The sequence below is a fragment of the Lytechinus variegatus genome, chromosome 4, assembly GCF_018143015.1.
Source record: "Lytechinus variegatus isolate NC3 chromosome 4, Lvar_3.0, whole genome shotgun sequence".
NCBI classification, from domain to species: Eukaryota; Metazoa; Echinodermata; class Echinoidea; order Temnopleuroida; family Toxopneustidae; genus Lytechinus; species Lytechinus variegatus.
The window spans coordinates 3888621-3960709 of NC_054743.1; the positions used below are offsets into that span (position 1 = coordinate 3888621).

At 35.7% G+C, this 72089-nt stretch overlaps 1 protein-coding gene across 2 annotated transcripts; it reads right to left on the reverse strand.

Moving 5' to 3' along the window:
- Nucleotides 1-27994: 27994 nt before the first annotated feature.
- LOC121413220 lies at nt 27995-39168 on the reverse strand. 2 transcript variants are annotated; one of them, XM_041605967.1, is made up of 6 exons: nt 39037-39168; nt 37255-37351; nt 31771-31884; nt 31376-31474; nt 30437-30529; nt 27995-28913 (listed from the first exon to the last, which is right to left on the reverse strand). In XM_041605967.1, exons 2-6 carry the CDS (start codon nt 37349-37351, stop codon nt 28771-28773), a joined length of 546 nt encoding a protein of 181 aa, XP_041461901.1. In that variant the 5' UTR covers nt 39037-39168; the 3' UTR covers nt 27995-28770. The 2 variants fall into 2 exon arrangements, with proteins under 2 accessions (XP_041461901.1, XP_041461902.1); XM_041605968.1 differs by lacking the exon at nt 39037-39168 and adding an exon at nt 33675-33825 and having other exon boundaries at nt 37255-37342.
- Nucleotides 39169-72089: the final 32921 nt, after the last annotated feature.

Sequence of the window (72089 nt, forward strand, 5' to 3'; positions counted from 1 at the left end):
AAAAATTATTACATTTGTGGGTAAAGTGCATTATTACATTTGTGGGTGAAATTATTACATTTACTTTACCCACAAATGTAATAACGCCCACAAATGTAATAACACTTTACCCACAAATGTAATAATTTCACCCACAAATGTAATAATGCACTTTACCCACAAATGTAATAATTTTTGATCGCCCACAAATGTAATAATGACTTTACCCACAAATGTAATAAATTTGAAGGGATTTTTGGCAAATCCGTTCTGAACTAAAATCGTATAGTAATGCGTTCATATAGCACAAAAGTGCAAAGTCTCTTTTCCTGACCCGGTTAATTAACAAATTATACTATAAATCCAAAGTCTTTATTCCAGACCCGGTTGTTTAAAAAATAATAATATGAGCCCAAAGTCTTTATTCCAGACCCGGTTGTTTAAAAAAATTATAATATAAGTACAAAGTCTTTATTCCAGACCCGGTTGTTTAAGAAATAATCATATGAGCCTAAAGTCTTTATTCCAGACCCGATTGTTTCAAAAATTATAATATAAGTACAAAGTCTTTATTCCAGACCCGGTTGTTTAAAAAATAATCATATGAGCCTAAAGTCTTTATTCCAGACCCGATTGTTTCAAAAATGATAATATAAGTCCAAAGTCTTTTCTCCAGACCCGGTTGTTTAAAAAATTATAATATAAATCCAAAGTCTTTTTCCAGACCCGGATGTTTAAAAAAATTAATATAAATCCAAAGTCTTTATTCCAGACCCGGTTGTTTCAAAAATAATAATATGAGCCCAAAGTCTTTATTCCAGACCCGGTTGTTTCAAAAATAATAATATGAGCCCAAAGTCTTTATTCCATACCCGGTTGTTTAAAAAATGATAAATCCAAAGTCTTTTCACCAGACCCGGTTGTTTCAAAAATTATAATATAAATCCAAAGTCTTTTTCCAGACCCTGTTGTTTCAAAAATTATAATATAAATCCAAAGTCTTTATTCCAGACCCGGTTGTTCAAAAGATAATAGTATAAGTCCAAAGTCTTTATTCCAGACCCTGTTGTTTCAAAAATTATAATATAAATCCAAAGTCTTTATTCCAGACCCGGTTGTTCAAAAGATAATAATATAAGTCCAAAGTCTTTATTCCAGACCCGATTGTTTCAAATATTATGATATAAGTCCAAACTAAGATACGATAATTATGTTCCGGTGGAATAAAAATGAGAATCGAGCCTAGTCTTCTCTCCAGACCCAGTTAATTAAAACTGGTGGAATCAAAGTCTTTGTTGTTGTTTTAAATTATACTGAACGTATTGTGAATATACGCGCTATGAGTAAATTGAGAATCAAGCATAGTCTTTTCTCCAGACCCGGTTATTTAAAACTAAAAACTAAAACCCTATAGTAATGCCTTCATATAGCACAAAAGTCCAAAGTCTTTTTCCAGACGCAGTAGTTTCAAAAATTATAATGTAAGTCCAAAGTCTTTTTTCCAGACCCAGTTATTTCAAAAATTATAATATAAGTCCAAACTAAGATACTATAATGACATTCCAGTGGAAAAAAAGAAAATCGAGCTTAACCTTTTCTCCAAACCCTGTTATTCAAAAATTGTAAATAACAATACAACAACAACGAAAACCGTATCAAGACCCCATAATCTTATTAATGCTGGATAACATGGACATGTAGCGTAGTCTTTCAGCCAAACCCAGTCATTTGTTTTTTAAAATAAGGCTAAGAGTAAAAATATAAATAACTCCAAATCTAATACCAAGCAATCCTTCAACCTAAGAACATGTTTTTAAAATGAGGTTTAGAATGTTGTCTTTATTCCAGACCTAATTATTACAAAAATTACGAAAAAAAATCTTAAGACCCTATCATATTCTCTTGGAATAACATGATTTGTAAAACGTACTCTTTCCTCCAGACCAGGTTATCTAAGAAATGAATTAGAAAAAAAATCAAATCTAAAACCAGTTTTCAAAAGTTACACCCAGCAAAAAATATGTCTGTACCCCACACCCAGATTCTTTTGTATAATAATACTAAGACCCCTACAAAACATTGTAATTATGCATTTGCAAAGAAAACGTCCATTTTCCAGACTTGGTTATTATTTAAAAATAAAATTGTCTAAAACAAATACCCAATAATCTAACTACTGTGGAATAACATGGAGATCGATTGTAGACTTTCCTCCAGACACAATTATTTCAAGAATAAAAAAAACAATAAAACCCAACCGCAACAACGAATCTAAGAACCAACAATCCTCCAAATTAAGACCAAGTACAAAAGCACATTTTTAGACCGTTGTCTCTATTCCAGACCCAGTCATTTAGAAATTAATTCAAACAATCTTAAAAACATAAGACTTTGTCATATTCTTATTCCTGTTGAATAACATTATTATTATGCTTAGACCTTCGTCTAGACCCAGCTATTTATAAGATAAACAAATATTGAAAAAAAAATCAAAGCTAAGACCAATCTTTAAAATTAAACCCAGTTAAATACTTGGGTTTAGAGAGCTGTCTTTAGCCCACATCCAGTTCTCTTAAAATACAAATTAAGCAAAAGATTAATCTAAAAACTTAGACACCAGCATCTCCCAAACTATAAAACCCTGTGATAAGGCATACCGTAAGTTGGTATACAACTTGTTTTTGTTTGATGGAAGTGAAATAAATAAAATTGAATTGAATTGAATACCACAAAAACGTCAAATTAATAAAAGGTGTAAATATTCAGATCTAAATGGTACGCACCTTAAAAACCCAAAATAACAACAACAACAACGTTATTCTACATCAATGATATTGTGGCGTCTTGGTTAATATTGTTTGTCTGTTTTTATCGTTTCTAATAATTTCCTATTTTGAAATAACTGCATGGGTCTAGAGCAAAGACTACACCATATTTAAAGACTGGGCGTTGTGGCGTGCGCCTGTAATCCAAGCTGTGGGGAAGTTTCAAATTGATGCAGAGGGTCGAGGTTCGAGCCCTGGTCACGTCTTTCGGATTCTGACGTTAAAGGTCGGTCCCAGACGTAAATAATCATATCTGATTGATACACGTCTGACAAAAAAACTCAAATACACACACACACATACACACACACACTGGTCGTTGTGGCGTGCGCCTGTAATCCAAGCTATGTGGGGAAGTTACAAATTGATGCAGAGGTTCGAGGTTCGAGCCCTGGTCACGTCTTTCGGATGGTGACGTTAAAGGTCGGTCCCAGACGTAAATAATCATATCTGATTTAGACACGTCTGACAAAACTCAAACACACACACACACGTTTGCCCCCTGGAAAGATTAAACCTCAAGATGTTGATGGACCTGAATCCACCGACGGGACAGCCTAACTCCGTAACTCTGGTACGGGTGTGGGAGGGGGCCCTTCTTTCTTTGCCTGTCTCTCTTTCAGTCATTTCAAATCAGTTTTTTTTCCTATCTTATCACTTCTTGATCACATAAATCCTCTCTCTCTCTCCCTCTCTTTACTTACTTAACGGGTTAATATAACCCCAGAAAATATATCTTAGGCCACTGAGATTATTGGAATTGTAACTAATAAAAAGAAATGCTGAATATATTACAAATGGTGCTTGGTACACTGAAAATTTAAAATACCGAAGAACTTGTTAAAACTTTATCCCCTCTTGCTAGAATGATTTTATTTTATATAATATCTCATAGATCGTCGATCAACAACCTTATCGTTTACGGGAAGTAATCCCCATATTGTGTGCTGATATCTTATTCCTCAGTTTTTTGTTTTATATGTATTTAAAGGTTTTGTGTTTTTTTCATAAAAAAAGGAATGAATATAAAAGAAATAATAAGCAAGTGGAATGCCTCTGACCGTCTCACCTGCATCACGCGATTCAAAATAGCAGCAGTGCTGACTTTGAAAACTACTATAACTCGCACAAGATGTTAAGTGATACTTGGTTACTCTTATTTCCACGTTTTATGAACTAGACCAATACACTTACAGAGATAGGATGGTAATTCAACAAATACCCCCAATGTGGCCAAAATTCATTGACCTCACATGACATTTGACCTTGATCATGTGACCTGAAACTTGCACAGGATATTCAGTGATACTTTATTACTCTTATGTCCAAGTTTCAAAAGTCAGATCAATAAACTTGCAAAGTTATGATGGTAATTCAACAGATACCCCCATTATGGCCAAAGTTCATTGACCTTTGACCTTGGTCATGTGACCTAAAATGCACACAGGATGTTCAGTGATACTTGATTACTCTTATGTCCAAGTTTTATGAACTAGACCAACATACTTTCAAAGTTATGATGGTAATTCAAAAAAAAAAAATTCGGCCAAAGTTCATTGACCCTAAATGACCTTTGACCTTGACCATGTGACCTGAAACTTGCCCAGGATGTTTAGTGATACTTGATTACTATTATGTCCAAGTTTCATGAATCAGATCCAAAACCTTTTTAAGTTTTGATTGTAATTCATCAGATACCCCCAAATCGGCCAAAGTTCATTGACCCTAAATGACCTTTGACCTTGGTCATGTGACGTAGAACTCATGCAGGATGTTTGGTGATACTTGATTAACCTTATGTCAAAGTTTAATGAACTAGGTCTATATATTTTCTAAGTTATGATGATATTTCAAAATCTTAACCTCAGGTTAAGATTTTGATGTTGATTCCCCCAACATGGTCTAAGTTCATTGACCCTAAATGACCTTTGACTTTGGTCATGTGACATGAAACTCTGATAGGATGTTAAGTAATACTTGATTAACTTTATGGCCAAGTTTCATGAACTAGGTCCATATACTTTCTAAGTCATTTCAAAAACTTAACCTTAGGTTAAGATTTGATGTTGACGCCGCCGCCGCTGTCGCCGTCGGAAAAGCAGCGCCTATAGTCTCACTCTGCTATGCAGGTGAGACAAAAAGAAGTAATGAAAACAATATTAAATAAAATTGTTACCGTACTTCTCATACAATGGGTGGCATAAATAGTCAATCATGACGTATTGCCAAATAAAAACATGGAATGGAATGGTTATCCCCTCTTGTTAGAATGTTTTTCTTTTATATAATATATCATAGATCGTCAATCAACAACTTTATCGTTTTCGGGAAGTAATCCCCCTATTGTTTACTGATATCTTATTTCTCAGTTTTTTTTTTCATATGTATTTTAATGTTTTGTTATTTAGGTTTTTTCATAGAAAAAAAGGAAGGAATATACAAGAAATTTTTTTTTTTAAGGACAAGTCCACCCCAACAAAAACTTGATTTGAATAAAAAGAGAAAAATTCAACAAGCATAACACTGAAAATTTCATCAAAATCGGATGTAAAATAAGAAAGTTATGGCATTTTAATGTTTCGCTTCATTTCACAAAACAGTTATATGCACATCTCGGTCGGTATGCAAATGAGGAACTGATGACATCACTCACTCACTATTTCTTTTGTATTTTCTTAAATGAAATATGAAATATTTTTATTTTCTCGTCATTGTCATGTGAAATGAAGTTTCATTCCTCCCTGCAACACGTGGAAATTTATTATTTTAACATTTTGTGCTTTAGGCAAGGAGGTCCTAATCGTCAAATTCGTAAAAATTGAAATAATGTATAATTCAAACAATGAAAACCAAAAGAAATAGTGAGTGAGTGACATCATCGACTCTCTCATTTGGATGTAGCTGGCTCGTTCATATAACTATTTTGTTAAAAATAAACAAAACTTTGAAATGTCATAACTTTCTTATTTTACATCCGATTTTGATGAAATTTTCAGCATTGTGCTTGTCTGATTTTTCTCTATTGATTCAAATCAACATTTTTCTGAAGAGGACTTGACCTTTAATGGTTGCAGGGTCTTTGTTTTGTTGTTGTTGTGTTTTTAATGACTTTTATAACTGGGTCTGACAGAAAGACTACGCTACATTTCCATGTTATTCAACATAAATAGGATCGTGGGTCTTTGTTTTTTATAATTATTATAATTTTGAAATAAATGGGTCTGGAAAAAAGACTTTGGACTTATATTATAATTTTTTAATTAACCGGGTCTGGAAAAAAGATTTCGCATTTTTGTGCTATACAGTGCGTATCAAAAAAAAACGGGACAGTTTTGAAAAGTCTATGAAAAATTTGTTTCAAATCATTATATCTATATTTTGATGTTAATAGATGCTCTAAGATATTATCTTTGAAATGCCATTTAAAAAAATAATTTTTGTTTATGCTTGAGTGAACACGGTACGTTTGTGTCGGGGGTTCAAAAAGAGGCTTGCGCCAAAATGGCAGAAATGAGAAATTTGATGAATAGACTTTCAGCAGACTACCTCTTAATGTTTTCATTATTTTTGCCTTAATTTTCGAATTATGTTGACCCAATTCATTTACAAACTTATTTATTTACCTGAATTCTATTGTTTTTCATTTAAACTTCTTTTACCTTTGAATTTTCCTTCATAAGTAAGAAAAGAAGAGACTTTTTGTCAACCCAAGTAAGAAAGATTTGCATTATTTATCGGGAGAATTTGTAATTATTCAAATCCTTTTATTATGTGAAACAAATTATGCTATGGTACCTATAAAAGACATGAATCCTATTTTCAAGGGGTCATCGAATCCTTCACCAAGTTTAATTATGTACTTGACAGGACAAACAGGAAAGGATTCATGTCTTTCAAACGGCAATGGTGTATTGAGTCAATTTTGAAGGAGCAAGATTTGGCAGATCGGGTAAAACGTATTAAAAAGTTGTGAAACGAGCAAGCAAATATTTCCACTTTTTTATTAAAATATCCAATCTTGTGATTTTGACATAATATTCAGAAAATTATATCATATTTCACTTTCTATGTTTTCTGTTATTTTCCTTTCCACTTTTTTTGTCATAATTTTTTTTTTTTTTTGGGGGGGAGCACCCCAAGCCCCCACCCTCAGTATGCCACTGTTCAAAGGCGCCATAACCTTTGAAGCATACAATGAAAGGATTTGAAAAAAAACACACGCTTCCCATACTTTGGTTTTAAAAAAATGTTCTTGCCTAAAGAAGGAATATTCAAAGCTAAAAGAGAACGTATTAAAAAGAAGGAACAACAGAACTATTCAAGCAAATAAGTAGATTTGGAAATGCATTTTGACCGCATTATTCGAAAATTATGGCAAAGATAGTGAAAAGGGTAAGAGGAAGTCTGCTGATTAGCAAGAAGTCCGACCATCATATTTAGCATTTTATGCCATTTTGGCGCAAGCCTCCTTTTTTACCCCAGACAAAAATATTCCGTGTTCGCTCAAGCATGAACGAAACTAAAATATGTTAATGTTATTTGAAGGATAAGACTCCAAAGCACGTATTGACACCAAAATATAGAGATCACAATTTGAAACGAAAATTTTATAGACTTTTCAAATCTGTCCCGTTTTTTTATACGCACTGTATAAACACATTACTATAAAGTTTCAGCTTTTAGTTACCGGGTCTGGAGCAAAGACTATGCTTGATTTTCAATTTACCATTAGCGTCTGGAGAAAAGACTAAGCTCGATTCTCATTTTTATTCCACTGGAATATCATTAATGTATCTTATTTGGGACTAAAATTATAATTTTTGAAATAACCGGGTCTGGAAAAAAGACTTTGGATTTATATCATGATTTTTTTAAACACCCGGGTCTGGAAAAAAGATTTTGGATTCATATTATGATTTTTGAAACAACAGGGTCTGGAAAAAGACTTTGGATTTATATTATAATTTTTGAAACAACCGGGTCTGGAGAAAAGACTTTGGACTTATATTATCATTTTTGAAACAATCGGGTCTGGAATAAAGACTTTTGGATCATATGATTATTTTTTAAACAACCGGGTCTGGAATAAAGATTTTGGACTTATATTATTATTTTCTAAACAACCGGGTCTGGAATAAAGACTTTTGATTTATATTATAATTTTTGAAACAACAGGGTCTGGAAAAAGACTTTGGATTTATATTATAATTTTTGAAACAACCGGGTCTGGAATAAAGACTTTGGGCTCATATTATTTTTTTTGAAACAACCGGGTCTGGAATAAAGACTTTGGATTTATATTATAATTTGTTAATTGACCGGGTCAGGAAAAGAGACTTTGCACTTTTGTGCTAAATGAACGCATTACTATACGATTTTAGTTCAGAACGGATTTGCCAAAAATCCCTTCAAATTTATTACATTTGTGGGTAAAGTCATTATTACATTTGTGGGTAAAGTGCATTATTACATTTGTGGGTGAAATTATTACATTTGTGGGTAAAGTGTTATTACATTTGTGGGTAAAGTGTTATTACATTTGTGGGCGTTATTACATTTGTGGGCGATTATTACATTTGTGGGTGTAACACCCCCCCCCCCCTGCAAGCCCGAAGTAGTGTTTCTCTTCGTTGCCATGTCGGACCGTCGCCTTGTATACCAGGGCCCGTATTCCATAAACAAGATAAGCTTTTTGCTTAATTCTTAGCAATTTGTCTTAGCATTTTGCTTGTCTAAGAAATCTTCCCTAACGATATTCTATATACTTTAAGACATTTGTCTCAAGTCAGGCGATATGGCTAAGCCAAAGTCTCAAATTATATGACCTTTAGTGACCTTCTTAATGATAAATTGCTGCAGAGGTCACTGCAACAAACTTGCAAAAGTGTGACTAAAGTTATTTTTTTCTTAAAAATTTGGATTTTATTGAAACTAATTACAAAGTATAGTAAGAGAAGAGCATTCATCACACATATATGGTAAGAATTTTTAATTCAACTTATCTATATTTTTGTTAATTACCAAAACATTTCAATCCCAAACCGAGTGACTTGCACAGTTTTTTGTGTATCAGTCCCATATATTACTTTTCATGTATTGTTTGTCAAAATATAAATTGAATATATTCCTCTCGACATCTTTACTTTAGCCTAGGCTAACTTCAGTTTAAGTAGACCTAGGCCGGCCCCTAAGGGAAAACTTTTGTAGCATTTGAGACTAGTCTTGGGTCTAACATTAGGCCTAGATCTAGCCTAGGCCCAATTAGATCTATAATATCCGTCTGTTTGGAGAGAATTAAACATTGTTTTTTTTTCACTAGTTTCATGAAGGCTGCAAAACGTAACTTTGTTAGTCTAGTACTAGTACTAGTAGTGGCATGCCATAGTGGAGCAACCGAGACTGAAGCTATATTAATACATCATATAGACCTTTATTACTTTCTGTCTAGGCCTAGAAAAATATTCAGGACTTAGCCTGGCTTAGCCTTAGGACAGGGATAGATTTACATGTAGGACTAGAATAGATCTGACTTAGAGTTAGGCCTAGCCCTAGACCAAATTCCAAAAGCTTCTGTCTCCGACTGTATTTTTGTTTTTCTGCTAAACTACGAGTAGGCCTACGACAGTCTAAGTCTAACAACAACATTACGTTGGCCTAGACCCTAATCTAACCAATGTGATATGACAGTAAAATAAATGTCAGAAACTTTTAAATAAATTCCTAGAAACGACGGTTATTCCTGTCTACAGTGCTACTGCTAGGCCTATCGCTATTCATTGCTTGCCAACTACGCCTAAACCTAGAACTAGGCCTAGTCCTGACCTAGACATCTAGGCCTATGTAGATTCTAAGTAGATCTAGATCTAGGTCTACTTCTGTTTTAGGCCTAGGTCCATATGTTTGTTTGGAGGAGGTCTTAATTTATAAATTTTGGAGAGTTTGTTTAGTTCTAGGTTTCTAGAAAATAGGCCTAAAGTAAAGCCTAGTACTAGTAGTAGTAAGCCTAGATCTAACGTTAGGACTGGCTGATCTAGTCAGACAAGTCTACTGTTTGATCTAGAATCTCTAACATAGGCCTAAATCTAGACGAAAAATAAGACTAAAAGCAAGACCCTATCTAGATCTAGTACTAGTAGAAGCAGAACTATAACAATTTAGGTGTTAATAATTATAGGTCGAGATCTAAAATAGAGACTTATAGACTCTATCAAAATATAGGTTCTACATGTAGTTCTAAAAATAGTAGGCCTAGGGGCCTAAATGTAGGCTAGTCTAGATCTATTCATCTAACAGTAGGCCTGAAAAAGGAAGCAGGCTAGGGATCTAGCATTAAGTTGAATCCACTGATTCCAGCCAAATGTGAATTTCTTCTTTTTGGCTCCAAAGTACCGGTACATCTTAGTAAAATCCACATTGACTCAATCTCATTTTCTGGCATCACTGTAAATCTGTTAAGTTCTTGTCACAATCTCAGTATAGTTTTTGATTCTCTTATGTCTAATCACATTTCATGAGCATTGGTTGAAATAGATAAAGGAGTTAGAACTACAAGATTTTCGTTAAATAATACGTTGTAACCATGGCAACACGATTTTTTATACAGGCAAAATATGTCTTAGACATCTTCAACTCAAGACTAATGTGTATGCCAAGTATTTAGGAGAATAGACCAGTTGAAAACTGATAAAGTAATTCAATCCCACGATTTTCATTTATTTTTGGTATTTTTTGTTACCATGGCAACACATTTTTTTATATAGGCATAAATATGTTTTGCACATCTTCACATCAAGACTAATGTTTGTGCCACATTTCACGAAAATTGGTTAAAAACTGGGAAAGTAGTTGGAACAGCAAGATTTATACATAATTTTTGCCATTATATACCGTTACCATGGCAACACATTTTCTGACACATGCATTAATGTTTCTTGCACATCTTTCCTCAAATCCAATGTGTGAGCCAACTTTCATGAGAATCGGTAGAAAATTAATGAAGTATTTTAAACGGCAAAATTTATAATATATTGTTACCATGGCAACACAATTTCTGAAAAAGAAAAACATCTTCCACCTCCTTACCTTAAGACCGATGTGTGTTCAAAATTTCATGAATATCGGTTTAAAAAATGAGGTAGGAGCTCGAAATGCAATATTGGTATAAATTCTAAAATTTTGTTGGCTGAATTACCTTGAAACTAATACAATTAAGACAACTCACAGCTGTCTTAAAGGGCTAAATTCTTAGCCACGTTGTATTTATGAAATACAGAAGCTGCAGTTTTAAGAAAAGTTACTTAGCCATTCATCCTATATCTGTCTTAGTTGCGCAAAACCTCTTAGCCAAATTCTAAGACAAAATTCTTAGCCAATTCTTTATGAAATACGCGTTTTGGCTAAGAGTTTTATCTTAGACAGAAAAATAAGACAAAATGCTTTAGATTTTTGACTTAAGCATGCTTATCTCGTTTATGGAATACGGGCACAGAGCCGTATGCATACACTTTCCTTGTAATGGACACTGGGTTTTTTTAACCACAGTAACATTTTGGCTTATTTTCTGCTCTTGGGTTTGATTGCCTGACAACTTTTTGGTTGTGGGTATGTGAACTCGTAGGATTGTATGCCCTGTCGCAGTTAAACAAAAGAATCAACACCTACAGTGTAGGCCTACACCGCGACGACGGCCTAGCGGTACTCTGACGAGCATCAGGCAGCAGGGCGGATAGGGCGCGTAAAGACCTCAAAAAGGTTTTGCTGAATTTTCCGTGATATATAGAGTCTATCATAGAAACAGCATACTAAGCTTTTGAAGGTCATTTGGTCATGATGACGTCATGTACGCGCCATTTTGGAAAATTCTTAATTTTATCAACATAACGGATCATGAAAAATGAATCATCAAAGGTCATGACGCGAGCGTCAAAACCAAAATATTGTCAAAATGGCCTCTTTAACCCTTTGCGTGCGGACCCGCGAATCCCGAAATCTCTTCCTGCGGCAGAGCCGTTTTGGTTCTTTTTCCCAATCAATTGCTAATTGCGCCAAACTGATGTATTTTCAGGATTTTTAGTAAATGTAAAGATGAAAGATCAGACATTGTTCTTTCTAGAAATAAAGGTTTCGCTTCTCAAATCAACAGAAAAGTTAAAAAATTAAAGAGGAAAAGTCGTGTTATTTTATAAAATCATTGCTTTTGCCCAAATCAATAGGCACTGTGTACAAAAATGCGTAAGGGCAATCAGCACGCGTGGACAGGTCGGGTTCGATAGATAGCGCTTTGTTGTCTGCTCTTGTGCTTTTTTCATTGCCTACTGTGACGCTTCTCATGAATGGTCTCCTTACCACCTTGAAGAGAGATCATTTGCAAAGTGTATAATTACAACGATAATCCAGTTTGGGTGAAATCACAGAATACCAAATACCTTTATTTTCCATTGTGAATAAAAAAGAGTGAATTTTCCATTGCAAGTGCGATGATTATGATTTAATGCCGCGCAACGAAAGTCCGAACACTTTTTGTGATTTTATTTCATTTTTTTTTGGGGGGGGGGTGCTTAAAGATGGACGGTGGCCTTTACGTTTCATTAAAAATCGTCTTTGGTGTTTTCTTTTCATAAATTATAGTTTGTGATAAAAAATAATTTTGTTCCTCAAGATTGCATGCCAGTACTCGATATGTTTTCCGTTGCAATAATGTAAATGTGACTCAAATTATAGTAGATCTGAAATCCTACCTCAATCCCAACGCTCTCTTCGTCTCGTTCTACGTACGTTTCAATTTTTCTATATCTCCATTTCCTTCCAAAATAACCATGCTACCGACTACTGTAACAAGAGAAAGTAGCTTATTTTCATGTAATGAAATTATAGCATTTAGATTAAAAGTGTTTTATTATGTTCTTCATTTTTTTTTACCGTTCTTGGTTTTTTCACAACCGTTTTGTCTGTATCTTTTTAATCGTTCAATTAAATAGTACAGACAGTTTGGAGTCGGTAGGAGCCGTCAGTCCACCCCCCCCCCCATTCAGGAAACGTATACGAAAACGCAAAGTCCATACATTTTGGGGGTTGCGGATCACTCCCTCCCACATTCAGCTCAACCCCTTGTTACACCCACAAATGTAATAATTGCCCACGAATGTAATAACGCCCACAAATGTAATAACACTTTACCCACAAATGTAATAACACTTTACCCACAACTGTAATATTGTCGCCCACAAATGTAATATTTTTTGATCGCCCACAAATGTAATAATGACTTTACCCACAAATGTTATAAATTTGAAGGGCTTTTTAGCAAAATCCATCACCCTGTTGTTTCAAAAATAATAATATAAGTCCAAAGTCTCTTCTCCAGACCCGGTTGTTTCAAAAATTATAATATGAATTCAAAGGCTTTATTCTAGACCCAGTTGTATCAAAAATAATCATATAAGTCCAAAGCAAAGTCTTTCTTCCAGACCCGGTTGTTTAAGAAATCATGATATAAATCAAAAGTCTTTTTTTCCATACCCGGTTGTTTAAAGAATTATTATATAATTCCAAAGTCTTTTTTCCAGACCCGGTTATTTCAAAAATTATAATTTAAGTCCAAACTATGATACAATAATCACATTCAAGTGGAATAAAATAAGAATCGAGCTAAGCTTTTTTTCTCTAGACGCTAATAGTAAATTGAGAATAAGAGAGAGTCTTCGCTCTAGATTCGGTAACTTAAAGCTGAAGCCCTATAGTAATGCGTTTAAATAGCACGAAAATGCAATTTTTTTTTTCCAGGCCCAGTTAATTCAAAAATTATGCAGTGTTATTTTTACTACTTTTATTATTAGTATTATTTCTTATATATTCATTCCTTTTGAGGAATAAGATATCAGCACACAATATGGGGGTTACTTTCCGAAAACGATGAGGTTGTTGATTGACAATCTATGAGATATTATATAACAGAAAATGATTCTAACAAGAGGGATAACGTTTTAACAAGTTATTCGGTAATTTAAATTTTCAGTGTACCAAGCACCATTTGTAATATACACAACAAAAAAAGTAAGTCCCCCCTTGAACAAACATTAATAATTTCCGAACCAATTCGAATTATTGATATATTTTTACATGAACGTGTAGGTAATTTTATAGGCTACCCTCTGAGTAAATGTTATAGACGTATTTTACGTCATGCTTCAGTGAGCACCGTCAGAAGGCAAAAATGTCACTTTTCAAAAGTCACAAGCCAAATATCAGGACTTTGATTCCATTTTACTGGAACTAATTCCACATTCTCATCAAGAAAAAAGTCACAAGGCTTGTAAAAGGTACTTTATAAAGTACGATACAACTTTTTTCTAAATTTTATGGTTAATAAACACAAGTCCAAATTTGCAATAATTTGATTTTTTACACATTTATATCACTAAGAATGCTAGAATATGATGACAGTTATTTTTGGGAAGAGTATCTTCAACAGTATTCATCGTTTCACGGTTCAATGAACATTTATTAAAAAAAATACGATTTTCAAATATCATAGACAAGCATTGTTTCATCTTGGTAACTGAAAATGATCTTTTCTCAACTTTTTCGTTATGTTCACGACCATTTAACATGCTTCAATGATTCAAAGGCGTTTAATTAAACATTCACGCTTGAATGAACATGTGGAATGTGATGCTCTCTTTTTTACGTTATTGGAAAAAATGCAATTCGTAACTATGGATATCTGTTAAAAACCTCCTTGCATAGTTCATTTGATTTGATTTTTTATGAAAATCCCGATGTTTAATGCATCAGTGAGCACATGATATTCGAAAATTATGCAAATGAGAAGAAAGTTCAAAGCCTTTGCCCCACTCTGTGCCGTGTTGAATGGTTATTTTGGTGTGCGCGCCTTTTGGATAGTGTTACTTTGAAGCCATGTGCGAAGTTTCATGAAAAAACTGTTGGCAGAAGTAGCAAAAACCGTCCATGAAACAAACCCTCATTTAATATTTGTGAAAATTTTGACTTCTTCTCTCATAGACTTGTGTACATTATGAGTGCATATGTTTAGGAATAAGTAAACCCTCATTCAATATGGTGGAACTTTTTTTCAAGGCTGTCTTTAGCAATGTCATTTCACAGTAATGTTTATTAATCTATGGGCAGAATTCTGTGCAAAAATGAAATCGATATGTTTATTCATGGATGAGTGAGCACGCATCAAAGTGGGAAAATTGGTATTTTCAATGTCACAGACTCATTTTAAAGGGTTATAAAGTGCATATTGAGGGCAAATTCGGTTTCAAATGTTTTTGTTTTTTCATCCATCATTTCTATCACCACACACTTTTCGAACTTAAAACATTTTCATGGTTGAGCGAGCACATTCGAAAACTTAGGAATGAATAATCTTTATACGGCATAAATGTATACTTTTCGTAACAATTTTTCATGATCAGTTTAATTTATGGGCAAATTAGTGATGGACCCAGAATTTTAAAATGGGGGAGGGGCCTATAATCGGGGGAGCCACAAACATTTTCAAATCTTAACAAGATCTATAGCAAGTTGTAAAGAATACTACCATAACCCCCTATGATGATACGTCACAATACAGGGCTGTGGAACGGTTTTCAAAGTGGGGGGGGGGGGGGGGTGGGGGTAGCTGACCCAAAAGTGGGAGAATGGGCGCTGACCATGCAAAAAATCACAATCGTATGGTCATTTTTACATTTTTGTACATGCTTTTTGAAAAAAGTGGGGGGGGGGGCTGAACCCCCTCCCCCTGCTTCCGCGCCCCCTGCAATACAATGTGCTCACTCAATCATGAACATACGATATCAAAATTGTGTGTGGAGTGGCTAAATGATGGATATTAGACCCAAAAAAAAAACAACAACTTTTGTCCAACATTGTATTTGCACAATCTGAAACACGACTCTTGTGACTTTCAAAAATGGTCATGCATGACTCAACTGATCAATTTCACATTTCTCCAGGAGTTGCCTAATGAGTGTAGAAATCCACCTACGAAATATCATATCTTAAAATAATTCCCTTCAAAAGTTACAGGAATTTAATTTAGGGGGGACTTACTTTTTTGTTGTGTATATATTCAGTCTTTTTTATTAGTTACTATTCAAATAATCTCAGTGGCCTAATATATATTTTCTGGTGTTATATTGACCCGTAAAGAAAAGAGAGAGAGAGGACTTATGTGATCAAGAAGTGATAACATAGGGAAAAAAAATGATTTGAAATGACTGAAAGAGAGACAGGCAAAGAGTGAAGAGCCCCCTCTCACACCCGTACCTGAGTTACAGGGTAGGCTGTCCCGTCGGTGGATTTAGGTCCATCAAAATCTTGAGTTTTTATCTTTCCAGGGGACAAACGTTCTTAAATATGGTGTAGTCTTTGCTCTAGACCCAGCTATTTCAAAATAGGAAATTATTAGGAACAATAAAAACAGACAAACAATATTAAAGTAGGATGAAACCATTGGAACAAGATAGCTTGTGTGAAAACAGAAAAATCAAAGAAACAGATCAACGAAAGTGTGAGAAAAATCGGACAAATAATGAGCACTTGAATATTGCGATCACTAATGCTATGGAGATAGCAAATTGGCAATGCGACAAAGATGTGTGATGTCACTTGTGAACAACTCTCCCCATTACTTAAGTATATATTTTACTATAATTCCCTCTTTTATCACATCTATCCATAAATCATGTGTTCTGTCTACATGAGGGCATGTAATACATATTTTTAAAGAATACATCATGGATAAAGAGTTTGTTTCATCATAAGAAAAAGCAAAAAAAAAGACCTTTTGAGGGTATTTTACAGTCCACCAAAGGGAAAGTTGTTCATCAGTCACATCACACATCCTTGTCGCATTGCCAATGTGCGGATCTCCATAACATTAGTGATTGCAATATTCAAATACTCATAACTTTCTCACTATTTGTCCGATTTTTCTCAAACTTTCTTTATTCTTATCTTTGATTTTTTCTGTTTCTACACAAGCCTATTTGGTCCAAAGGTTTCATTCCCCTTTAAGAAAGACGCCACAAGATCATCAATGTAGAATAACGTTGCTGTTTTTATTTTTGTTTTTTAAGTCGCGTACAATTCAGATCTGAAAATTTACGCCTTTTATTAATTTGTCGTTTTTGTCGTATGCGTTTTCACAGGGTTTTTATAGTTTGGGAGATGCTGGTGTCTAAGTTTTAAGATTAATCTTTTGTTTTATTTGTATTTTTTAAAGAGAACTGGGTGTGGGGTAAAGACAACTCATTTTAACTGGTTTTAATTTTAAAGATTGCTCTTACCTTTTTTGTCAATATTTATTAATTTTATAAATAAATGGGTCTAGACGAAGGTCTAAGCATAATACCTATGTTATTCAACGGGAATAAAAAGATAACAAAGTCTTAGGTTTTTAAGAATGTTTGAATCAATTTTGAATCAATTCTGGAACACATACAACGCTCCAAACATATGCTTTTCTACTTGGTCTTAATTTGGAAGATTGTTTGTTCTTAGATTCGTTGTTGGGGGTTGGGTTTTATTTTTTTTTATTCTTGAAATAATGGTGTCTGGAGGAAAGTCTACAATCGATCTCCATGTATTTCCACAGTGGTTAGATTATTGGGTATTCGTTTAAGAATATGGGTAAAAACTATTTAAACAAAATGATAACCCAGTCTGGAGAAATGACGTTTGCTTTATCCATGCATAATTACAATGATTTTTAAGGGTCTTAGTATTATATATATATACACAACAAAAAAAGTAAGTCCCCCCTAAATCAAACTGCTGTAACTTTTGAACCAAATAATTTTGAGATATGATATTTCATGGATGATTTTATACACTCATTAAGCAACTCCAGGGGAAAAATGAGATTGATCGGTTGAGTCATGCATGAGTAATTAAAGATTGAATTAAAAATGACCATTTTTGAAAGTCACAAGAGTCGTTTTCAGATTGTGCAAATACAAAGTTGGGCAAAAATTGTTTTTAGGTGAACTTTATAGTGTTATGCTGTTTTACTATCCATCATTTAACCATTTCAGACCAAATTTTGATATCGTATGTTCATGGTTGAGTGAGCACGATGTATTGCAGGGGCCGCGGAAGCGGGGAGGGGGGGGGGGGGGCTGGGGGCTTCAGCCCCCCCCCCACTTTTTTCCATAAGCAAGTACAAAAATGTAATACGATTGTGATTTTTGACATGGTCAGCCCCCCCCCATTTAAAAATTGCTCTGCGGCCCCTGTATTGTGACGTGTCATCATAGGGTTTGGGGGGTATTATCTTTTACAGCTTGTTAGATCATGTTAAAATTTGAAAATGTTGATGGCTCCCCCGATTATAGGCCCCTCGGCCTCCCCCATTTAAAATTCTGGATCCACCACTGATCTGTCCATACATTCAACTGATCCTGAGAAATTGTTAGGAAAAGAATACATTTATGCAGTATAAAGAGTATTCATTCCTAAATTTTCGAATGTGCTCGCTCAACCATGAAATGGCTAAAGTTCTGAAAGTGTTTGGTGATAGAAATGATGGATGATAAAAACAACAGCAATTAAAGACACCTTTCAAACCAAATTTGCCCCCATTATTCACTTTATTACCCTTTAAAATGAGTCTGTGTCATTGAAAATACCAATTTTCCCACTTTGATGCGTGCTCACTCATCCATAAACAAACAAATCGATTTCATTTTTGCACAGAATTCTGCTCATAGGTTGATAAACATTACTGCCAAACGACATTGCTAAAGACAGTCTTGAAAAAAAGTTCCACCATATTGAATAAGGGGTTTACGTATGCTTAAACATATGCACCCATAATGTACACAAGTCTATGAGAGAGGAAGTCAAAATTTTAACAAATATGAAATGAGGGTTTGTTTCATGGACGGTTTTTGTTACTTCTGCCAACAGTTATTAAATGAAACTTCGCACATGGCTTCAGAGTAACACTATCCAAAATGTGCACACACCAAAATAATCATTCGATTCGGTAGAGAGTGGGGCCAAGGCCTTGAACTTTCTTCTCATTTGCATAATTTTCGAATATTGTGTGCTCACTGATGCATTAAACATCGGGATTTTCATGAAAATCAAATCAAATGAACTGTGCAAGGAGTTGTGTGACAGATATCCATAGTTACAAATTGCAGTTTTTCCAATAACGTAAAAAAGAGCTAATCACATTCCACATGTTCATTCAAGCGTAAATGTTTAAGTTGACACCTTTGAATCATTGAAGCATGTTAATTGGTCATGAACATAACAAAAAAGTTGAGAAAATATCATTTTCAGTTAGAAAAATGAAGCAATACTTGCCTACGATATTTGAAAATCGCATTTTTTGTTTCCAATAAATGTTCATTGAACCGTGAAACGGTGAATATTGTTGGAGATAGTCTTCCCCAAAATAACTGTCATCATATTCTAGCATTTTTTATTGAAAAAATGTGTAAAAATCCAATTATAGCAAATTTGGACTTGAGTTTATTCAACCGTGAAATTTAGCTTAAAAAGTTGTATCGTCTTTTAGAAAGTACCCTTTTCAAGCCTTCTGACTAGTTTTCATGATGAGAATGTGGAATTAGTTCCAATACAATGGAATCAAAGTCGTCATATTTTGCTTGTGACTTTTGAAAAGTGATATTTTTGCCTTCTGTCGGTGCTCACTGAAGCATGACGTAAGATACATCCACAACATTTACTCATATGGTAGCTTATAAAATTACCTACACGCTCATGTAAAAATATATCAAAAACTCACATTGGTTCGGAAATTATTGATGTTTGTTTAGGGGGGGACTTACTTTTTTTGTTGTGTATATATACAAAAAAAAGTAAGTCCTCCCTAAATCAAATTGCTGTAACTTTTGAACGGAATTATTTTGAGATATGACATTTCGTAGGTGGTTTTCTACACTCATTAGGCAACTCCTGGAGAAGTATGAGATTGATCGGTTGAGTCATGCATGAGTAATCAAAGTTGAATTAAAAATGACCATTTTTGAAAGTCACAAGTGTCATGTTTCAGATTGTGCAAGTACAATGTTGGACAAAAGTGTATTTTTAGGTGAATTTTATGGTGTTATACTGGTTTACTATCCATCAACGTTTACTATCCATCAACTTTCAAATGACACCAAAAAGTTGGAAAACTATTCATGCTTGAGCGAGCACTGACCACTGAAACAAAGGGTATGAAAATTAGGGTGGGCCGGAATTAGCCTTCCAATTTCTTTCAGGTTTTTATGTTTGGTACTTGCAAAGTTGAGGGTTATTTGGTAAATTAAAGATCAGTATGTTGTTTGTGAAAATTTAATGCGTTATCAAATTGAAATTTAATGCATGAGTGATCATGAATTGCAATTTTTAGTGCAGCATTTTGTCTTTATCGTGTGGATTTCAACAATGTGTTCATGACACTCAGGAGAAGAGGGGGTAATATGACTCAGGTAGGAGAAGTACATTGATGGGATAAAGGTCAACAGAACATTTAGCAACCCCTTCCTCCATCTCTACCCCCTCCCCCAACTTCTCTCCTCCTGATAGACTAAGCTTGGCTAGGCTGGGCAGGAATTAGCCTTACAATTTTCTTTGAGAGGTTAGTCCTTTGGAACTTACAAAGCTATAAGGGTGTTATGCTATTTATGAGTGAGATAAGTTATGGTTTCTTAGGCAAATTTCATTGAGTTACTAAATTGAAATGTAATGCATGAGTGAACAGGAATTGTAATTTTAGTGTAGCATATTCATCTTGTGGACCTCAGAAGTGTGTTCGTGAGAGTCAGAGTAATGTGATGGTACATGTTACAAGCAAGATGGCGAGATATGCTAAGACTTGGTTAAAACCGGGCATTCCTCTTCTTTTTGTCCTTTTACAAGTTAAAAGTCGTATGTACCCTCCCATCTCCACCTCCATTTCCCAGCCACCCCCCACTTTCTCTGTGTCACTTCCTGGATTGTAGCCTATTCGAAACTTAACTGCCAAGTGATTGGTGGTTGATGGTCAGTTTTTTTTTATTGAATGATTACCAAGAAATTTTATGATTATGATGATTAATGAAGTAATTTACTGAAAAAAATGAATGTTTGATTGATCACACTGCAAATTGAATGAGTTGATTGACTAATAAATTGTTGATTAAATGATTGATAGGAAAAAGTTGATGCCCCAATTCAGAATCAATCATTAAATCAACATTCTGCTCTGGACTTCACTCGTACATGACAATAGCCATCAGTCTCTCAACAGGAGGGGAGGGCGGGAAAGAGGGAAGAGGCAAGGGCTGAATGTTCCGTTGACCCTTATTCCATCAACAACCTTCTCACACTGAAGTCCTATCGCACCCCCTATTCTCCCGTCTCCCATGAACACATTGCTGAGGTCCACACGATAAAGTTGAAATGATGCCCCAAAAGAGCTCCAAATGATAGAGTTTGAAATGCTGCACAAAAAGTGTAATTTATGTTCACTCATGCATTAAAATTCAATTTAATAATCTAAAAAAATTACTTAAGCAACCAAAACTGGTCACGTTGATCATTTATTTATCACAACGCCCTTAACTTTGCAAGTTCGAAATGATTTGCCTCTCAAAAACTGACATAAATTGGAAGGCTAATTCCAGCCCACCCTAATTTTCATACCCTTTGTTTCAGTGGTCAGTGCTCGCTCAGGTATGAATAGTTTTCCAATTTTTTGGTGTCATTTGAAAGTTGACTTTATTGGCTTTCCATATATGTACGTCTTTTTCCCCAAAGTGCTACATTTTTTTTTTGGCAGCCATTTCAAAAGTGTATAGTTTTTTTTGGGTCGCACTGTATATATATATATATATATATATATATATATATACCTAGATTCAACCATAGGGCGAATGCTCGAAAATTGTACGCAAAGGGGAATTCCACCTATATCACGTTAATGAGGCTATGCGTGATTAAATTTTGATTTTGATAAATATTTGTGAATAACGGGAGGTAATCTAAAAAATTGAGGACCTTTTCCCTGTGTTCCTGCGTTTAATTTGGAATATACAATTTTTGGTTCTCCCAAAAATTCTCCCTAAGGTATTTTAACTCCCCACAATGAACGAAAGGGGCCTTCTCCTTTCAGTATTTGTAAAGTCGGCTCCTTCGCCTTATTAACTGGGCAGTATTTTTTTTTTTAAATGAGAAAATAAAATAAATTTGTTTATTTTACCATCAGACAAAACAAAAATTAATGTTTTTTTCTAGAAAATATATTGCACCACATGATATTAATAATAAATATAAATTTGTAAATGCATGCAATTCCCCTTTTCGTCACATATAGCAGCACTATATTCCCCTTTGTAAGATCATGCAATTCCCCTTTTCGTCACATATAGCAGCACTATATTCCCCTTTGTAAGTTCATGCAATTCCCCTTTTCGTCACATATAGCAGCACTATATTCCCTTTGTAAGTTCATGCAATTCCCCTTTTCGTCACATACAGCAGCACTATATTCCCTTTGTAAGTTCATGCAATTCCCCTTTTCGTCACATATAGCAGCACTATATTCCCTTTGTAAGTTCATGCAATTCCCCTTTTCGTCACATATAGCAGCACTATATTCCCTTTGTAAGTACATGCAATTCCCCTTTTCGTCACATATAGCAGCACTATATTCCCTTTGTAAGTTCATGCAATTCCCCTTTTCGTCACATATAGCAGCACTATATTCCCTTTGTAAGTACATGCAATTCCCCTTTTCGTCACATATAGCAGCACTATTATTTCCCTTAGTAAGTACATGCAATTCCCCTTTTCGTCACATATAGCAGCACTATATTCCCTTTGTAAGTTCATGCAATTCCCCTTTTCGTCACATATAGCAGCACTATATTTCCCTTAGTAAGTACATGCAATTCCCCTTTTCGTCACATATAGCAGCACTATATTCCCCTTTGTATATATGCAATTCCCCTTTTTCGTCATATACAGCACCACTATATATTCCCCTTTGTGTACATGCAATACCTCTTTTTGTCACATGTAGCACCACTATATTCCCCTTTGGAAGTACACGCAATACCCGTTTTTGTCAAACATAACACCACTATTTTAAGAGTATTAATAAGAGCTTTCCGAAAGGAATACTATGATATTCACAGAGGAAAGGGATTATTTCTCCCATATTCAAAAATGGTGAAAGAGAAAACCTACAAAATTTGCGGTCAATAACGTTGCTCAATATCGATTATAAGTTGATTACAACAGTACTCGCTAATGGATTACAGAAAGTCTTGCATAAATTGATTGACGAAGATCAGGAGGGATATTAGACGTGGTTTTGATGTAGCAAGGCTCATTCAGGATGTAATTGATATTTTCAAATACAACATAATTAAAGTTACTTTCGTAAAATTAAGCCGTGTGTCATGGGACAATAGATACGTACGTCATGCATTGAACTGTGAGGACATCACAATCGCAAGCCGGTCCCGATTTCAAAAGCTGAACAAATTTTTCGGAAATATATTTAGTCGTGTTATACGCAACCTGCCGAAAGGTGTCTATTTTTTGTTGATTTTCACAAAGCGTTTGACACGCAAGAGTGGAATTTTATTTTAAATTGTTTAAGAGCTTATGGTTTTAAAACTGGATTTAGGAAATCGATAGCTATATTATATATATTCAACAACGTCATTTTGAATGGATGGCTAACATATTATCGTCTGTTGAGAGCCATACGGGCGTTATTACATTTTAAAGGTGTTCCGTTCGGAGCCAGAAGGGCGCTATTGCTGTACAAAGTCAATAGCAATAGCGCCCTTCTGGTTTCCAACGGAACATCTTTGATCTGCAATAGCGCCCTTCTGGTCCTCCGCCGACGATATATTACCACCAAGAGGCGTTACTCGTTAGACAAGGATATCCATTACCGGCACCTTTGTTTATTTTGGCAATAGAAAAAAATAGCCCTTAAAGTGAGAGATACAGAAAAAAAAGTTTGGGGAAAATCGGACAGGTAATAAAAAAAAAGTTATGACTTTTTAATGATTTGAAAAAAATGGGCAAATCAGTGAAAACTTTTAGACATGTTGCCAATTTGATGACGTCGTGGGTGCACTAAGTTTTGTTTATATTTATAGTGCAAAATGCATCATTTCTACAGTACGTAAGCTACAAAGTTTGTATTGATGTAAACATGCATATAGGGGATCTACCTATCTATCATCATGGAGCTTTAGCTCCATGATTTAAACACTCATAAATTTCTTATTACTTGTCCGATTTTTCTCAACTTTTTTTTGTTCTGATCATCTAATATTTCTGATCCTGTTGAAAAAATATTTTTGGGTAGACTCTTCTTTTTAAAATGTGTGTTGCAAAAAACGGTGTCAATGAGTGATCATGATTGGGGGGGGGGGGGAGGGGTGACCGGTGAGAATGCAAGATTCTAACCTGCATGTATTATTTTTCATAGATGGTTTGGGCAGTGGATTACCGTGATTCATAGCATGGCGGTAAGGAGGTTAAATACTGAGCAACGTAATGTAGCCTACAGCGCAAGCTGGGGGATGATCATGGGGTGGCATGGGCGTACCCCCGCCCCCCCTTCCCAGTTTGGGATTGTGTTCAGTCAGGGGAAAGTGAGTTTAAGTTCTGAAAAGGGTTAAAGACCGCCCCCCACAAAAAGTCTTCACGACTTATTGCATATTAAAAGGATCATGATTATTTTAAAAAATTGAAGTTTTGGGGTTGTATTTAAGTTTTTTTGTTTTTTTTAATTTACAATCAATAAGGTAGTGGATGCCCATTCATTTTAAGACTAATTACGGCAATGGGATGTTGATTACAAACTCATTATGCGCCTATATTCTTGAAGTAGGTATACCAATTTAAGGCATAACACATTTATAGGCATATAAACTAATCCACCCACACTCTTCTCCGCTCATTTCACGTTGTTTTTGTGTACCCCCCCCCCAAACACACACTCAAATAAACACATTATGAGATTGTGGTCATTGCCCACTAGGCGTTTGATAAATAAAAATTCAATTCATCTCATTTCCCTCATTCCCTCAAACGCATGCCCATAGTTACACCAAACCAAGCAATAGGCCAACCACCTCACACACCCCTATACGCATGTATAAACACCCCCCAAACAAAAAGAACACTTACATAAACACGTATAACATACATACACAAACACTTTTTCAATATATTTACAGACTAATATATGTATCCCCACACGCCACACACACACACATATTAAAAACAAACATACACCAATACCTGTACATGAATAATAGTAAAGTCTGTTTTGACAGTGGGATTTAGATAATAAGCTTGAAGCTTACAAAATTTGTGGTGAGAGCCCCCTCCCCTGTCCCCGCAAGAAAATGAAATAAAAAAATAATAAAGGTGTACGCACGTTTATTGTGCCCCCAAGAGGGGAGGGGGATACCTGGAAGAGTAACTTTGTCTTCATATGGAAGAATCATTTCACCCTGAAACACACTGTCGTGCGTTTCTAAAACACTCTAAGTCTTACTCTCTTACAGTAACTGCAGGCAGTGTTATTGAGAAGTCTGCATGATTATTACCCCCCCCCCCCCGCAGACAAATGAAGAAAAAGACTGCGTCCAAGATTAAAGACAAAAACTTACACCAACAAATGTCATACAAGGACAGAAGTGCATCTGATTAAGTGAATTTTAATGAAACAAGTAATCTATCACAATGTGAAAACATCCATTCATACACAATGTAAAAAGACAATTCACAATGAAGTTGAAGCATGAACTGCACCGAACCTGGGTTATCCACAAAGTACTTATAAACACCAAACATGCAAAGGAACAATTGAAATGTCACATTTCATGAACTACGACCTCTTGTACATGTCCAACTCACAGTACTAAATACATACAGATTACTACAGATACTACAAATCTCAGTTCTTGAAAAATTTCCTTTCAATTTCTCATAATTTCTAGACATGAAGTGCCATATGTGACATAAGGGGAAGCATTGTATTGATGCTATGAACGATAAGGAGCGCTTCATTTATCTATAATTATGAGCAAATTTTTTTGTATTAATAATTAATAATAAAATAAAAATTAATAATTAATAATTGTTATTTTTATACCAAATGTATATCTTAAACCAAGACAAATGGTTAATTTATGTAACACACTGCATATTATGGCAATGGAAAAACTTGTTGAACCTTTGTTATGAATTGTTAATAAGTTTCCTACTTCATACTTGAACAATAAACACACAAACGTATATTATGTAATGGGTATACAATACTATGAAAAGGAGCAATGCATGTAATAACATCCAGCAAAATTCTTCAACGTTCGTCATGAATTTTGATATTTGTCCTGTTTTGTATAAAAAATAAACACAGCAATCGATATTATGCAGGTAAACTTTGTTTCTCAGTTTTTTAGGTGAATTTTTCGATAAACTAGTACAGCGAGAGAAAGAGAAGGGGGTGGTGCTGACAAGGGAAGGATATGTCATGAATTTCTTCTTCTCGTGTCCAATTCCACAAATACATGAACTACAATGTAGCTGTTACACATCTAGAGCAAGTGAAACATAAGACAAGCACTTATCAAATAAATGATATCCATTCCAGTACATTTCACATTACACTTGATCTCCTGAGCAGAAGTCAACTGAATTGAATAAAAAAAAACATACTCCAGCCATGCTTACACTTACAAAAATGACGTACCTGTGCTATCATGTATATTTTTATGCATATATACACTGATTGTCTGCCAAGTATACCTGCTTTGTCCCCAGCACCAACATCATTAAAAAAAAGAAGTAAACCCCCAAAACATTAGGGGAGGCTTTAGAAGGCATTTGCTCAGGTAGGCAATAAGTCAGATTTAATTTTATACAGCCTGTTTAATAAGGCTGCTGAGAGTTAGGTGAATCAACAATGAAATACTTAATTCCAATTATTTGCAATTAAAGCTGCCTTCACAAACAAACAATCATCTATCTTACTAGACTAATGATTACATCTCCGAGTTTGAACTAGAATCAGCTAGGCATGACATTACTAGCACAACATATATTTGTATTTATATATTGTACAGTGGGTAAAATGCTATAGTTGGAGTGAGGCTGAGAAGCTAAATTTTATCTGAATGCTGGATGCTGAATCTGGTGGCGTAATTTTTTAAAATCAATTGTGCATTTTTTGTGCATAATTAGGAAATGAATTATTCATAATGTGTATTTTATGCATTTGGGGGATATTTTCATAATTTCAGCCTAAACAAGTACAAAATTACATGAAAACTGTGTAATAATGAAGATTAATATTTCCCAAATGTGAAATAAATCAATTCTTATCTATTTTTATGAGTACAGCAGATTTGAATAAAGTATATGTACACAAATATATGCAGCTATAGCCTTTTTAATGACATGCGCATACTAATTCAGTACTGCCGTCCTAAAAGCGCATTCTTGTCTTTTACATTTGGATAAGGGGTACCAAACTCATTAGATGTCAAGAATTATTCAGATCATAAAAATATCAATCTCATTCCACCTGTCGACCTGAAAACCTTTTATTATTCAATTATTTTCAATAGAAAACATACATACATACATTTTCACAAGTGTTTCATTCCTGCACCAAAAGCATTCGTTCTGGTAAATGAGGGACATAGACAATTCATTGGACAATTAAATGTTTTCTATGAAGACAGGTGCAATGCAGTATGGCATGATGGTGCTATGCATTCATAGACATCTATAGATCTTAGTACCCCCTAAAGAAGCGAAAGAGGATAGAAAAGTACGGAATACGTTTTTTTTGTTGCCATGTCTGCTAATTGGCCCATAATACCCCTTAGGTAGGTCTGATCATAGACCTACTAGTAGGTCCATGGTCTGATAAGGACAAATGTGGTATCAAAATCAGGGAGTAAGATTTAAGGGGAGTGAGAGCGATTGCTCTCCCAAGCTCCCCTTAAATGCTTTTTGGGGAGTGATTTACAGAGCCCCTTGTAACCCTAATCTTTCTACGTGAAGACAAATTTAGCTCCCCTAAAAATTCTCCTTGAGAGCCTCCAGGAGAGCTATTTATAGCTCCCCTGAAATTTTAAAAATCTTGTGTGCAAGACAATACTGCAAGGGAAAAGGTCATAAAGCGAGAATCTGAAATTGGTAGCGGTCGCGATGCAATCGCCAAAACTATGGAGGAGGGCAGTTAGGGATAAATGATAAGAGCCCCAGGGGGCCTGGTGCTCACCTGATGTCATGCAATTGTCATATGTAATTGCAAATTAGTAATTACCACATGCTTCAATTGAGCAACTTTCAATCCTATGCCTCTAGTAGTATTTTATCAATAAATTTGATTGAGAGATCCTCTGACTTGCCTACCAAATGGTCACCCCTGAACAAACTGTTGCCCTGTGGGCCCTATGTACTCTTAATCCTGCCAGCAAATCTGACATCAACTACCTCTGCCCCTGCAATTGCCTGAATCACATTTCAAAAATATGTTTGCATGCATTATTTTATTTAAAATCCTCATAGCTCGATCATGAGAGGGTACTCCTCCAATGCTCCACCCACTTGATTGTAAGGGACCCTAACACAATTCATCAAAGTACCATAAAATAATTGATAACAAGCATGACCCCACAGCTAATATTTAGATGATTAATCACTATCCGCATGCTCTGTTGCCCATGAGGCGACAGTTTTTGCAGGGACGAGCATCTGTGCAGTTATAAGCCTTCGGCTCAGGTGAGCTCATATAGAAAGACTTCACTAATTGGATTGTTGAAAACACTCAAAAGGGATTTATGAAGACTGTAAGTTTATTTTATTCTAAGCACAATCCTGAATCTATCCTAAAAGATGCGTGTTACAGTTACCATAAATGTCCCGATTAACCTGTTAGCCCATCACCTCATTATCTTATCCCAAGTCGTTTGACTCTTTCCTCTGTCAGTCGTTCAGTCTTCCGCACCTCGTTCATGACCTTGGTTGCTATGGTCCTTACATCATGTCTGAAGGCTGGAAATCTCATTTTGAATTTTCTAATTTCTGCTCTTGCTGTTGAAATCAAAGTGACATTGAAGTTATTGCAATTACTATCAATAAAGATAGATATAGCACAGATTACCATAAATTTAAAATAAGTTAACAGGTGAGAAGCACCTGATCTAAAAAACTCCCCGATAATATCAGGGAGATTCAGTGAGGTCTAACTTGATTCTCTCAAGTTGTTAGATGCACCAACACGTTATAAAAGTATGCATGGTATTTACATGAGAAAAAGAATGATACGAACACCCGTGGAAACCTCTTCTCTGAATGATGCATACGACTTAGCAAAATAGACTACTAGCAGTATGACAAATCCTCAGGGAATACTTTTTGCCCCTTTTTCCGCTTTTCCACTTTTGCTGATCCTTTTTATGTGTAAAAAGTCACATAACAAAAGGAAGCATCTGTACTATATGAGGCATTCATAATTCAGTCTCATTTATCCAGATTAAGAAGACAAAATAACTGGTAACTGCATCTAAAGACTGGGCTTGATAGAATCAAGTGAAAACTCAATTGATCTCCCTGATAATATCAAGGAGATTTTGAAGATTGGCTGTGAGAATATGATTGATATGGGGGGGGGGGGGGGTAATTTCCGAAAATCGGTGTATCTGGTATTCCCCTTTTTAAATACCGGAGTACTCGGTGAAAAAACAAATACCGCTTCAGACTTCAAAATGACCTATAAGTTGTAATGAGAATATTTACAGAAAAAAAAGCCAAAACAGACAAGGTCAGGGGAAACTCAATATTTTTAATGTATTATTATCCTGAATGGTCAGTATGACAGATGGCCCAAAAACATAACAGTGTGGCAGAGGCAAAAAAAAAGACAAGGGTCACATTCAAACTGCATTTGTCTAGTAATTATATTTCAAACCTGAAAATTACATGATCAGTGTTTTCAAACACCTAGTAGTTTGTCAATGTTTGTGTAGATCATATGTGACCGCGTATCTCAAAACCAACAAAAAGTTGCACAAACCGATTTTACACAAGGACCAAAAATACAGGACCAAAATATGTCAATTTATTTTTCTACATATTTTCTGAAAGAGCAATTCTTCTTGGATCATAAAACAAACAGGAAATATGTCTTTACTGCAGTTTTTCTAGCACACTTTGTCTTTAGGGGGTAAGAGTTCCCTTTTCATTCTTGAAATTCTTTTATACCCTCTTCACTTTCAAACTCTTGATAACTTTTAAAAGGATGATGCTATTGCATCGAAAGTTGAGAATAAGCATAACTAGACTGTTTGTAATCAGTGTGTCAAATTTCAGCTTAATTTAATATTACCTTCACAGTGATTGCTGTGGAGATTTGTATTCTGCTTTTTGTCCCATGCACCGCACGGAGCGCCCCTGGTTGAGATTTTGCATTTGAATAGACCCCAAACTTCAAAGCCCCTTTTCTAAGTAAATATTTTTTTTAGAATGGGTACTTTCTTTTCATTATTTTGATGGGTATGATGGTTGTTTTGAGATGCAGGGTCACATATTTAAAATATAGCAGATAGTCAACTTACATGGAAGTTTTGTTTGAGTTGATGTGAAGTATTCTTTGAAGAACTCTTTTAGTTGAGCCGTTTCCCCAGACTCCCATCTCGTGTACCTCCGTTCTAAAATGTTGAGAATAATTATAGACAATGAAGAATATTCATAGACTATTGTTTTTTGGAATATCAAGATAACTTCAAAATAGAAAGCATGGGATTAGTAGTCATGTTTCAGGAGAATGTATATACACACAAACTCTATTTTGGCGAATGGGGAATTATTAATGGTCTTTCACACAATCAGAGACTCGATTACCTCACTCAAGACTTGGTGTGTTTAAGGTGCTACATTCCCGGTAAGTTAATTCCCATTACATCAATTCAATGACAAGAAATAAACTCTGCATGTGAATAATTGCCAGTTAGGGCTCCCAGCATTTCAAAAAGACGATCTGTGATGAAGTCTTAAAAATTCAATAATAGTTATTTCAACCTCATTTCCAGCTATAAATGTTTTCTATATGTTGAAGTTAACTATTAGCAGTACAAAAGACTTGTACTGCAGTCAAAGAGACTACACTATCAAAGGGTCATAGCATTTTATCCTATAAATGTTATTTTGATATTTTTGATATTTTGGGCCAATTATAAATTTCCCTGACATTTCTTTGATGTCAGTCTAGCAGGGACAAAGAAACCTGTTACAGCAAGTTGTACCAAATAAATATATAATCAACAATTTCATAAAAGGACAGAGAGAATCCTGATTATAAGGACTGGACACTGCAGGGAGACCTGTAATAAACAAGACATACAGAAATTCATACATCCATGTTTATTCATTGCAAATTAAACTGTATTAAAGGTCAATGTCTCTAAAACATATTTTTTCTTTAGCACAAGGAGGAATAAACTAGTAAACAATTAGTTACACTATTGATATACAGGGATTGTTTTAATATGCAGTACCTCTTGATGAATCTTCCTGACGATTGAGGGGTACCAGGGTAGGATTTTTCCTAGGAGGACAAAGAGGTCCAAGGGCTGATACACCACCAGATGATCCAGCTGAAATAAACAATACAGAAACAGAAAGTTATATTTTCACATTGCAGGTAATTCACTTAATGCCATTTATAACAGATTCTGACTGAGACTTATAAATCATAAAAACATATTTATTCCAAGAAAATGTAAAAAACAAACTTAGGTATATTATGATGACGATGTTAGAATATCAATTGCTAGTACCTTTATACTTCTCATACCAAAATGAAATTTACTGAATGTGCAGGAGGTTCTAAAAAGTGAATATTTTAAGATGATTATGTCTAATTGAAGTGAAAAAAAAAAACATATAGTACCTCCATCATTACATCGTGATGAATTTTGAGGATCAAGGCGTTCCTTAGTGGGAGTCTGTGGGACTCTAGGAGGAGAAAGAGGTCCAAGGGTTGGTACACCAACAGATGATCCGGCTGAAATGACCAATACAGAAATACAGAGCTACAAATGAGACATAACAATCATATAGACAGATTTTTCTAGGATTTTTCTAGTAATAGGATGAGGATGGCAGAATATTAACCCTAATCCTATTGGGATATTTCAATCACTTCAGTCCATCGTTGATCGCGCAAGCGCGCCAAAATTTGGCATGATCAGTGATACTTGGTTACCCTTATGTCCAAGTTTTATGAACTAGGTCCATATACTTCCAAGTTATGATGAAATTTAAAAAAAAATTGTGCATATTCTAAGTTCGTTGACCCTAAATGACCTATGACCTTGATCATGTGACCTGGAAACTCACGCAGGATGATCAGTGATACTTGGTTACCCTTATGTCCAAGTTTCATGAACTAGGTCTATATACTTCTGAAGTTATGATGACATTTCAAAAACTTAACCTTGGTTAAGATTTCAATGCTGATTTCCCAAACATGGCCAATGTTCATTGACCCTAGATGACCTTTGACCTTTATCATGTGACATGAAAATAATGCAGAATGATCAGTAATAGTTGGTTACCCTTATGTCCAAGTTTCATGAACTAGGTCCATATACTTCCTAAGTTATAATGACATTTCAAAACCTTAACCTTGGTTAAGATTTCATTGTTGACGCCGTCGCCGCCGCCGTCGGAAAAGCGGCGCCTATAGTCTCGCTCTGCTATGCAGGCGAGACAATATACAGATCTATTTTATATGTAGCAAAATACCTTGGTGTTTATGTGACTGTGATTATAGTCAGGATATAAATTAAATGGAGTGCAGTTGGAAGCACAAGCAACCCTTCAAAGTATTCCTAATATTGATTTTGGATGAGATGCTGTTTTATTTTTGTTTGCATTTCTTTTCATTTTGATGTCCCCTTGTATTACAAAAAATATATAAGCATTATTGAACAAAAATGTATATTTGCATATTTCGCTAGCGACAAAAAAAATGTGCACTTGCACCATAGCGCTGTGTATGCACTAACATCAACATGAGTGTACTATGAATGGCCTCCCACCTATACGCGAATGCGCTGTTTTCGTCTTTCGCTGTGTGTATGCACTAACATCAACGTGCATGTACTATTGATGGCCTTCCGCCTTCCCTACGAATGCGCTGTTTTCGTGTAGCTTGCAAGGGTAAATTTTGGTGGTTTTTCCGACGCAAGAATACTAGCTAACTTCAGTGCGAAGTATATATGTTTTTCTAGCTATGGACAATTATGCCTGAGCTGAGAACTGAAGTTTACCGCTTTTCTGAAGCGCGCATTTCCGACTTTCGGATCTCGATCCGGGAAGGAAAAAAAACGTGGAAATGTAGATTGGTGTTTGAGGGAAAAAATTGGAATTCCGCGTAAAATCGAAGATTTCACAGCCCATAACCCAATAAAAAAGATAAAATTCACACAGCATAAATGATGTAGGAGGTTACAATTTATAATTTACATTTTGAAAACCTTATTTTTTACAATTTTGGGGGAAAAATTAGCTAATTAGCATATGAAAGGTCCAAGATTGTAAAACGTCAAATTTTTGGATAGCTTAGTAACTCGGCATTCCACAAATATATGGTTTATTAGGGTTTTGAACATCATAAGTGATTGTTTTGGGCCATGCTTCCACCCCCTCCATTTTGGCAATTAATACCATACTTGGTACCTTAAGCTTTTAACTTATGTGAGCTACAATGTGATAGTGAGAACTGAGCAAAACATGTGGGACAATATATTACTTCCGGATATGTAAGATTGGGTCTGCTATGAAACCTACCATAGTTTCTTTCCTTTCCAGGTGAATTCATATCTGAAGACACTTTCTATTTGTTCTTCCCTTCTTTCAAGTTCTTCTGTAATCAGATGCCCTTCATATTCAGCTATAAATTCACCTCTTGTAATATCCCTTGTAGCAACTACACCACGACCTGATGATGAGAAATGTTAATTCCAAAAGATTAAATATGACTTTATTAATAAGAGTTTGATGCCTTTTGATCGATTTATAGGCAAGCATTAAGATAATGGGGATGGGCGCAGGTAAGATTCCTGAAGTGGGTCATTCCATGCCAATTCACCCAATAAAAGTGCCATTTTGGACCTTACCCTCTCAGAATTTGTTCAAATTCGACACACATAAAATTTAACATTTGCTTTCCATGAAACAAAAAAAAAATTAGTGTAAACGGCCCATCGGTTTTTGAGCCCTGGCCCGCCCTTTTTGTTTTGTTTTGGCAAAAAGGGGAGTGACCTTCAACTTTCAACGGCACATTGCGCCTGAACCGGTTGACCAATTTTTATTTTAAATGATATTTACAAATTTACTGTTGGCCCTACATATTGATATTGGTGTTGGTAATGTGTGTACAAGTCTCAATGATACATGAATACTTTCAAACTAAAGTTACATTACAATCAATCAAAATACTACATATCTCATGTTGATACTACAAAGATCTGTAGGGTATATCTAGTATGGGACAGTAGAGCTGACTAGGAAGCACACTCATTGTTGTTTCCATCAAAACTACAGCTTTCTTGTAAGTTGTATGTAGGCCAATTGCACCCCAATCAAAAGGGCTAAACAAATGTCTATTTTCATAAGCAAATATACATGTAGTCTACATATATTATTCATTTTGTTTAATGTTTCCTGTAATACCTGATAAGTTGAGTTTCCCTTTTTTATTTGATTTCAATGTAATTTTAGTTTGGGAGTATTCATGTATAATGGAGACTTGTACACACATTAACACCAATATCAATATGTGGGGCCAACAGTATATTTGTAAATATCATTTTTATTATATTGACATTTAAGTTACATAAAAATCAAGTTAAAAAATTATTCGGCCGGGGGTCAAAATCAAGGTCAAAGCAAAGGTCAAGGGGTAATTTAAAGTGTTATGACCTGAATCTGAATCTGTGAAGTTCCTGGTCCTGATCATCAAGTGGATATTGATGACCAATAAGAACGTTAGCGATCGAGAGAGCTCAATATTTTTAGTACATTTTGGAGTTGAGTCCCACCACTTTACAATTGGCTGGAGGGACTATAGTAATTATTCCTTTCATGACAGTATCCCAAATAAACTGTAGAATACTGTCATGAAAGGAATAATTACTATAGTCCCTCCAGCCAATTGTAAAGTGGTGGAACTCAACTCCAAAATGTACTGAAAATATTGAGCTCTCTCGATCGCTAATGTTCTTATTGGTCATCAATATCCACTTGAGGATCAGGACCAGGAACTTCACAGATTCAGGCCATACCACTTTAAATTACTCAAATAATAGTTTTGATACCATTTTTGAATTCCTCTTTGAAATTTGAATTTCCTATTGAATGGTACTAGTTTCATAAAAATTGGTTGACCGGTTCAGGCGCAATGTGCCGTTGAATGTTGAAGGTCACACCCATTTTTACCAAAACAAAACAAAAAGGGCAGGCCATAGTGCAAAAACCAATGGACCGTTTACATTATTTTTTGGGGGGTTCTTGGGATTAAGTAAATGTCAATTTTATGTGTGCCAAATTTGAGCAAATTCTGAGACGGTAAGGAAAACCCATTGGGTGAATCCAGATGGAATGACCCAAATGTATCTTGAGTAGATATGAAGTTACCTACCACTCATTGCTTTTCCAATTTCAATGTAGATTGCTCCAGAAAATTTATCAAAATATTTTTGCTGGAAATTGGAATCCCTCAAGTGTATTGCATAGACTTAGATCTAATTTACATAAACATGAGTTCCAACAACCACAATTCAACAAGGTTTTTATTTTACTTTACTTCTGCTTTTTTTTCCAATTCCAGTATTCCAGATATTGTTTAGGTTGAGGCTGAGAATGGCTCACTCTGTAGAAATGAGCAAGGACCAAGTCCAAGGTCTACTCAAGCGTAGGTCTTGGCATTTTAAAGTTTTTTACTTTTATGCTTAAAAGTAACTTGATTTGTTTCAATTGGATAACTATGCAAATTTAATGTGAAAATATCCCTGGGTCAATTACCCTTTAGAACATTTATGTTTTGTCACTTATTCTAAATTATCTATCTTCTAGGGTGTAATTGTCGTTCGGGGGGGGGGGGGGGGGGGTTCCTGGGGATATTTGTCCTAGGGGTAATTACCCTTGGTGTAATTGTCTGAGCAATGCAGACGATTATTGTTCCCTTAGAGTAGTCATCCTCTAACCATGAGTTAGCTATTAGAAATCGTCTGAAAGTTCTATCAATGAACTCAACACTTCCTTGTCTAATAATCTTTTCCAGGGTTGTATTGATCTACAAATATGAATATTGAAAACCATCCATCTTCTTATGCCATACAATATATGACCCTCGTTGTTGACAATTGTTGCAATTTTGCTCTGTGGAGTGATGCGATCATTTCGTCATTCGAATTTTGATATAGCGATCTCTGTACCGCAATCCATTCGTAAATCAATGCTCTGTTTTCGATGATTTGAAGTCAACAATCTATTTATTTGTTTTATATAAATAGATTCAACAAATAATTGTGTGAGATGTTGTTTGAAGGTTTGCATGGTGGCATGTACAATTGCTGATGTGGTTTACGGTACACCATGTGGAGTGTTATAGAAGCAGTGGATAGAAGGAGAGAGGAAGTGGATAGGCGAGAAAGTGGAGATTTGAGAATAGTATTCTTTCTTGAGAATAGTCCTGAAAAGGACTGTAAACCAGAAGGAATGTTGAGTGAGAACAGCTTGAGTAGTAGAGCTGATGAGGAGATGCTGGCTTGCGTCGGCGAGTAGAGATGATGAGTAGTAGAGAGACTCGACGTTTCGGACAGGTTGACTGTCCGTCTTCAGGAGTGAGTGTTCGCTCGGCGTGCGGCGGTACTTATGGCGTGCGTGCGGACGTGGGGGAAAGCTCTAGGCCGGCGGTCACGGCGGGTTGACGTCGTAGGTGGCGCTCTGTGTGTGGGTCGGCGGTTTTGGCGGGAAACGAGTGGGCGTCGTATGCGGACGTGGTGAGTAGACGGCGGCGTGTGTGTGTGTCGGCGGTGTGTACATCAATGGTGGCGTTCTGTGCGTGTTGGTCGGCGGACTCGTCGGGTGAGCTTCGGCGGGAGCGGGAGCGGGAGTAATTGTGTATTTCAAGAAATTTATTGCTCCAAACATCAGAATCTAAACACAATTGTGAAAACTGCACAAATTATTGTGACCCCATCATACATTGAGCTATCCGTAGCTAGACTGGATCTATGTTACGTAGCACCCAAGGCATACAATTCCCTAACTTAAGCCCCCTGAAGATTATTGCTCTTGCACTTTTCTCTGCAAGGAACATACAAATTGCGGAAAATGCTGATGACAGAGCTAAAGAAAATCTAACCTTTTTCCTTGTTCACCCATTTTTGTTGGATCCAGTCTGGGTCCTGGCCACAACTAATGTAGTGCTTCGCTACCTCCTCTGGCTTTCTTCTTTTCATCTGCAAAAATGAGAAGTAAATCTATTGATATTACTTAATAGCATTAAGATTATTGATCTACATTAAGTTATTTGACTACCGGTATAGATCTAACATCTAGACTAGATCTAGGGGCCTAACAGTTTAAAAGTAGATCACACTGATAAACAACTGGTTAGATCTTTTATCCCTCTTTGTCCTATTAGTATTACGTTTGACTTCTATTATTTTAAAAATTGTTGTTTAGAAAATTTACTATTTAGTTTAGGTTTATCAGTGTGGTCTATTGTAATTCACTTGGATTAATACTAGTAAATCTAGACTCTAGTAACTTTTTGTCCAGTTATTGGGTGTCCGGACGGGTTGGGTGTCCGGACACTCCATTTTAACAGCCATTTGAAAAGGTTTACAATCAAATTCTTCGTTGTTTTTTAGCACAAAATGGGAAACAATATTGTGGAGATCAAATATTGATGATGAAAAGCACAATTCAACGTAGGCCTAGATCTATATATTTTGGCTTAATCCAAAGACAAAAAACAGGGCTTCAATTTTGTTAAGACAAGTGTCCGGACACCCAACCCCCCATCCTAGGACTAGTCTAGGCCCCTAGACAAAGTCTAGATCTAGGCCTATAGTTAGCCTATCTAACTTAGACCTAGAATCTATATTATAAAACTAACTAGTTTATAGCTTGGAGGGCCTGCCGCTTGGAGGAATTTTTTGCACCAATAACGGCCGCGGAGCTACATTTCATTTTCAGATCTAACTAACAGTTAGTCCTAACTGTTGAAGAGAAGTCTCGGCAGCTTCTTATTCTTCTTCGGTTAGTTTCCTCCAGTCTGGAGAACTGCAAATGGTGCAGAGGAGTTGTTCTACATGATGACAGGATCAGATGGGGGTAGTACACAGAACAGGGTTTACGTTTAGACAGTGACATTCGTACGTTTAACATGTAGATCTAGATCTAAGTCAAATACAAAACTGAGAGAGGAGTTGTGAAAAGAGGACTGAGGAGTTGTGAAAAGCATGCACTCAACACGGCAATGAAGGCTTAGGCTAGCCAAAGAAAATTTCAATGTGTGCTCAACTTTTAAAAAAGAGGAAAAATAAGGCAGACAAAATCAGAAAATACAAATCGTATGGTAAGAGTGCCCAAGTCTGCGCAGTGCCCATGACATGTCTGCGCACTCACTTAAATGCGCAATTTTCATAGAACAAAACATCAAACTGATACCAATTTTCAATCTTGACCGCAGCAATACATTTTGATACCAAAAACTACAAAAATATTTGATTAAAAATGAGTATCAGCAAGTTTCAATTTGCTACCCTGAAAATTTTAATAATTGTCAAAAAAGAATTGTCCGAAACTTCACTGCATTTGATTTGCGTGCAAAATGAGCTAGTGCGCAGACATGGGCACCAATCATTTTTGCTACACAAAGTGACAAGCCCGTCTAAAAATCGTAGAAAAACATTGTTCTTGTAAATAATTTCTTGAATTTTTTTTGTTTCCTTGATCATTACAATATAGAGAATGGAATGACATTGATGACTCTCAAAATAATATTTTACTTTGTAATAAAATCGAGATCAAATTTTAGGTGCGCAGACTTAGGCACTCCCTTCATACAAATCATGACTGATAACATAGTTTTGTGTTAGCCTAGGCCTACCGGTATGCACAGTGGTCACTGACTTACCGTTAAGTTGCTAGAAATATACCCAAAACTTAAAGTTCTTCTTCTTAGTGAGTACAGTCCACCATCTGTCGTACTATTTACAGTTTCAGGAAACTTTCAGGAAACTTTCAAGAAACTTTCCACTCACTGGCGGAAGGCGTCATGTTCGGTCGGCTGCACTGGTTTTTTTCGGCGCGACGCAGCTCCTCGACCTCATCACCTGCACCGGCCGCGCCGGGGCAGCCGGGCCAGGCCGGCCGCCTATGCAGCGCCCATAGGACGTGCTAGGCGCTGCCGAGGCCTGCGCGCGCAGAAATTTGTGCTTTTCGCTGTTCTCGTGCACACTACATGTTCACGTTGCAAACGCTTATCATTGTAACAGCGAAATCTTCGAAGAAGATATAAAAGTAAAATATATAGAGATTTTCGAAAAAGGAGGGGCACTATTAGGATTAAAAGCATTCATGTTTTGTACAGTTTATATATTGTGGTGTAGTTTTGGGATAACGTAGGTGGTGGATTGAGTTACATTTTCATTGACAGATAATGTTGATATATACCCCATTTTACAAAGATTGTCAGCATATACATCAATTCGCCTTAACAACCAGTTTTCCTCCAAACGGTATATACACACAATTTTGTGCATGATTGTAATGTCAGAGTACTGCTGGGTAGATTTGGCCCAAAGTTCGTAGGAAGTAAAAAGGAATACTGCCCTCTGCTGGAATAGATTTTAAGCATTGTGTTGAACCCCCGTCATTGAGAATTTTAGCTTTAAAACGTAAGGGCGAATCCAAATATTCCCCTTTGGGTCGAGTTCGCCCTTCCGTTGATTATTAACCCTAAAGCTTCTCCTTAAGTAGGATTTAGATACATATATATATATATATATATATATATATATATAATCTGGTAGTGGGTTAAAGACATATTTTTTTTTACTGGGTGTAACCAAAAGAATATGATAGGGTCTTATGTTAGAAGATTCTTTATCGTAATTTTTTGTAATGATTAGGTCTGGAATAAAGACAACGTTCTAAACCTCTTTTTAAAAACATGTTCTTAGGTTAAAGGATTGCTTTGTCTTAGAATTGGAGTTATTTCTATTTCTAACTAGAAGTGTTATTTTATAAAACAAATGACTGGCTTTGGCTGAAAGACTATGCTATATGTCCATGTTATCCAGCATCAATAAGATTATGGAGTCTTTATACAGTTTTTGTTGTTGTTGTATTGTTATTTACAATTTTTGCATAACAGGGTTTGGAGAAAAGGCTTAGCTCGATTTGCTTTTTTTCCACTTGAATATCATTGTGTTATCTTAGTTTAGACTTAAATAATAATATTTGAAATAACCGGGTCTAGAAAAAAGACTTTGGACTTATATTATGATTTTTAAAACTACCGGGTCTGGAAAAAAGACATTGGACTTTTGTGCTATATGAAGGCAATAGTATAGGGTTTTAGTTTTTAGTTTTAAATAACCGGGTCTGGAGAAAAGACTATGCTTGATTCTCAATTTACACGTGGCGCATATATTCGCAATTGATTCCGTACTTGCTTCTCATTTTTTTTTATTCCAATGGAACATCATTTATTATCGTATCTTAGTTTTGACTTACATCATAATATTGAAATAACAGGTTCTGGAAAAAGAATTTGGACTTATATATTTTAATTTTTGAAACAACCGGGTCTGGAATAAAGACTTTGGGCTTATATTATTATTTTTTAACAATCGGGTCTGGAATAAAGACTTTGTATCTATGTTATCATTTTTTAAACAGCCGGGTCTGGAAAAAAAGGCTTTGGACTGATATTATAATTTTTGAAACAACCGGGTCTGGAAAAAAAACTTTGGACTTATATTATTATTTTTTAAACAACCGGGGCTGGAATAAAGAGTTTGGGCTCATATTATCATTTTTTTAACTGGGTCTGGAATAAAGACTTTGGATTTATATTATCATGTTTGAAACAACCGGGTCTGGAATAAAGACTTTGGGGTTATATTATTATTTTTTAAACAATCGGGTCTGGAATAAAGACTTTGTATTTATGTTATTATTTTGGAAACAGCCGGGTCTGGAAAAAAAGACTTTGGACTGATATTATAATTTTTGATACAACCGGGTCTGGAATAAGGACTTTGGGCTTGTATTATTATTTTTGAAATAATCGGGTCTGGAATAAAGACTTTGTATTCATGTTATCATTTTTTTAAACAACCGGGTCAGGAAAAAAGACTTTGGACTGATATTACAATTTTTTAAACAACCGGGTCTGGAAAAAAAATTGGACTTATATTATTATTTTTTAAACAACCGGGTCTGGAAAAAGACTTTGGACTGATATTACAAGTTTTTAAACAACCGGGTCTGGAAAAAAAAATTGGACTTATATTATTATTTTTTAAACAACTGGGTCTGGAATAAAGACTTTGGGTTCATATTATCATTTTTTTAACTGGGTCTGGAATAAAGACTTTGGATTTATATTATCATGTTTGAAACAACCGGGTCTGGAATAAAGACTTTGGGCTTACATTATTATTTTTTAAACAATCGGGTCTGGAATAAAAACTTTGTATTTATGTTATCATTTTGGAAACAGCCGGGTCTGGAAAAAAAGACTTTCGATTAATATTATAATTTTTTAAGCAACCGGGTCTGAAATAAAGACTTTGGGCTCATATTATTCTCATTTAAACAACCGGGTCTTGCATTGAGACTTTGGATTAATATTAAATTTTTTTAAACAACCGAGCTTGGAATAAAGTCTTTGGACTTGTATTATAATTTGTTAATTAACCGGGTAAGGAAAAGAGACTTTGCACTTTTGTGCTATATAAACGCATTGCTATAGTATTTCGGTTTAGAACAGATTTGCCAAAAATCCCTTCAAATTTATAACATTTTTGGGTAAAGTCATTATTGCATTTGTGGGCGATCAAAAAGTATTACATTTGTGGGTAAAGTGCATTATTACGTTTGCGGGTGAAATTATTACATTTGTGGGTAAAGTGTTATTACATTTGTGGGCGTTATAACATTTGTGGACGATTATTACATTTGTGGGTGTAACAAGGGGTTGAGCTGAATGTGGGAGGGAGTGATCCGCAACCCCCCAAATTTATGGACTTTGCGTTTTCGTATACGTTTCCTGAATGGGGGGGGGGGGGGTGTGGTGGACTGACGGCTCCTACCGACTCCAAACTGTCTGTACTTTTTAATTGAACGATTAAAAAGATAGAGACAAAACGGTTGTGAAAAAACCCAGAACGGTAAAAAAAATGAAGAACATAATCAAAAATGCTATAATTTCATCAGATGAAAACAATTTACTTTCTCTTGTTACAGTAGTCGGTAACATGGTTATTTTGGAAGGAAAGGGAGATATAGAAAAATGAAACGTACGTAGAACGAGACGGGGGGAGCGTTGGGATCGAGGTATGATTTCAGATCCACTATAATTTGAGTCACATTTATATTATTGCAACGGAAAACATATCGAATACTGGCATGCAATCTTGAGGAACAAAATTATTTTTTTATCACAAATTATAAGTTATGAAAAGAAAATACCAAAGACGATTTTAAGTGAAACGTAAAGGCCACCGCTTTAAAAATAAAAAAACAAAAAGGGTTCGGCCTTTCGTTGTCCGGCATTAGATTATTATCATCGCACTTGCAATGGAAAATTCACGCTTTTTTATTCATTCTGGAAAATAAAGGTATTTTGTATGCTGTGATTTCACCCAAAATGGATTTTAGTTGTAATTATACACTTTGCAAATGATCTCTCTACAAGGAGGTAAAGAGACCATTCATGAGAAGCGTCACAATCGCATACATTCGTAATTCCGAAGCTTCGTAATTCCGAAGGTTCGGTTATTCCGAAGGTTCGTATTTCCGAAGGTTCGTAATTCCGAAGGTTCGTCAATCCGAAAACGAAATAAGGTTCGTAATTCCGAAGGTTCGTTAATCCGAAAACGAAATAAGGTTCGTAATTCCGAAGGTTCGTTAATCCGAAAACGAAATAAGGTTCGTAATTCCGAAGGTTCGTTAATCCGAAAACAAAATAAGGTTCGTAATTCCGAAGGTTCGTTAATCCGAAAACGAAATAAGGTTCGTTAATCCGAAAATTGAATAAGGTTCGTATTTCCGAAAATGAAAATTATTCATTTTGGTAACAAACACGGATAATAATAGCTGGGAGAACAGTTTTCAGAACTGAAGTGGCTTCCCTGGGTAAATAATATAATTTTTATCATTTTAGGCCTACATGAAATTTCCAAAAGTTTGAGCACGTGATTCGCTGGCAACATCTCACAAGGATGCCCTTTTAACAGTAATTGACCAAATAGGCGAATTTTACATTTTCCCCAAAACCGCTTGCTCGCTACGCTCGCAGAAATGAAACGTAATATATAACTTACCAATCAGAGATCACTTAATTTTTTTTGCTCAACTTAATTACTACAAAACACACAACCTCTTTACACAGATGATAATCTTATGGCGAAAATATCCGTTTGCACCAAAATGCCCCTATTGGCCCCTTTTTTGGCTCCCCCCCCCAAAAAAAAGGAAAATACGTTCCGCCGCCACTGGTTGAAACACGCATCGTCTTCATGGCTAACTGCAAAAAGTTCTTAAAATGTCCCCTTTAGATCAGGTCAGAGCTTATATTTAAAATTTCTGTTCGCGCTTCTTGCTCGCAGTTATTATCTAGTTACATAGGCATCTCGTTTTGAAGATCACAAATATATTGCCCATTATATTAAAAAAAAATATAGCTCGCGCTCGCATTATTCAAAAAGGGTTTATCATGTTATTATATATTTACTTTATTTCATAAGTATAAAGCTAATTATTGACTGTTAGGACTACCCTTTCAAAAAACAAACAAAAATCAACTTTAAGCTGCCGATCGAGGAAAATATGGCCGAAAAAAATTGCTCTCCCCCCCCCCCCATTTGACAAAAGTTGGATCCGTCGGGAGGGAGGCAGGGGGCACTTGCACCCCAAAAATGAAATAAAAAACAGGGAAATGCATATTTTTCCAAAACTGGGAAAGATCTTTTTTCAAAAATAAATATGCTGTTTTTCATGTTTTCGAAATAAAATACTCTTTTTAAAGTAAATTTTTCAGGCTGGAATATTGCAAATTTTCAGCTTGCGCTTCGCACTCTCAGTTATTCGATTGATTAAAAAGGTCACTAAATTCTTTCTTTAAGATTCCTTTTCTGGTCAGTATGTTTAAGCTCGCGTATTGCACTCGTGTTAATTCTTTAGTTAGATGTACATATTTTCAGTGACAGCAGAAATCTGCTCGGATTTTTAAAAACTTATTTCCATTTTTATTGAAATACCCTTAAGTTTTAGCTTGTGATTTACGCTCGCAACACCTCGCAATAATGCCATTTAAAGAATAATTGATCCCCAAAACGAGTTTTACAACTTCACATTTTTTTTTACCAAGACGCTCGCTCATTATACTCTCCCGAAAAATAAAGGCTAAATGTACATTTTGCCATAATAACAAGTAATTTCAAAATTTTTTTTTTGATAATCTTAAATTATCTAGGCCGGGGTATCTTGGGAGTTGCCTGGGACATAATCTACAAGATTGTATAGTAATTTATTTCATGCGAATCGCTATTAAGTGATTATGCTAATTTATGCGTAATTAGTATGCGAAATCATACTTTTTCCTCTAACTCCCTAAATAAAGCTCCAAATGTACTAATTTTTGGTATAGAAACTGTTTGTGGTGTCCTTAGCAAGTGTACATGAAAAAAATTGTGATATCAAATCATTTTCCTATGTATTATATTGTTTTTTGCAATTTCTTATGTATTTCTTTGTTTTTTGACCTTTTGTTTTTCATTGTTTTTTCAATGAAATTTGTTGGGGACTCTTCTGTGATCATAAAAAGCATAAAATGAATACATTTAGACTAGCAAAACTAAAAATAATCGTACATTTATGAATTTTGGTTGAAAGCACAATTTGCATTTACTTTGTACACGAAATCACGTTTTTGAGCCATTTTTGGTCTGACATGCACTTACTCAATGTTACGTAATTTCGGAACCACGTACCCGGGTGACGCAAATTTGGTCTCAAAAGTTGCGCAAGACTTAAATGTAAAATGTCAGCGAGCGGCGCGGTCAAAAATTTTCGCACGGCGAAAATATCGCGCGATTCGTTGAGGGGGGGGGGCCTCCGAGGCCCCCCCCCCCGGCCTAGATAGGGTTAAGGTGAAAATATCTGCAAAGTGCCAACTTTGACGTATGAGTTTCATTTTTTGGCTTTACCCCCCAAACGAAAATTCGTTTGGCCCTTGCCTTCCCATCCTCATAACAATTGAACGGCAAGTGTCCACCCCCCCCCCTTTGCCTCTGCTTTCCGGTTTTCATTTTTCGGATTAACGAACCTTATTTTGTTTTCGGATTAACGAACCTTATTTTGTTTTCGAATTAACGAATCTTCGGAATTAGGAACCTTATTTCGTTTTCGGATTGACGAACCTTCGGAATTACGAACCTCATTTCGTTTTCGGACTGACGAACCTTCGGAATTACGAACCTTATTTCATTTTCGGATTAACGAACCTTCGCAATTACGAACCTTATTTCATTTTCGGATTGACGAACCTTCGGAATTACGAACTTTATTTCGTTTTCGGATTAACGAATCTTCGGAATTAGGAACCTTATTTCGTTTTCGGATTAACGAACCTTCGGAATTAAGAACCTCATTTCGTTTTCGGATTGAAGAACCTTTGGAATTACGAACCTTATTTCGTTTTCGGATTAACGAACCTTCGGAATTAAGAACCTCATTTCGTTTTCGGATTGACGAACCTTTGGATTTACGAACCTTCGGAAATACGAACCTTCAGAATAACCAAAGCTTCGGAATTACGAAGCTTCGTAATTACGTATGTATGCGGTTTATATGTTGTACTCTCATACCCCGAGAGGGGATCGATATGGCGAATAAATGTAATTCTAAGTCAGGGGCGGATCCAACCTCCGCCAATGGGGAGGGTGATTTTTTTGTTCACCCATATTTTCCCCGATCAGCCGCTCAAGGTTGATTTTTGTTTATTTCTTTGAATTGGATGTCCCAGTAGCGTAATGATTATTAAAGTTATTTGCCAAGTCTTCGCCTCATCTTATTCACTCGCCCTCTTCCTCTTATGTTTTCCCCTTCTTTTTCACTTCTCTTCTCATTTTTTTTCTCCCCCCCCTTTTTTGCTTCCGCCAATAGTGGGGGGGGGGGGTAGGGCCCTGTGTAAATGTAAATCCAACCAAGAATTGGGTCTATACAGCACAATGTCTAGAGGTCACGGGCGGATCTATGGCAGGGGGGAAAAGGGTTTCGCTTTCAAGAGGGGGGGGGGGGCACTCTTCTGTTTTGGCGGCATTTTACATTACAAATTTTGATTGTGCCTCTCATAATCAGGGGGGGGGGGGGCAAGGGGCGCCCCCCCTTGAATCCCCCAGTGATCGAAAGGTATCGGAAATTTGAGGATGCTGATTTATTCATGGCATGTAATTTTTGAAATATACGACCAGAATTTTGTAAATATCTAGTCAACGCACATGCGTAGTCTCATTCCGAAGACGCAAGTTATGAATTTTGGATAAAATTATATTACCCTCCCCCTCCCCCACTTGAACACGGCCTCTGCGAGAACACAACTCTTCTTTCTCATGAATATTGATTTCGATGCAGAGGCAGAAATCGGGATGGGCACATATTTGGTCAAACAACAAGGAAAGATGAATATTAATCGATGACAGTCGTTTTTAACACAATCGGACATTGACGTCGAGGGACATGGAATTGCTCATCGGGAAAACCCCTCTCAAACTTTTTTTTCCTCTTTCAACCGTATTTCCTTAATTTGTTTCACCCTTCCTCTTATTCCATCCCAATATCATTTTCTTATTTTCTCTCTGTTTCCCCTTCCTTTTCTCTCCCTTTCACTTCTTAATATAACAATATGTTATCCTGGGGAAATGCCTGTCCAAAATTTGAACAAACTGAAACAGTTTCTAATAAAATCTGTGTAAATCTTTGATCTATCTATGCCAAATATTGTCAAGATGTTCTGGTCATATTTATTCTAGCATTCTATTTCCTTTTTTTAGGGGGGGGGTGTCGCACCCACAAATGTAATAACGCCCGCAAATGTAATAACACTTTACCCACAAATGTAATAAACACTTTACCCACAAATGTAATAATTTCACCCACAAATGTAATAATGCACTTTACCTACAAATGTAATAATTTTTGATCGCCTACAAATGTAATAATGACTTTACCCACAAACGTGATAAATTTGAAGGGATTTTTGGCGAATCCGTTCTAAACTAAAATCCTAGAGTAAATCGTTCATATAGCACAAAGTGCAAAGTCTTTGTTGGAGATAAGTCCAAAGTCTTTTTCCAGACCAGGGGAGGTATTCTGGAACTCTGTCATAACTTTTGTCATAAATTTTGTCATTTCTCTCCGAGATGTGACACCGCTATGATTGTCACAAATCGGTATTCTGAACATTGTCTTTTCTCTGTCATATTTCTCAAAGTTTCCACTTATCTTTTCGGAAGCAAACCAATCAAAATTATCGTTAGTTCCCAGTTGGAGCCCTTCTGGCCAATAGGAAAGCCCCGTGGCAAGTAGGGCGTATCCCTAAAACAGTTGCTGGCATCGCGCAACTACGTGTATATTGATGCGCTTAATTACAAAGAGAGACAGGGAGCTGTGAAGAATTTTAGAGGAGAAGTAGAAAAGTAAGGCAAACAGAGAAAGAAAATGAGGTATAAATATAAAGGGCCTAACTAATTGTAGCTTGAAAAGATAATTATGAAAAATGGCATGGGAGGTGAGTCAAAGTAATACCACAATCTAATCTAAATAATATAATTATTTGCTTGACATTCAGTCGGCAGGTTATTGGGATATTTGGTAGTAAAATATATGACAAAAATTATGACTGCTACCCCCTGTCATAACTTTTGTCATATATTTTGCTTGCATAAAAGGATTACGCACATTTAAACCCGCGTATTTTTGCTGCGCGTTAAAGAGAAAAGACAAAATCTATGACAATTTTTGTGACAAAAGTTATGACATCCACCAGAATACCGATTTTCTTCATATATCTGAGATAAGATAAAATATGGAGAAAAGACAAAGTTCAGAATACCGCCCCAGGTTGTTTAAAAAACTATGATATAAGTCCAAAGTTTTTTTTTTCCAGACCCGGTTGTTTAAAAATTATGATATAAGTCCAAAGTTTTTTTCCAGACTAAGATACAATAACGATATTCCAGTGGAATAAAAATGAGAATCGACCTTAGTATTTTCTCCAGAACCAGTTAATTAAGACTGGTGGAATTCTGTCTTTGTTGTTGTTTCAACTTACACGGCTTATATTGTGGATGTATGCGTAAGATAAATTGAGAATCAAGCGTAGTCTCTTCTCCAGACTCAGTTACTTAAAACTAAAAAATAAACCCTATAGTAATGCGTTCATATAGCACAAAAGTGCAGTCTTTTCCAGACCCGGTTAATTCAAAAATTGAAATATAAGTCCAAAGTCTTTTTTCCAGATCCAGTTGTTAAACAAATTATACGATATGTCCAAAATCTTTTTCAGACCCGGGTATCTAAAAAATTATAATATAAGTACAAACTAAGATACGATAATGATATTCCAGTGGAATAAAAATGATAATCGAGCTTAGTCTTTTCTCCAGACCCAGTTAATGAAGACTGGTGGAATTAATGTCTGTAGTTGTTTCAACTTATTTGGTGTATGATTGTGAATACATGCGCTAAGAGTAAATTGAGAATCAAGCGTAGTCTTTTTTCCAGACAAGCTTAATTCAAAAATTGAATTATAAGTCCAAAGTCTTTTTTCCAGACCCAGTTGTTAAACAAATTATACGATATGTCCAAAGTCTTTTTTCAGACCCGGGTATGTCAAAATTTATAGTACAAGTCCAAACTAATACACGATAATGATATTCCAGTGGAATAAAAATGAGAATCGAGCTTAGTGTTTTTTCAACACCCAGTTAATGAAGACTGGTGGAATTAGTGTCTGTAGTTCTTTCAACTTATTTGGTGTATTATTGTGAATATATGCGCTAAGAGTAAATTGAGAATCAAGCGTAATCTTGACCCGGTTACTTAAAACTAAAAACTAAACCCTATAGTAAGCGTTCATGTAGCATAAAAATGCAAAGTCTTTTCTCTTGACCCGGTTACTTAAAACTAAAAACTAAACCCTATATTAATGCATTCATATAGCGCTAAGACATTTCTCCGGGTCATTTAAAACATTCATCAAATCTATTGATGTTATAGACATTCATCCGGACCAGATTATTTCAAAATAAGAAATGATTGAAAAAAAAAGATCCTCCACTCTTGGTAATGTTGAATTCCATGAAATTATAGCATAGTCTTTCCTCCAAACCAAGTTATTCAAAATTATGAATTACATGTACATTTTCAAAACAGTATAAAACCCCATAATTTTAAAGATGCTGGATAACACGGACCTATAAATGTAGCGTAGTCTTTCAGCCCGACCCAGTTTCATTTTTCAAAATTACGCTTATAGTAATAATAAAAAAGAAATCAAAATCTAAGACCAAACAATCCTTCAACCTAGAAATGTTTTAAAAAGAAGTTTAGAGCGTTGTCTTTAGTCAGACCTAATCATTAAAACAAATACGCAAAAAAAATTTTCTAACATAAGACCCTATCATATTCTTATTCCTGTGGAGTTACGCGAGTTTTAAAACGTACTCTTTTCTCCAGACCCGGCTATTTAAAAAATGAATTTACAAAACTTCAAATCTAAGACCAATCTTCCAAAGTTACACCCAGTAAAGAAATATGTCTTTACCCCACACCCAGTTTTTTTAATAATACTAAGACCCCAACAAAACATTGCAATAATGCATGGGTAAAGCAAACATCCTTCCTCCAGACTTGGTTATTATTTGAAAAAATGAAATAGTTTTTACAAATATTCTAAAACGAAGACCCAATAATCTGATTACTGTGGAATAACACGAAGACCAAATGTCGAAGATCGACTTTCCTCCAGACACAATTATTTCAAGAATAAAAAATCAATAAAACCCAACCCCCAACAACGAATCTAAGAACCAACAATCCTCCAAAGTAAGACCATGCATGTAGAAAAGCACATTTTTAGACGTTGTCTTTATTCCAGACCCAGTCATTTGAAAATGATTTAAACAATGTTAAAAAACAAAAGACTTTGTCCTATTCTTATTCTTGTGGAATAAGACGAGTATTATGCTTAGTCTTTCTTCAAGACCCGGTTATTTAAAAGATAAACAAATATTGAAAAAAATACAGCTAAGACCAATCTTCAAAATTAAACCCAGTATAAATGCTTGGGCTTAGAGTAATGTCCTTACCCCTCACCCAGTTCTCTTAAAAATACAAATTAAGCGAAACATTAATCTTAAAACTTAGACCCCAACATCTTCCAAACTATAAAACCCTTGTGATAACGCATACTTAATTTGACCAGACCAGCTTATTAAAAAAAAACAGAACAACAAAACAAACATTGAAAATTAAAACCCTCTTCCAGCCTAAGATCTTGTAATAAATAATGTATTTAATCATTCACTTTTCTTCCAGGCAAAGAAATGAATAATTAATAAAAACCATCGAAACGTAGAGCCCGGGGAGCATTTCATGAAAGGAGTTGTCTGACGTTTAATCCGACAAGTCCCATTTTATCCAACACTAACCATGGAAGCACTGCATCTTAGCCAATCAACATCAAGGTCGGACATAAATGTTGATGAAATACTCCCACAATCATCTTATTCATGTTGAAGAGGCAAGAGAAAGATTGAGTCTTAGTTATGAAGATTTCATTTATCTTATATTTGAAAATGACAAGGTCTGGAATGAAGAAAACTCTCTGAACTTTTATTTATTGAAGGTTGTTAGTTTGAAGGATAGTTGGGTTTTAGATTCTGTTGTTCTTTTTAAAAATATTTTTTGTTGTTTTGAAATAGTTGCGTCTGGAGAAAGACTACACCATATTTCCATGCTATTCAATGTTGATAAGATTACAGGGTCTTTGTTTTGTTGTTGGTTGTTGTTGTGTTTTTTTATGATTTTATAACTGTGTCTGGAGGAAACACCACGCTTTATTTCCATGTTACTCAACATAAATAGGACCGTGGGTCTTTGTTTGCTTTATTTTATTATTACTAATTTATTATTATTCATCATGTGTTATTTGAAAGATCTGGGTCTGGATGAAAGACTATGCTATATTTCCATGTAAGTAAACATTAATAAGAGGGTTGGGTTACTTTTTGCCTGATTCCACCAGTTTTAAATAACTGGGTCTGGAGAAAAGACTATGCTCGATTCTCATTTTTATTCCAAGAGAATATCATTATCGTTTGTTAGTTTAGACCTATATTATAATCTTTAGATAAACAGGTCTTTAAAAAAGACTTTGGATTTATATAATGTTTTATTTCATTACATGGGTCTGGAAAAAAGACTTTGGACTTATATAATGAGTTTTGAAACTACTGGGTCTGTAAAAAAGACTTTGGACTGATATTGTAATTTTTTAATTAACCGGGTCTGGAAAAAAGACTTTGGACTTATATAATAATTTTTTAAACAACAAGGTATGGAAAAAAGACTTTGGACTGATATTATAATTTTTGAATTAACTGGGTCTGGAAAATAGACTTTGGAATGATATAATAATTTTTTAAACAACCAGGTATCGAAAAAAGACTTTGGACTGATATTATATTTTAATTAACGGGTCTGGAAAAAAAGACTTTGGACTTATATAACATTTTTTTAATTAACTGGGTCTGGAAAAAAAGACTTTGGACTGATATTATAATTTTTTTAATTAATCGGGTCTGGAAAAAAAAATGGACTAGGTAGCTTGTCAAAAGTCCATGCACCGTCCATGCTTCCTTTGAAGAAAGACTTTGCACTTTTTTGCTATATGAATGCATTCCTATAGGATTTAGTTCAGAACGGATTCGTCAAAAATCCCTTCAAATCTATTACATTTGTGGGTAAAGTCATTATTACATTTGTGGGCGATCAAATATTATTATATTTGGGCGAAATTATTACATTAGTGGGTAAAGTGTTATTACATTTGTGGGCGTTATTACATTTGTGGGTAAAGTGTTATTATATTTGTGGCCGTTGTTACATTTCTGGGCGATTATTACATTTGTGGGTGTAACAGGGGGGGGGGGTCCGAAAATTGCTTCAGATGCCAGTAATATTAAACATTTCAAGTTGACGTGAATTCTACGAATGGCTTGGGCCTACGAAACAATAATGTGTGGAATCTTATTTTCCCACCTAAAACATCATGAATTGACTCTCTTCCAATTGCTAAACAGCGGTTTTATGGTTATTGTAGCAAATTCGAAAGATCAGTAACAATTTATAACACGCGCGTGATTTTTTAATTAAGCTACCGTGGCTTTATGAATGCACCCGAACTTCCATTATAGATGCGAACCACAGTTCAGAACAGTGACCCGAACTCTCTGATCCGACAGTCAATATGACCATGATGAAGGCACACAATTGTTTTGGTCGTAGAGGGAGCTATTTAGAATAGTTTCTTCTGCCTTTCGACAGAAGTTAAAACTTGCAGGAAAGACGAACAAAAGAACGGTGGCATTCAAGGGCCTTTCATGGCGGCCGCTCCTTTGAAGACAAGGGAACGTTGGACGGGAAAGCCGAAGCGAAAACCCGGATGCGGTAAGAACGATAAAGAACAGTGCATGGACTTTTGAAAAGCTCACTAATTTGCATATTCCTGTTTTTAAAAGGAAAAAAAACAGGATTTAGAATGGAATATCCTTGCAATGGTACTCATTGTTGTTTAAAAACATTCTAAATAAGTGTGTGAACTAATTCACACTGAAAATTTGTAATTTCTTCTATCACATTTAAAATAACAGCAGGAAGATTAATTTACCAACCATCCTTTCCATCACATTTCACTGACCATGGTATATAACTGACCAAATGCATGTACTAAATTTATCGAGTTAGACCAGTACGAGGACCCGTTTGACCAGTTCAAGGACCAGTCAGACCAGTAGAACATACGAGTAAAAACCACCAGAAACAAGACTAATATAAAATTCCAGTAATTCAAGACCAGTTTAATTTTAAACTGGACCAGTATGACCAGTTAGACCAGTTAACCGATGTTCCAATTTCCAGAGTTACCAGTTAAAATTCTACTGTTCTAATTGGTCCAGTGGAACTGTGTTTTTACTTCTGGGCGACATGAAACTGGTAGGAAACCTTCATTTTGCAATATTTTTACCAAAAAATTTTAGAAACCTTCCTATGCATTAGGCGTAGGAAGGTGTACAAATCAATATTACTCAAACGTTTTACGTGATTTTAATATTAAAAGATGGATTTCCTGGGTCTGGAAAAAAAGACTTTGGACTGATATTATAATTTTTGAAATCTAGCCTTGTGTACATGGTTCTTTTAATCATCTATCATTATATGAAGCCTTGTTCAAGAGTCCAATGATGAAGAAGTATATGTCAGATTGATAAAATACATCATCATGGAGTCCTCAAGACTACTCCAGGCTACTCTTACCCTTGAGGAACTTCGTCTTCGCAACTCGATTCGCTTTGAAATTACCCAGTATTATGACACACGCACAGACATGACTCGACGGTCCTCCCGGGCGCGGGCCGACCGGCTTTGGCGTAAAGGGCTGCGCAGCTGCGATGCCTCGGGTCGGAGAAAGGATCATGCCTATTGAAATTGTAACGGATAATTCTATGACTTTTATCGAATGAAAATTTATTGATATACAATGAAATATACAATTTAAGCTAATTAATATATATATTAAAAACTCACTGGCACTAGCGTACCTACGGGGGGGGGGCAGAGGGGGCCATCTGCCCCCCCCCCTGACGAGTCACAACCCATACAAAAGACATATCACTGCCCCCCCCCCCCTGACGAGCTTGAAGACCCTTTTTTTTTGCTTGTCAATTTTTATTCGGGTACGATTGAAGCGCTTTTTGGTTGAAGACCTCTTTTATCTTCCTTGTCAAATTTTTCGACCGGTTTTGCTCCCCCCCCCCTTGGAAAATCCCAGGGTAGGCCACTGATCACTGGTATAGGCAAGAGAACCAAAAAATGTGTATTACCATGTTTAGATTATCCGTTTCCCTTGTTGAACTTGGTTGCTATACAAAAAGATCAATGAGAAACGTATCGTCGAGGGCGTCGGCGTCAAGTTTTTCCTCGTCCATCCTCAGCTAACTCACTTGTGTCATTGTTCATACTTTATTTTTGTTGTTCGTGGTGGCTTTTTCGTGGTGATTTTTTTTACCTGATTGCTAAGAAAGAATGGATGCTTGTAAGCAAGCAACCAGAGGACCGACGGCTTAAGGTAATCTCCTGGTACTGAGGATTATTGCCTTACCAATTGTTGTTGCGTTGTCATTTTGGGGATCCAGGCCATAAAGTTCAAATATCCAGGTACCACATGGTTTTGCTAGTACCACTTGTCCATCTTTAACAAGGAAGAACCTTGCTTGTACAATATGAAATACACTTTCTTGTGGACGTTAACCAAACCATAAGTCTATAAAAGCTTTACCACAAACCCCAGTACCATCGATACCATGGAAGAACCATGTTTGTACCATACAAAGTTTCCACACTTCGGTACAATAGGTACCAGTGATGTACCATGTTTCTAACATTACCATAGTACCATCGATACCATGAAAGAACCGTGTTTGTACCATACAAATTGCATTTACCGTGGGTACCATATTTGTACCATAGTTGTTCCATGCTCCCAGTACCATCACTGTAGATTTGTACCATCACTACCATGGTATGGCATTCGCTTTTAGTACCATGGTTTTACCATGGCAGTAGGTATTACCATGGTAACTATGGTCCTTTTTTATAAGGGTTAAGGCAAAAACAAAATCGAAATCTCATGCTGCGATATTGTGCATGAGATATGAAAAATACCTAAACTCATAAACAAATGGAAAAAGGAAGATAAAGATGCTGTCACACATCTTTAATCGCGTGCCGTCTTGTCATGAACTAATTAATAAATTTTCAGGGCCAATTAAATATACATTTTTTTTACAAAAAGTAAGACTAGTCCAATTACTTTACACGAGAGTATGAAATTCATGGCTTAGTTAATCAATCTGTTTGTTATTTCAACACAATTTTGTGTAATCTTAAAACTCACATCCGAGAGTGTGTTCCTAAAAAAAAAAACAGCTCCCCGCTGCATCCGTGACTCGTCATGGAAGCATGTCTTGTATTGTTTTACTAATACCTTAGTTTTCATTAGTTATTAATTTATTTTGTGTTTAAGTGAACTTACGTTTGAGGAGAAGGTGCAAGCAAGAAAGTCGGAAAGGGCCAGTAGATGGGTGTCAATGATGATTCCTTTTAATGAGTCCAATGTATACCTCGTAGCAATATTGGCTGACTGAGTATTCATGCTCTCACTTAGAAACATATAATCAGCATATCTGCCAATAGAACAATAAGAGGAGCAAAAGCTTTGCTTAAACACAAGTAAAATGTCGCCGGATCATTAGCGGCGATGTGAAGGAGGATAGCTGCCTCCCATCTTGATGGAATAAACGCATGGACATAGGAAGCTGGGTGCCGGGGGTGCTGACCCCCCAGAAATTTTCCTAGGGATGCTACGTGTGTTGTTTTCCATAGGCAACACCCCACGAAATCACGTTCGATCACCATGGATTTTTTTATTAAATATATTATAATTTACATAAGTATCACATCGTACAATTAAAAATAATTTACTTCTGAATTTTACAAATTCGAATTACATATATCCCTCTTAACGCGACTCAATCAAGATCTGACACTCCGATACAGATGTGGTCGCGCGTGATAACCATACAAACTACTCAATAGCAGGGAGGGACATAAGTGTGGTTGGACTTGAGACTTCCAGGTTTTCTGTCGAATTAAGTTATCGCTCGATCACCCGACAACAATTGTGCTTTTTACAAACAATTACAAGTCAGACAACAGAAATGAAGTTCACAGGCTTTTCTCGCCCTGCCCAATGGCGGGGATGCTGGGGGTGCCAAAGCATCCCGAAATTTGGGGGATGCTGCGTGGGTTATTTTCCATAGGCAGGAACTCTTGGAAATCTGATATGTATGATAAATGACATAAATGTAAAGAAAATGAACGAGGTTTCGTAGAACCCCCCGCCCCCCACACTTTTCAGACATATTGGCCCGAATTCATAAAGGTGGTTTCGTTTGAAACCATGGTTTTTAGAAACCGTGGGTTTTAGAAACCATGGGTTTTAGAAACCATGGTTTTTGAAAAACCATGGTTTCTAAAATTTGGTATTCACAAACGATGGTTTCTAAAACCCACGGTTTCAACAGTGGTCTCAAATGAAACCATGGTTTCAACAGTGGACTCAAATGAAACCATGGTTTAAACCATGGGTTTTACCTAAAAACCAGGGATTTCCCCTTTTAGCGCGTACTGAGCATGCTCAGTTTCATTGAAAACTTACATTCTACAGCTAGCACTGGCATAAGTGGCAATACGGTCTGATTCTTCAATTACTACAACTTTTTTTCGTTGAAATATAAAAAATTGAAAAAGGTGTAATTTTATGCGCTTCTAGCTACTAGTATCTTGCGATTCCCAGGTACAGATGTATTGGCTGCTGTACTGTATTTGGTGATCGACTCGGCCCCGGGACCCCGCTCAACAACTGACTTAATTTTGTGATCATAATTTATTTTCTTCACTTTTGTCGCAGAAGATAGACTCTCTTGTATTCCCTTCACTCAATTTCTTCATAGAAAGAGTAAAACTTAGTGTAGATGCCTGATTTGTTGAGGTTTGTCAACTTTCTCTCTGATCGTGAGTAGTGAAAAACGGATTAAAGATTCGGTGCTTTTCATCGCAATATTAGTAGCTCGGCCCCCGTAGCTGCCGGGCGCTTCAGACCCGAAGATATCCCCAATGAAAGTGTGCATGTACAGTCAAAGGGCCGAGCTTGGCTGAGTTTAGTTTACTCCAACGATGTTGTAGGACTAAGCCTGTTAATTCATCAATCAAAGAAGAATGTCTATTGTTGCTCTCCTTCAGACAAAATTAGATGAAGCTTTACATCGTAGGATCTGCCCTTCTACTTTTTAAAAATAAATATATTTATTTTCCATGGTGTGTAGCTTGGTTCTAAGTGGTCATAGGCTTCAATTTCTTGACTTGTAGATGTTCCATTCATCATTCAGGCTAAAGTCGCATGTATAGTACACATGCACAGGCGCTGGAGGGGGGGGGGGGTCGGGCGTTTTCTGCCCGGCCCAAAAAATGTATTAAGGTAAAATATACATGGGGGGGGGGCAGCTTTGGACGATGTAATCCCGGCCCCCAAAATTTTCAAAAGCATGGCTCTACGCAGCAGTTGCCCCCCCCCCCACTGGAATTTTTGAAAATTTAATTTTACTGAAAACTTTTATATCCACTGAAAATGTGCATGAAACTTTCAGTTTCTCTTTCAAAAATGCAATTTGGTTAAGTATACAGTGTTTACTATGTAATTATTCAACTTCATATGGCAAATATTAAAACCCACTTCACAGAGGGATATTATATTTCAAAACAAGTATTTTTACTGTTGAATTCTATCTTGTGTATATGCATTTTCCTGAGATGAATGGAGATATGAGAAAAATGGAGATGTTGAGAGGGATGGAAATGAGAGGAATAGAGTTGATGAGGGTGATGGAGATAATGGGAGGAATGAAGGTGATGGAGATGAGGGATGGAGGGGAACTGAGGATGGAGATGAGAGATGAAAGGATAGAGTGATGGAGATGATAAGGAAGATGATTAGAGGAGAGATGTAGATGAGAGGGATACATATAAATAAGAGGAGTGATGAAGATGAAAGGGGGATGATCATTACTATCGTCATCAACACTAACATCACCATTGCCATCATCTTTATTGTCATCAACCTCATTATCATCACCACCAACATCATCACCACCATTACATGTATAACCACCACCACACTTGTCACCATCAGCAGCACCAACACCATCATCATCCTCATCACCACCAAAGTCATCTTGATCATCTTCATGATTATTTCGTCCAAATCAGAAAAAGGCAAAAGACTACTCTTCTTTTATCATTTCTGTATATCTTTAATTTGCATGAAACCATCTTGCACCTTGGAGAATCACACCAGGAAATTACATAAAAAAATAACACACTGAAAATCTAATAATGAATTGGCATTTTAAAAACATTGCAAAATTACAAACATTTGTGAAATAATAACAACAGTGAATTATTTCAATCTGGACTGGACAAATCCAGATTTTGTCAAAATATTATGCCAAATTGTGTTTTTCTTAACAAATAAGAGGATAATAATATCTTTTCCTTTTCAGACATATCGAAAAGAATGAAAAAACATTTTACAACACATCATTCATGTAAAAAAGTGACATTTTAAATTTCAATCATTCACACTCAGTCGACTCATGAAGAATCATTCTAACAATTCACACTTGAAATTCAAACATCAAATAAATTGGGAAAGAACAGAGTTAAAGCAGTTAAAGATTTACGATTTATTTCACAAAACGAATCCAAAAGCGAACTTTACAATTATTCAATAATAAATACGATTGAATATCATTGAGCAAACAACATTGTTTGAAAAAATGTATAAGCTTATACCTTGAAGGTGGTCAGATCATATCAAATGGGATAAGCTTATCCCTGTACAACACTCTGCAATGTACGAGTAATATAAATCAAATGGGATAAGCTTATAAATACCTGTAGGGTACTCTGCGATATACGTGGTTATACAAATCAAATGGGATAAGCTTATACCAGTACGATACTCTGCAATGTACGAGTAATATAAATCAAAAGGGATAAGCATATACCTGTAGGATACTCTGTGATGTACATGGTTATACAAATCAAATGGGATAAGCTTATACCAGTACGACACTCAGCAATGTACACGTAATACAAATCAAAAGGGATAAGCTTATACCTGTTGGATACTCTGCAATGTATGAGGTAATACGAATCAAATGGGATAAGCTTATCCCTGTATGATACTCTGCAATGTACAAGTAATATAAATCAAAAGGGATAAGCTTATACCTGTAGGATACTCTGTGATGTACATGGTTATACAAATCAAATGGGATAAGCTTATACCAGTACGACACTCAGCAATGTACACGTAATACAAATCAAAAGGGATAAGCTTATACCAGTACGATACTCTGCAATGTATGAGGTAATACGAATCAAATGGGATAAGCTTATCCCTGTACGATACTCTGCAATGTACAAGTAATATAAATCAAAAGGGATAAGCTTATACCTGTAGGATACTCTGTGATGTACATGGATATACAAATCAAATGGGATAAGCTTATACCAGTACGACACTCAGCAATGTACACGTAATACAAATCAAAAGGGATAAGCTTATACCAGTACGATACTCTGCAATGTATGAGGTAATACGAATCAAATGGGATAAGCTTATCCCTGTATGATACTCTGCAATGTACAAGTAATATAAATCAAAAGGGATAAGCTTATACCTGTAGGATACTCTGTGATGTACATGGTTATACAAATCAAATGGGATAAGCTTATACCAGTACGACACTCAGCAATGTACACGTAATACAAATCAAAAGGGATAAGCTTATACCAGTACGATACTCTGCAATGTATGAGGTAATACAAATCAAATGGGATAAGCTTATCCCTGTATGATACTCTGCAATGTACAAGTAATATAAATCAAAAGGGATAAGCTTATACCTGTAGGATACTCTGTGATGTACATGGTTATACAAATCAAATGGGATAAGCTTATACCAGTACGACACTCAGCAATGTACACGTAATACAAACCAAAAGGGATAAGCTTATACCAGTACGATACTCTGCAATGTATGAGGTAATACGAATCAAATGGGATAAGCTTATCCCTGTATGATACTCTGCAATGTACAAGTAATATAAATCAAAAGGGATAAGCTTATACCTGTAGGATACTCTGTGATGTACATGGTTATACAAATCAAATGGGATAAGCTTATACCAGTACGACACTCAGCAATGTACACGTAATACAAATCAAAAGGGATAAGCTTATACCTGTTGGATACTCTGCAATGTATGAGGTAATACGAATCAAATGGGATAAGCTTATCCCTGTATGATACTCTGCAATGTACAAGTAATATAAATCAAAAGGGATAAGCTTATACCTGTAGGATACTCTGTGATGTATATGGTTATACAAATCAAATGGGATAAGCTTATACCTGTAGGATACTCTGTGATGTACATGGTTATACAAATCAAAAGGGATAAGCTTATACCAGTACGATACTCTGCAATGTATGAGGTAATATGAATCAAATGGGATAAGCTTATCCTGTATGATACTCTGCAATGTACAAGTAATATAAATCAAAAGGGATAAGCTTATACCTGTAGGATACTCTGTGATGTACATGGTTATACAAATCAAATGGGATAAGCTTATACCAGTACGACACTCAGCAATGTACACGTAATACAAATCAAAAGGGATAAGCTTATACCAGTACGATACTCTGCAATGTATGAGGTAATACGAATCAAATGGGATAAGCTTATCCCTGTATGATACTCTGCAATGTACAAGTAATATAAATCAAAAGGGATAAGCTTATACCTGTAGGATACTCTGTGATGTACATGGTTATACAAATCAAATGGGATAAGCTTATACCAGTACGACACTCAGCAATGTACACGTAATACAAATCAAAAGGGATAAGCTTATACCAGTACGATACTCTGCAATGTATGAGGTAATACGAATCAAATGGGATAAGCTTATCCCTGTATGATACTCTGCAATGTACAAGTAATATAAATCAAAAGGGATAAGCTTATACCTGTAGGATACTCTGCAATGTATGAGGTAATACGAATCAAATGGGATAAGCTTATCCCTGTATGATACTCTGCAATGTACAAGTAATATAAATCAAAAGGGATAAGCTTATACCTGTAGGATACTCTGTGATGTACATGGTTATACAAATCAAATGGGATAAGCTTATACCAGTACGACACTCAGCAATGTACACGTAATACAAATCAAAAGGGATAAGCTTATACCAGTACGATACTCTGCAATGTATGAGTAATACAAATCAAATGGGATAAGCTTATCCCTGTATGATACTCTGCGATGTACAAGTAATACAAATCAAATGGGATAAGCTTATCCCATTTATTGTACAGGGATTGTACAGGGATAAGCTTATCCCATTTGATTTGTATTACCTGTACATTGCAGAGTATCATACAGGGATAAGCTTATCCCTGTACAATACTCTGCAATGTACGAGTAATATAAATCAAATGGGATCAGCTTATACCTGTAGGGTACTCTGCGATATACGTGGTTATACAAATCAAATGGGATAAGCTTATACCAGTACGATACTCTGCAATGTACGAGTAATACAAATCAAATGGGATAAGCTTATCCCTGTATGATACTCTGCAATGTACACGTAATACAAACCAAATGGATAAGCTTATCCTGTACAATACTCTGCAATGTACGAGTAATATAAATCAAATGGGATAAGCTTATACCTGTAGGGTACTCTGCGATATACGTGGTTATACAAATCAAATGGGATAAGCTTATACCAGTACGATACTCTGCAATGTACGAGTAATACAAATCAAATGGGATAAGCTTATCCCTGTATGATACTCTGGAATGTACAAGTAATACAAATCAAATGGGATAAGCTTATCCCTGTACAATACTCTGCAATGTACGAGTAATATAAATCAAATGGGATAAGCTTATACCTGTAGGGTACTCTGCGATATACGTGGTTATACAAATCAAATGGGATAAGCTTATACCAGTACGATATTCTGCAATGTACAAGTAATACAAATCAAATGGGATAAGCTTATCCCTGTATGATACTCTGCAATGTACACGTAATACATACCAAATGGGATAAGCTTATCCCTGTACAATACTCTGCAATGTACAAGTAATACATATCAAATGGGATAAGCTTATACCTGTATGATACTCTGGAATGTACAAGTAATACAAATCAAATGGGATAAGCTTATACCTGTACGATACTCTGCAATGTACAAGTAATATAAATCAAAAGGGATAAGCTTATACCTGTAGGATACTCTGTGATGTACATGGTTATACAAATCAAATGGGATAAGCTTATACCAGTACGACACTCAGCAATGTACACGTAATACAAATCAAAAGGGATAAGCTTATACCAGTACGATACTCTGCAATGTATGAGGTAATACGAATCAAATGGGATAAGCTTATCCCTGTATGATACTCTGCAATGTACAAGTAATATAAATCAAAAGGGATAAGCTTATACCTGTAGGATACTCTGCAATGTATGAGGTAATACGAATCAAATGGGATAAGCTTATCCCTGTATGATACTCTGCAATGTACAAGTAATATAAATCAAAAGGGATAAGCTTATACCTGTAGGATACTCTGTGATGTACATGGTTATACAAATCAAATGGGATAAGCTTATACCAGTACGACACTCAGCAATGTACACGTAATACAAATCAAAAGGGATAAGCTTATACCAGTACGATACTCTGCAATGTACGAGTAATACAAATCAAATGGGATAAGCTTATCCCTGTATGATACTCTGGGATGTACAAGTAATACAAATCAAATGGGATAAGCTTATCCCATTTATTGTACAGGGATTGTACAGGGATAAGCTTATCCCATTTGATTTGTATTACTTGTACATTCCAGAGTATCCTACAGGGATAAGCTTATCCCTGTACAATACTCTGCAATGTACGAGTAATATAAATCAAATGGGATAAGCTTATACCTGTAGGGTACTCTGCGATATACGTGGTTATACAAATCAAATGGGATAAGCTTATACCAGTACGATACTCTGCAATGTACGAGTAATACAAATCAAATGGGATAAGCTTATCCCTGTATGATACTCTGCAATGTACACGTAATACAAACCAAATGGGATAAGCTTATCCCTGTACAATACTCTGCAATGTACGAGTAATATAAATCAAATGGGATAAGCTTATACCTGTAGGGTACTCTGCGATATACGTGGTTATACAAATCAAATGGGATAAGCTTATACCAGTACGATACTCTGCAATGTACGAGTAATACAAATCAAATGGGATAAGCTTATCCCTGTATGATACTCTGGAATGTACAAGTAATACAAATCAAATGGGATAAGCTTATCCCTGTACAATACTCTGCAATGTACGAGTAATATAAATCAAATGGGATAAGCTTATACCTGTAGGGTACTCTGCGATAGAAGTGGTTATACAAATTAAATGGGATAAGCTTATACCAGTACGATATTCTGCAATGTACAAGTAATACAAATCAAATGGGATAAGCTTATCCCTGTATGATACTCTGCAATGTACACGTAATACATACCAAATGGGATAAGCTTATCCCTGTACAATACTCTGCAATGTACAAGTAATACATATCAAATGGGATAAGCTTATACCTGTATGATACTCTGCAATGTACAAGTAATACAAATCAAATGGGATAAGCTTATACCTGTACGATACTCTGCAATGTACAAGTAATAAAATGGGATAAGCTTATACCAGTACGATACTCTGCAATGTACACGTAATACATATCAAATGGTATAAGCTTATACCTGAATGATACTCTGCAATGTACGAGTAATATAAATCAAATGGGATAAGCTTATCTCTGTACAATACTCTGCAATGTACGAGTAATATCAATCAAATGGGATAAGCTTATACCTGTATGATACTCTGCAATGTACTCGTAACGAAATCAAATGGGATAAGCTTATCCCTGTATGATACTCTGCAATGTACAAGTAATACATATCAAATGGGATAAGCTTATACCTGTAGGGTACTCTGCGATGTACGTGGTTATACAAATCAAATGGGATAAGCTTATACCTGTACGATACTCTGCAATGTACACGTAATACATATCAAATGGGATAAGCTTATACCTGTACGATACTCTGCAATGTACAAGTAATACATATCAAATGGGATAAGCTTATCCCTGTATGATACTCTGCAATGTACGAGTAATATAAATCAAATGGGATAAGCTTATACCTGTACGATACTCTGCAATGTACAAGTAATACAAATCAAATGGGATAAGCTTATACCTGTATGATACTCTGCAATGTATGAGGCAATACAAATCAAATGGGATAAGCTTATACCTGCCCAACCTTGGCAAAAGGAAGCAAGTGACACATCACTTAAATTTCAGTTGTTTCTGAAACACCCTTTGTATGTTGCACATTCAGGCTAAATTTGGTGAAAAAGTGATCGTTCAATGAAAGATACATGTACTGAAGAAATACTGCTGTAAAATTGCATTTACACCTATTTAAATGTGAACACACATTACTCATTTTCAACAAATGATGCTTTTGTTACTTGTTTCCTTTTGCCAAAGTACGGCCGTATGATACTCTTTAATGTACTTCTTACGGTTGTCAGTATGAAATATAAAATTAGATAGTTTGTGGTAGAACATTATACCTGGACATTGAAACCAGTTATTTTATACATCGTTAGGTATCAATTATGACACATAATGCCTATTAAAATCAAAGTTTAAAGTATTTATTTTATTCCACTTAGCAAGTAGGTTATGATAGTTTATACCCCCATTCGTTTTCTAGTAGGCCAATTACCCCTAAGAGATTCCTTTTCTTTTTCCGCGGCTCCCTTGCTTCACTCTCAAGACTGGTTGAACTATCGGTAAACGAAGAAGTTTCAGAGTCCTTACTGTCCTCACAATTATAAACGAGGTCCTCTGTGACGGCCTTCACAGTGGACAAAATGTCCTGGAGCCCCTCTTCAGGTTTCCCCAAAGTATCTGCGACTTTCTCCAAATCTATTTGACGGAACTTGCCAGTTGTTTGATTGCCATCACTAAACGTTATCTAGAGACAGACAAAATGAAAATAAGCCATTACATATGAATATTGAATGTAGAGCATGATCGGTTAATCAGGTTACATTCGTAATTCTGAAGTTTTGAATATTCCGAAGGTTCCTTTATCCAAAAATGAAATAAAGGTTTGTGAGTATGAAGATTCGTTAGTCCATAAAAGCAATAAGATTCATAATTCCGAGGTTCATTAGTTTGAAAACTAAAGATAATGTTCGTTTATCTGAGATTTGTTAGTCTGAAAACAAAATAAGGTTTGTTAATCGTAAGGTTTGGTAGTCCGAAAATTAAATAAGGATTGTTATTCCAAATGTTCATTTTTGCAACGAAAAACGGTATAAAAAAATTACATGATATTAATTATGCAGTAATAGTTGCAACAGAGGATGATGCATGTGTATGTTGCGGTCAAAGCATGTATGAATGTTGGAGACTGTGTCTTAGTCACATATGAATAACCTCAAGGGGATATTTTTAGGGGAGGGTGTGTCATTTTAAGAGCTTCTGCTGGTTATGATTTTTAAAATCTCCTGTAGGAAAAAATTCCCTTTCTTCAAAATGAAATGTGGCCTTATCGAAAGTAAAATCACTATTCGAAGTACAACGTAATATATTTCAGGTTTATAGAAAATCACAATTTTTTGCTTGCGCCTCGCGCTCGCCTAGGGTTGCAAAATTTCCAAGAATTTTGCGGAAGAAACTTTTTATGGGAATAAACAAAAATTTTCAATAAAGTTAGGATTTGTTTTGCAGGAGTTTCTGCATTTTATTCATAATGATTAATTAACATGTTCACATAATTCCAAACATATAAATGAATACAATTTAAATGTGACAATGGAAGAGATACATTGTAAATCATACAGAAAAGAACGATAATTAAATCATACCTAAGCATGTGATAAAGTCAGTTTGGTAAAATATAGGGGCCAGCTATTATAAGCACAGAAGTGCTTGAAGCAATAGCAGCCAGGAGCGGAATGTACATGTACATGAAAAACATCATAAATCATATTTTGACAAAATGATCGTCACAAAATATAAGATGAAAAAATATCAGTTGGGAAAATCATTTATGATAAAAAGAAGTGCAAGTGTGTGCATGTGGGTGAGTGCAGGTGAATGAAATTAGGTATACTGAGAAATAAGAATTTTTTTTTAACAAAGCTTTGAAAGAATAGAGAGATGTACAGTACATTGTTTAATATCATTTGGCAAGGCATTCCAAATATTTGAAGCCTTCATACTTTTTTTATTTTGTCATGCAAATTTGCAGTTTGCAATACATGTGTAAATAGATCTATTCGGTTACAATTTTTTCAATTGATACTTGTCTGTGGCAAGTAGTACTAGTATTAAGTTAATACTAGATCAAAGTTAGGCCTAACACTCTTTGGCTTCAGTCTTAAGTCAAAGAGTGTTCTTAAAGGACAAGTCCATCCCACGAAAAGTTCATTTGTCTAAAAAGAGAAAAATACAACGTACATAACACTGAAAATTTCATCAAAACAGGGTGAAAAGTAAGAAAATTATGACATTTTAAATTATCACGTAATTTCACAAAACTGTTATATGCACATCCTAGTCCGTATGCAAATGAGGGGACTGATGACATCGCTCACTCATTATTTATATTGTATTTTAAATCTGAAATATGAAATATTCATATTTCCTCCTCACTGTGCTATGAAACAAAGTTTTTTTCCTTCCTGAGCATTTTATTTGAACACTTTGTTTCAGTCAACACTGCCCTCGTTGGTTCTTAATGTCAAATGTGTAAAAATTGAAATAATGTATAATTCAAACAATAACAATCATAAGAAATAGTGAGTGAAAGACATCAACCCTCTAATTTGCATATTACAGAATTCTGCATAGTTCTAAACTGTTTTGTGAAAAATATCAAAGCGAAACTTTAAAATGTCTTAATACTTTTATTCACATCTGATTTTGATGAAATTTTCAGCATTATGTTTGATTTTCCTCTGATTCAAATCAACATTTTTCAGAGCCGTACTTGACCTTCAGGATGTTAGAATCAGATTAGCAATCAATTAATTCATTATTGTTTAATTGACTGATTAATTTACAGACAAAAAATTGACTAGCAATTGATCACAAGTTTTTTGCAACACCCCAGGCATTATTGAGCTCTATTTAAAAAAAAAAGAAGAAAAATACACTGACCAAGAACGTTAAAACAAGTCCACCCCACAAAAACTTGATTTAAATAAAAAGAGAAAAAATCAACAAGCACAACACTGAAAATTTCATCAAAATTGGATGTAAAATAAGAAAGTTATGGCATTTTAAAGTTCGCTTCATTTCACGGAACAATTATTTATGCACATCTTGGTCAGTATGCAAATGAGGAACTGATGACATCACTATTTTTTTTACATTTTATTATATGAAATATTTTTATTTTCTCGTCATTATCATGTGAAATGAAGTTTTATTCCTCCCTGAACATGTGGAATTCCATTGTTTTTAACATTTTGTGCCTCAGGCATGTCTGGCAAGGAGGTCATTATCGTCAAATTCGTAAAAACTGAAATATTGTATAATTCAAACAAAAAAAAAGAAATAGTGAGTGAGTGACATCATCGACTCTCTCATTTGGATAAACTGGCTCATTCATATAACTATTTTGTTAAAAATAAGCGAAACTTTGAAATGTCATAACTTTCTTATTTTACATCCGATTTTGATAAAATTTTCAGCATTAAGTGCTTGTCTGATTTTTCTCTACTGTCATGATTCAAATCAACATTTTTCTGAGGTGGACTTGACCTTAACTATCTCCATGTTGGCCTAGATATTGCCCCCGATCTAGCCCCAGTCTGCAAGCCGATCGAGCCAGCCCCATGGCCTAAATAATAACCTGAAACTGTAAAGCCCAGGCCAATGCATAGTTAGTGTAGTATGAATTACCGTATGCAGCCAAAAGCCATGAAAAGGGCAAGGGAGGCCATAACCCAGGAAGTTCGAGGCCGCCAGGCCAAGGTACCCATACAATCATCATCAAGAATTAATACCGTATACAACCAGGTACAATTTGGTGTAGAGTCGAGACAAATCTTCATGAAAACCGAAAACAATAGTTACCAAAACTGTCTTTGTCATATAGCTGGTTGCTGCCCAGTCACTGTTCCTGCCACCGGCGTGGACCGTTATGCGGCGAGTTAGTTCCGGGGCCGGGCGGCTGGCGCGTTTCCGTTTTACACCCTGGCGAAGGCATTTTCCGGAAAAGTAGCCAAAAAGCGACTAGTGAAGAGTCTACGTCTACGTTTGTTTACATTATCAGCTGGGCGCGCGATCCAAAGTCCGCACCGAAGTTATCCGCAGAACTTGCAAATGCAGCTGAGCTTATGGTTCAATACGAATGTTTGCCTTGATCATTTGCCTCAGTGCCGATTTGCTGATGCTTGTCTGTCTTTCTCTCGACGGTCTATATATCTATCTCTCAAATTCTATCTATCTATGTAACTGCAGTATCTATCTATCTAATAATCTTCTCTGTCTCTCTCATTCTTTATCTAACATCTATCTATCTCAAATTCTCTATCTCTATCTATCCATCCATCTGTCTGTCTTTCTCTATTTCTCTCTACCTACCTATATGTAACTACAGCATCTATCTGTTAATTTGCCGCTCTCCTCTCTCATTCTTGATCTATCTGACATCCATCTATCTCTCAAATTCTCTATCTATCTCTCTATCCATCTATCTATCCATCTGTCTGTCTTAATTTCTCTCTATCTATTTTTTAACTAGAGTATCTATCTATCTGTTAATTTGTTAATAATCTTCTCTGTCTCTCCCATTCTTTAATTATCTATTTAATATCTCTCTCTATCTATCTATCCATCTGTCTGTCTTTCTCTTATTCTCTCTATTTATCTATCTATTTTTTAACTTATCTGTTAATTTGTTAATATTCTTTGTCTCTCTCCCTCTTTATCTATCTAACATCTATCTCTCATCTATCTATCGATCTCTATCTGTCTGTCTTTCTCTATTTCTCTCTATCTATATATCTATTTTTTTAACTAGAGTATCTATGTATCTGTTAATTTGTTAATAATCTTCTCTGTCTCTCTCATTTATTTAATTATCTATTTAATATCTCTCCCTATCTATCTATCCATCTGTCTGTCTTTCTCTAATTATTCTCTCTATCTATTTATCTATCTATTTTTTTAACTTATCTTTCTGTTACTTTGTTAATATTCTTTGTCTCTCTCCCTCTTTATCTAACATCTATATATCTCTTAGTCATCTAAAGGCTATCTCTATCTATCCATCTGTCTGTCTTTCTCTATTTCTCTCTATCTGTATATCTATCTATCTGTTAATTTGTCTATATCTTCTCTGTCTCTCTCATAAGTTTATCTTTCTATCTATCTAACATCTCAAATTCTCTATCTCTCTCCTTCTCTCGCATATGTCTGTCTTTTTTCTCTCTTTCTCTTTGTCCGTCCATATTTCTATCTACATCTCTCTCTCTCTCTCTCTATCTATCTATCTATATATCTATCCTTCTCTCTCTCTTTCTCTCTCTCTCCCCTCTCCCTCGATCTATATATCGACCTCTCTATCTCTCCCCTCTCTCTATTTATCTATCTATCCATCCATCTCTCCCTCTTTCTCTCTCTTTCTATCTATCTATCCACCTCTCTCTCTCTCTCTCTATCTATCTATCTATCTGTCTATCGTCTCTATTATCAGTCTTCTATATCTATCTTTCGGCAGCTTCTAAGTGTATCAATCCATCAAACTTCAGTTTGTCTTTCCATTATAAGTATCTGTTTATTTTGATTTTGTCTGTCATTCTATTCATTTAGTTAATAATTTATTTTTAGAAAAAAAAACTATCATAAACAACGCGACTGCAAAAGCATGTTCGGATTTCACTCCTGACTGCCGCGATTCCAGTAAAAGAAGATACGCAACGAGCACGAACTTTACACATGCAATACATAGACAGGTATTCATAAAAAAATCTGACTCAAAATGATGGTAAAATAATGAATTTAGGGCATTTCGTGTGACGGCCTCAAAATGCGGCCTTTCTCAACAAAATCCCTGAATCGTGTGTAAAGTCAATGAGTGCGCAGACATGGGTACCATTTTTTTTTTCAATCTGAAAATGACAGCCTGAGATTTTTTCCAGGAAAATCATATATTTCTTTCAATTTTTTATGAGATATTTGGCACACTAACTCATTATGATGTAAGGAACATTATCAACTGAAAGATTTTGTGAAATAAAAAGAAATTCACTTTAAATCTTAACTCAAATCGTTAGGTGCGCAGACTTGGGGCCCACCATCATACATGAGGTGCCGAGGAACTCTGATCAGTGTGGTGGACTCTCCACTGATCTCTCCAGTGCCTGTGTTGCACGCTGCATGCAACCAGCGACGTGTGTAGACTCTTCACTAGTCGCTTTTTGGCTACTTTTCCGGAAAATGCCTTCGCCAGGGTGTAAAACGGAAACGCGCGGGCGGCTGGCCGGCTGAAAGCCCTCCTCCGATCCCATAACGAGAAACAGCTGGTAGCGAGATACGTCATGCATGTTGACTGAAGTATAGTTCGATTGTGATAAAGCGCGTGCCACCTTTGGCTTAGTCTAGTAAATAAGACTAATGAGGTAGATACCGGGGTAGATATTCCACTATTATATTGAAACTTAATAATGGAACTGTGAACTAAACCAAACAAACGATATATTTCAACGAGTGTAGTAGTATAAGCAAACGAATTACAACGATTGACCGAAAACATTTCTAATTTATTTATACTATGCTTAACTCGTGCCTGCGCTGTCTCGGTCTAGACTATTCTTATGCAAATTATCCACCTCTAATCCTCTGCCCAGATTAAGCTTGATTCCTTCTATTCTATTCATATGCAAATTTCATTCACAGATTCCTGCTCTGCGATAACAGTTTCTTTTTCTTCAATTTCTAAACGAGAGTCGTGTGACCGAGAATGGGGAGGGGGGGGGACAGCTTTCTATTGAGCTTAATATTACAATTTATATTACAGTGGGAAACAATAAAATGAAGATTCTTTAAAAACTTAAGAAAAACAACAAATGTAAAGTTGATAATCGAAATGAGCAGAGCAATTCACAAACAAGGCACAATAAACCAGATTATTCTTCAAAATTGGTATTATTCATTAGTTTTTTTTATGTTGATAACTATGTGATTTTAGGTCTGTGGTATAATCAAGGCTAAATTAAACAGGATATGTTGCTGTCATCATGCAGGCAATTATTGTTGCAATTAATGATCTCACAATCATTCACTGATGTTGATAAGACCCATAGGCGGCGGGGGGGGGGACGTATCCCCACCCCCTTTACATTTTTTTTATTTTCCATTTTTTTTTTGCTTGTCATTTTTTTTCTGCGTCCCCCCTAAATTCACGTGGAACCCCCCTGAAACGTGTGTTCCCCCCTAAAATTTAGGTTGATGACATTTTTGGGGGGCGCTTGTCCATTTTTTTAAACTGTGTCCATCCAAAAATTTCAGGTGGACACCCCCTAAATTTTTGGGCTTCCGCCGCCAGTGATAAGACCAATGCTAAAAAGCAGAAACAGGTCATGCATGTCACGGTTCACAGCGGAATACGGGCGGGTGGGCTAGGGGACTCCGACCAGCTCCACCCCCCACACACACACACTTTCGAAACGCGGCTTAGGACTGCCTTTCCTATTCATATGCAAATTATGTACTGCATGGCGCTCGACTCAGGGAGCAATTCAATTGCAAATTTGAAAAAAATTGTTCTCACGCTGAAAGATGCATGATCC

Bases quoted from the DNA above. Each gene is read 5' to 3' on its own strand.
- LOC121413220 (XM_041605967.1), bottom strand. From the start codon at position 37,351: ATGAAAAGAAGAAAGCCAGAGGAGGTAGCGAAGCACTACATTAGTTGT. The intron at 31,475-31,770 runs GTACTATATGTT...TGTTTATTTCAG, and splicing joins ATCACGATGTAATGATGGAG to CTGGATCATCTGGTGGTGTA. The intron at 28,914-30,436 runs GTAAGTTGACTA...TGATTTCAACAG, and splicing joins AACTCAAACAAAACTTCCAT to CAAGAGCAGAAATTAGAAAA.